This window comes from Balaenoptera musculus, chromosome 8 (genome assembly GCF_009873245.2).
Source record: "Balaenoptera musculus isolate JJ_BM4_2016_0621 chromosome 8, mBalMus1.pri.v3, whole genome shotgun sequence".
Lineage (NCBI taxonomy): Eukaryota > Metazoa > Chordata > Mammalia > Artiodactyla > Balaenopteridae > Balaenoptera > Balaenoptera musculus.
Window position 1 is genome coordinate 5,385,149 of NC_045792.1, and position 60,948 is coordinate 5,446,096.

The 60,948-nt window shown below is 44.3% G+C and overlaps 1 long non-coding RNA gene across 1 annotated transcript; it reads left to right on the forward strand.

Annotated features, from left to right (window-relative positions):
* Nucleotides 1-33,362: 33,362 nt before the first annotated feature.
* On the forward strand, nt 33,363-60,736 carry LOC118899134. The gene is made up of 3 exons (XR_005020892.1): nt 33,363-33,427; nt 46,883-46,965; nt 60,613-60,736. It is a non-coding gene; the product is annotated as an uncharacterized LOC118899134 (long non-coding RNA).
* The last annotated feature ends 212 nt before the right edge of the window (nt 60,737-60,948 follow it).

A 60,948-nucleotide genomic window follows, 5' to 3' on the forward strand; every position in this document is an offset into this window, starting at 1 on the left:
AGTCTGCAATGCATAGCTTAGTATTTGTTTATACACAGCTTATCCCGATGACTGGCGCAGCCCCTGATGCCACACATGCTGCTCCCGGCCCCTAGCTGGGAGGCCCTGGGGCCTCTGGCTCCGTAGACCTGACTCCTCTTTCCCGCCCCACCTCTCCTAAGGCACAGCGGGCCTCTTAGGCTGACCGCTTTGTTCCTGAGCCACAGTCTCAGGAGAGTTCAGGCCTCAGCTTGACGTATCTGCACGTCTCTTGCTTTGATTTAGTTTCAACATCCTTGACCTTGATGCTACCAGCAGGAGTGTCTTCACGTCCCCGTCCCCAGCCTTTTTATTTCTCGTCCTCGGTGGAGTCTCCGGGCATGTTCTTCTTTGCTGCTCTGGATCCACCCCTGTCTCTTCGTCTCTCGGACAGGCCAGGCTGCCTCCAAACAGGGCCTTCCCACTCCACCTCCCTTCCTGCCTTCTTTGGCTGGGTCACTCCTACCCACCCTCCACTTCCCAGGGGGCCACTAGAAGTCACTTCCTGGGGGGCAGTTTCCCTGACTGGGTCAGATCCCCCTGACAGATGCTCTCAGAACGTCCTATGCTTTCCTCCACAGCACTTAGCACACATGTAATCATGTGCTGAGTTCCTTGTTTACACACTTTCCCCCAGTGGCCGTATGCACCATTTGGATGGGGTCCTAGCTGGTATTATTTTCTGCTTTGTCCCTAGCATGGAGAATACACAGTGTCTGGCTCAGAGCAGAAGCTCTTTGTTGAAAAACTACAGAAGATGTGTTTTGGATTGGACTTGGGAGTTAGGGTCTGGTTGGTCCAGGACCCAAGTATTCTGCCTTCCAAACACACTGTGAGTTGTTTGCCTTTTGCTTTGTGTTGAGCCAAGAGTCAGCTTGGAGAGGCCATCCTTGCCCTCCTACATTTTCTCTCATTCCTTGCAACAGAAAGTCTGGGTCTGGCTCAAATTCTCCATTCTTCTAATATTCATGGCAAAGTTTCCCCTCCTCCATCTCCCCACCACCCCCAACTCTGGCACAGATTGGAGGCTGGCAGATGAACGGACACAAAAGACAACGCTTCTGCCAATCTTGCCCGTCGAATCTCTGGGCCAGTTTCCTCTCTGTCTCCTGTTCTGCAGGAGACTACTCACAGTAAGTTCGGGGAGAGACAGAGCTGGAAATCAGGAAAGGGAGAGAAGCAGTCACCCCAACAGGAGCCCAGCCCTGGGAAAGGTAGCTCAGAGCGCAGGGCACAGGGGTGGTGTCCGAGACATATCTGCAGAGGATCCGTCACGTTGGGCAAAAAAACTCCAGTTTGCATCCATCCATCCATCCTTCCAACCAGTGTTTACTGAGTACCCACCCCCCTCCTGTTCTCACCAAGCTCACAGTCTATCGGGGGACTCAGAACTCCGAAGAGGTCACCAAGCCACGGATTACAGGTGGCTCTTAGGGCCAGGAAGGAGCAACAAGGTTTGGGATAGGGAACTGTGTGGTCCCTGCTCTGGATCTGAAGGTCAGGATAGGTTAAGTTTAAGGTGAACGGGTTCATCTTGCCTCCCCACCTCCACCCCACCAATTGTTCTATCCTTCAATGACTTTTCTTTCTTTGCTCATCTCTGATCCACTCTCATATATTCACATCGCGATTTTCTGTTTTCCAAGTTCTCTCTCTGCCAGAGTTTGGTCTTTGTCTTTGGTTCCTATTTATCAAGAAGTTTGAAAACCTAGAAGCTTTCCTTTTCTTTTTCACTTGACTTATTCCAATGAAATACCTGGAGTTCCAGGTTCTGGGTCATCCCCCTAAATCACTAGGTCTCACAAACTTGGAAGGTTGGAAGATAACTTCGAAGTAAGCATGCCCAGTCTTTTGATCTTCATTTTCTCTCTCTCTCCTCCTCCTCCTCCTGTTTCTCATTTTCCATCACTCTGTTTCTTTCTCTTCTCTGGCTCTTTCCTCACCTCCTGGTGTTTCTGTCCCATCTGTCTTGCAGGATGACAAGTGGTTACAAGATAGGAAAGAGAGCCTCCCTCCTAGGGCAGCTCATTTTTTCCAGGCACGTGGACAGATCTCATTTCAATTATCACCTTTTTGATATGGGTCAAGCTGATATGCCACAGTTCTGTGCCTGTCACTTCATCATTCCCGGCTTTTGTCCTATCGTCTTTGTTCTATCGTGGGAGAAGGAACTAAGCAATTTACTTTTTTTTTTTTTTCTGCAGAAGGGAGAATGCAGAGATGGGAGGACCCAGAAACATATGGACTATGCTTTTTGGTAAGTGGTACCAACCTTTGTTAAATCCTCTCTCCCTTTCTTTCTTGATGCAGCATACTTGAGGAGTAGGAAAATTGCATGTAATGTGTGAATGGTCCTTCTCCCCTGCTTATCAGGGAATCTAGGCTCAGTGGTCAGCTAAGTTAGCAAGCCTGGGGGTACTGTGGAAATAGCATGGGCTGGAGGTGAACCACAGTGTGGCCATTTATTAGCTGTGCAACCTTGGGAAAGTTACTTACACCTTCTGAGCCTCATTTTCTCATTTGTCAAATGAAGACAGACTAGTACTGACTTCTGAGGCTGTGTGTGAGGATGGAACCTATGAAGGTATCTAAAGCACCTGGCTGGGTGCTGAATGCACACTCCTCATTCCAATTAGTAAGCACGTCCTGAACCCCTCACATTTGATTCTGCAAACTGTACAGAGCCTGGGCCATGCCTTTGAGGGTGCAGTGAAGAAGCAGCCAGGAGTGTGGAGATCAGGTTATAGACATGGTCCTTTCTCCTGCCCAGGGGGCTGGCTCTGAGCTGGGGGTGCTCAGCCGGGCCCCTCTCCCCAGGAGCTGTCATACCTCAGGAACCGGCCGCTGCGCCATCATCTGGATCTTCTTAGATCTCGGTCTGGACTCCTTCTGCTTGTGTTGTAGAATCAGTCACGAGCAGCGAGCAGAGGGGGCTTTGACTTTCTTCTCTGTGGCCCAGCCCGCCGCCTTCCTATCCATAAGCAGCCTGGAGAGGGGCAGCAGGAAGGTCGCTCCTGGGGCTGAAGGTGATGCCGCCCTGTGCGCTCCCCCCATGCCTCTCTGACCGCAGATGCTTCTGCCTTGACGCTAAAGCAGGGCTGCTTTTAGTATCCCCTGCCCTTAGCTGAGAGGTGCGTAGGCATCGGATGGAAACTTAGAAATTGTTCAGGAAGAGGGAATGCGGAGGTCTGTCTTTAGTTTCTGCTTTGCATCCCATTCCTATCAAGATGCTCCTGCCAGCGGCCCCCTTCCCTCAGGCTTCTTTCCACTCTCTGCGACCCTTCTCTTTACATTCATGAACTCAGGAGTCCACAGACGAAGGCTGGTTGCAGCTTTGGGACGGACCTTCCATCGGCGGTGCCCCTTGCCCGGGCTGGTGCTTCTGTGCCTGGGCGGCGTCTATGCTGGAGTGTCAGGTGGGGGTGGGGAGGGTACCACCAAGAAGGGGGAGCTGTTTGCGGGGTAGGTTTTGGACACCCCTTCAGGTGACTCTGAAAGAGGAATGTGAGTTCTCAGTCCTCGTTTTTGTTTTCCACTCAAACGCCGTGGGACACGGTCCCTCCCTCCCTCCTTGCTGTGCTTTCTTCCCTGGGCTGCCAGGATGCCCTCCCTCTGGGCCCCCTCCCGCCTCACTGGTCTCCACTCAGCCCCTCTGAGCTTCCTGTTGACTTTGGAGGGTCCCCAGCTCTCCTATTAATTCTCTTCTCCTCCTCTGTGAATCCAGCCAGTCTCACGGCTTTGGAAGCATCTAGAGCTGGCAACCGCACATGGATAGCTCCAACCCAAAGTCCCCCTGAATCCAGGTGCATGTGGAACTCACAACATGGATGTCTCGGAATTCCTGTGGCCACAACCGGACACTGGTTCTCCCGACATAGCTTCTCCCTGCTTCTGGGTCTGAGCCGAGGTCCTCAAGGGTCCTGCTACCACCTCTGGTTCTCCCGAGCCCCGTTCAGCTGGTCAGCAAGTCCTGTTGCCTCTGCTCCTAAGCTCTGTCCAGTGTCCTGCTGCCCTGCGGCCCCTGCATCGCCAGCCCCCTCAGGCTAAGCCCTGTCTCCTCTTGCTTGGAGCGCGACCAGGGCCTCCGCGCCACCTCCCCGCGCGGCCCCTGCTGTGGGCCTCACAGAAGAAGCCAGGGTGGATGGACGTCCGTGCTCTTCCTCCCTCACCTTCCTCCAGACTTTGCCCAAATGTCGCCTCCGCAGCCGGTCTGCCCTGACCATTCCGCGTGACCTGACAGCACCCCCGTCGCCCCGCTCCCCCACCCCTACCGCCCGCTCTTGTTTGCCTCGGGTGCTTAAGTCATTATTATCTTTTTTGAAAGAAAATTTTATTCTCTTTTTCTTTTCAATCAAATTGTCTTTTTTATTGAAGTATAGTTGATTTACAAGGTTGTGTTAATTTCTGCTGTACAGCAAAGTGTCTCGGTTATCCATACACAGACATTCTTTTCCATTATGGTTTATGATAGGATATCGAATATAGTTCCCTGTGCTATGAAGTAGGACCTTGTTGTTTATCCATTCCATATATAAAAGCTTACATCTGCTGATCCCACCCTCCCACTCCATCCCTCCCCCAGCCCCCTCCCCCTTGGCAACCACCAGTCTCTTCTCTACGCCCGTGATTCTGTTTCTGTTTCATAAGTAGCTTCATTTGCGTCCTATTTTAGATTCCACATATACATGGCATCATGTGACATTTGCCTTTCTCTGTCTGACTGACTTCACCTGGTATGATCATCTCTAGTTGCATCCATGTTGCTGCAGATGGTATTCGCCGCCACTCTCCCTCACCGGGGGCGGCGGGACCTTTGTCTTCCAGTCCGGAGAGCCTGGTGACACATCGCAGACGCTCTGTAGTGGACGGAGCTTTGCTGCTTTCGGAGGCTGGCCTCTTCTCACCCGCAGGTCGCGGCGCACACACCACTTGTGGAGGGAGCGTTCCCGACAGAGCGGGGTCTCCCTCCCCCGCCCCACCCGGTGCTCTCTGCCAGGCCTTTCCTTCAGGCCTATTGTCACAACTTGTAAGTTCACATTCGCGGGTCTGCGCACTTGTTTGTTGTCCGTCTCCCCAGCTGTGACCCTGTTACAGTGTGTTGGCTTTGTTCTCTGCGGTGTCCACGGTCCCTGGCACAGGCCTGCAGAGAGTGGACTCCTGATACATTTTGGTTGAATAAATGTGAACACACATTTCATGTGTTATCTTATTTGCTATGAGGCTCAGAGAGGTCGCGTATTTGGCCCACAGACATAGAACCAGGCGGAGGAGCCAAGCTCGGACCTAGGTCTGTCTAACGTGCGTGCGTGTCTGTGTGTGTGTGTGTAACATGTGTGTGTGTCTAACGTGCATGCGTGTCTGTGTGTGTGTGTCTGTGTGTGTGTGTGTCTAACGTGCGTGTGTGTCTGTGTGTGTGTGTGTGTCTAACGTGCGTGCGTGTCTGTGTGTGTGTGTGTGTCTGTGTATGTGTGTCTAACGTGTGTGTGTCTAACATGTGTGTCTGTGTGTGTGTGTGTCTAACGTGCGTGCGTGTCTGTGTGTGTGTGTGTGTCTGTGTGTGTGTGTCTAACGTGTGTGTGTCTAACATGTGTGTGTGTCTGTGTGTGTGCGTGTCTGTGTGTGTAACATGTGTGTGACGTGTGTGTCTAACGTGCGTGCGTGTCTGTGTGCGTGTGTGTGTCTAACGTGCATGTGTGTCTGTGTGTGCGTGTGTGTGTGTAACGTGTGTGCGTGTCTGTGTGTGTGTGTCTCTGTGTGTGTGTCTGTGTGTGTAACGTGTGTGTGTAACGTGTGTGCGTGTCTGTGCGTGCGTGTCTGTGTGTGTCTGTGTGTGTAACGTGTGTGTGTAACGTGTGTGCGTGTCTGTGTGTGCGTGTGTGTGTGTGTAACGTGTGTGTGTGTGTAACGTGTGTGCGTGTCTGTGTGTGCGTGTCTGTGTGTGTGTAACGTGTGTGTGTGTGTAACGTGTGTGCGTGTCTGTGTGTGTGTCTGTGTGTGTAACGTGTGTGCGTGTGTGACGTGTGTGCGTGTCTGCGTGTGTCTCCCAGTGTTGCACTGTGCGGGCAGCTGCATCCCTGTAGGGAGGGCTGTCCATCCACGGCTGGCTTCTCCGGGGACCCCGGCCCAGTAAACGCTGCCAGAAGAGACTCCTTCCCTCCTTTCTCAAGAAACCTAGTCTGGAGGCCCGGTGCCCAGCTCTGTGAGGTCCCGTGACCACCTGCTGCCCTCTCAGCCCCACCAAACCCATGGCCTCCAAGGGGACAAAGGGCTAGAAGTCCCACCTCTCTGGACACCGAGCACGCGGCCCTGGGAGGCAGGGAGCACTGCGGGGCAGAGCGGCCACCTGGGCCTCCCGCAACCACAGGACCCGTCCTGTCCAGAGCCCGCGGCCCAGGAGGAGCCCGCTGCCCTCGCCCCGTGATGCGAGCCCACCGTGGGCACAGCTGAGAGGCCCCAACGGTCCCCGTTCCTTCCCGCCCACAGCAGGTGTCAGGCTCACATCTGCGTCCCGCAAGGATCCGAGGCTCTTTCCTACAGCAAGGGAGCGGGTGAGAAAGATGCACGACGGGGGTTTCAGAAGCAGCAGGAAGGACACTGGCTGCCCTCCCCTCCCCGGCCCGGGGCAGAGAGACTGGGGGAGACGAGCCCCTCACCCCGTGCCCAAGGTCCGGCGCAGAGCTCTCGCCTCACGGCAGCCCCCGGAGCCGCTTCTCCAGGTGGGCCCGGGCCTGTCCCTGGAATTCAGGGGTGGCCCCCAGGCACCCCGGGCGAGTGGCAGTCACCTGCCCCCTGCGGCAGGGCGGCGCCCCAGGGCTGGCAGCAGGACTGGACGATGACAGGCACTTGGGTTCAGAAACTGTGGCAAATCCAGGGGTCTGGCGGCCATTGCCCGACCCTGTGGGTGACGCCTGGCCTGACACACGGAAGCTGAGGGCCTGTCTTTTGTCTCCCCGGGCAGGCAGGTGGGAGTAAAATGGTAAATTAAATAGAATCATTTAAAAAATTATTATCTATGACGCTTTTCTCCCAGTTACAATGTGGACGCCCCCAGTATGACCCATTTGACATTAAGCCACTTTCCTCTCCCAAGCTGAGCTGGTTTTGCTTAACTAGTAGTAGATACGCTGTGCTCGTCAGTAACACTACAGAGAACCAAGCCCAGGTCCAGGTTTCCATGCTCAGTGGCCGGGAAAGAGTGAGGCGGGGTCTCAGGAGCTGCAAGCACAGCCCAACTTAGTCTTCACTGCTTCCCAGCTTGGCCCACGTGAGTGCGCCCGCGCGCACACACACACACACACACACACACACACGTACACACGCACACACTCACGCACACACAGACTAAATTTGCATCAGGCAATCCCTAAAGCAGACAGTTCAATGCTGTCGCTTATTCTATCAAATAAATATAGATCTATAAATAGACCTCCCACTTTGCCTTGGAAAGTGACAAGTGTGCAGAAACTATTTCACTCACAAGCCAAACGCTGGCTGGCTTCACAGCGTTAGTGTGGATGTGGCATCTCCTGGACCCTGGGCGTTCAGGCAGATTCCATGAGAGTTTACAACTGAGTTGGGATTGTTTCTTCACCTGAACTGGCTTTTGGTTTCATTTGGGGGGATAAAATCTTAATCTATGTCATTTTAATTAAACTCTTCCCAGAGTGCTACTGATACCAATGGGCATCTACTGAGAGAGAGAAAGAGGGGGCAGGAGAGAGAAAAAAAGAAGGAAGGAAAGAGGCAGGGTGGGAGGGAGGGAGGAAGTAGGAGAGAAGAAAGAAAAGAGCCCTGCTTCCCTTTGGCTCCGTTCTGTGCTCAGGACAAGCCCACAAACCATGACAAGGGCACACAGCTCCGGCTCCCCGCTCTGCTCTGACCATCCCAGACTTGGCATCCACCGAGCTGTGTCCACAGACCAGACAGGTCAGCCTCCACGGCCTTCTGAGCCAGTCACAAATTCTGATGGACGTGACACGTGGAATCCAGTGTCAGCCCAAACCTGCCAGGGCCATTTTGCACAAACTGAGAGCGGGCACGCAGACCCACAAGGAACTGGATCCGGGGGGAGGGCCACAGCTCACCGCCCCCAGCCCCCTGTCAGCCTTGCGCTACGGGCTCCCCTCAGGCCCACCTGTCCGCACCTGTGCTTGCAGCTGGGTCCCCGGGCCATCTCTGTTCTGAGCTAGTCCGAAGGTGGCACTGAGTATCGCCTGTTTTAAGGCAGTATTATACCTTGAGGCCAAAAGCATGCGTCAAGGGAGGCCAGCAGACACACCATGGGCGAACCCTCTGTGCTGTGAACGTCAGGGTCACAGGTCGTCTCACCTGTTGCTCCAACTGTCCCTTGGCACCAAGAGGCTGCCTTGATTTTTTTTTTTTTTGTGCGTGATCCTCCACTCGGCCGCACAGCCTGCAGGCCCGTCCTAGAGAGAGGAGGTGCCCCCGGCCTTCTCTTCCCCTGGGGGGCTGGATCGAGCTCTCTGTGCCCCCAGCCCCCAACTAGGTCTTGTACACGTGCTCTGAGTCTCAGCGCCCAGCACGGCTGGCTCCGCCCAGATCGGCCCCTCGGCTGCCCTCCCGCACTGAGCTGCACTTGAGCCTGACCTCCCAGCTGCTGAGCTGAGCCAGCCCGGCTCCGGGCAGCTTCCCCGACCGACCGCATCACCCCAGCCTTCCTCCTCTTCCTCCATCTGCCTTGATCGTCAGGCCCAGCAGCTTTTGCACCAATGCTTGTTCACTTTAGAACAGCTCGAACCTCCGGGGTGAGAAGAAACACGGGGTCAGAGAGGTGAAACGTCTTGCCCAGGACCCTGGGCTAGTTGGAAGCATAGTCTGGACGGTGCCTACTAGGTCTTTAGACCTTGTGTCTGTGAGTTCCCCCCCCCGGACCAGCAAACTCCCACGTCTGTGCCACACAAACCAGTGGGCGCCCTGCAAGTAGACAGAACACAGAGCCAAGCTGGACCCTACAGTCAGACGCCGACGTCCCTCCCCTCTGCTTGCCACACGGCTGTTCCTGCCAACACAGGACCACGTGTTTGACATCTCTGCCCGCACCTCACCAGCCTGCTCTTGCAGGTGGCAATTTGCATGGGGGAGTGTACCCTCTCCCATGAGGTTTTTGCCTATCTGAGTTTCTTTTCTGCTCTTGGGAGATGAGCAAGAAATTTTCTTTCTGCCTCTTTAAAAAGAAACAAAAACAAGACCCCAGTAACTCCCTGCTCCCACGCAGGCCTTAAGGTGTTTCAAAGCCTCCCGGATCTATTTCTGGCCTATTGTCGTAGGGGTCTGAGAGGAAGGCCTGATGGCAGTTCTTTGCTTTCAAGGCAGAAACAGAACATTGTTTCTCCCGGCTTTGATTTAATGGCCAAAAACAGTTATAGGAAACTGTTCAGCAGATGTTTTATGAAACTCAGAAAAAAATTGGGTCTTTGAGAGGGGCTATTTTTAGACTAATGCTTCCTACCATTGGGGGTTTGGTGCTTACAAAAGGAACAGAAAATGGGAGAGACAGAGAGGTGGAGAGAGCTTTGAACATTTAGACAATCACATTTTATTTTTTCTTCCATGTTCACCCTGAATTAAATGTACCTGGGAATCCATGGAGGATGGGATACGGAGGTGGTTCCCGGGAGGAAGGGTGCACTTTACTGTGTCCTTTCTAAAATGAAGGTTTACCGGGTGCAAGGAAAATCTTTATTTTTTGTCATTTCCCCACCTCCTTCTTGTAGCAACACGGAAATGCTTTTTTCCTTGCCCACTTTGCTTCCTTGTGTCCCTTTGCCTGAATTAACCTTTCCTCCTCTATCCCACCCCTGCTTTCCTTTCGCTTCTGCCTCTTTTACCTATTTCACTCTAAGGTCTCATTCACACTCAGGCCAGGAGCTTCCTCCACCAAGAAGCCTTCCCTGAACTCTCCAGGGTGGATTGCTGGGCCTCCTCTGTGATATACTGGCCGTATTCCAAACACTGCATTTACTGCCTTGCTTTACAATCTATTTATGTATCTAGCTCCTTCCTCAGACTGTCAGCTCCTTGAGGGTTGGGGGCTCTCTTTTAATTACCTTGTCGTCCTCAGTATCTAGCCCTGTTTAGTTCAATACCATGTAGAGAATAAATGTTTCTTGAGTGGAGGGATTGATGAAGAATAAAGGGAGTGAGCAAGCAAGGGAATTTTATCCAGTTGAAAAGATTTTACTTTACCTACAGAAGCAGAAATTAATCTTTTTTGGTCTTTGCTGTTCAAGTAGAACTAAAATCTGTTACTACTATAATGTAATAAAGTAATTATTATACTTCGAAGTGGTTATTACGATTTCCAGGAAACTGAGGCTTTGGGACAATAAACAAAAGAGCTGATGTGAGAGCGATCAGCTTCAGATATCTAATTAAAACCTTTGGTTTTCTCCACTCTATGGGAGGGAATCATATTTAAGAAAGCCTCAGATGCCTCGGTCCAGGTAGGATACCCGGTGAGGGCACAGAAAAGGAAGGTGAGGAAACTAAAAGCAAACTTTTCCTCCTTTCTGCTTTTTCTGGGGCCACTTCCAGTTGGAACAAGAGGACAAGCATGGCCCCAGGTGAGGAACAAATAACCTTCCACGTCCCCCTTGGTCCTGAGGCCTTTGGCCAGTGTCTCAAAATCAGGTGAACAGAACGAAGGCCAACGGCTTCTAACTTTCTGCAAAGTCCTGGAACTCAGCCCAGGAAAAATGAGGTTTTCCCTTGGTTTGACCTCGTCATTCATCACGGTCTCCCTCGCTTCTCAAGACCTTACTGAGCACTTTCCAGAGAGCATTTTTAGCTGGCGGAGGTTGAGGCAAGTTCTGCTATCTGGAAAAAGTATCATCCTCACCTGTGTGAGGGCCCACGGCCACATCAGTGCACTCTGGGCAACCGCATTAGAGTTTGGAGTTTGGTGGAGGCTGGACCCTGGCAGAGCACCCTTTCGTGTGCCAGGGCCCTGGGTGAATGTTTCCATGTCCTTTTATTTCCTTAGAGCTATCATTTTTTTTGAACACTTAAAATGCACTAGAAAATGATCTCACTTATCTTTATTTAAGACTATTTTAAAAAGCACATAATATAATTTTTTTCCTTATTAATAAGGAACATTATCTTCTGTGTCTTCAATTATCTTCTATGTCTTCAAGAACTGGTTTCTATTCTTACCCTGTTTTCCGGATGAGGAAACCTGAGTGGCTAGAGAGGTTGAGGAAATGTGCCCAGAGTCACCCAGTAGGTGAATGAAATGCTGGGACTGGGCTGACACCATCGATTTCAGTGTCTCAGTGGGTCCTGACCAAGGTCCCTGGGAAGCTCTCTCTTATGGAACCCTCCCTTTCCAATCTTTGCACACTCCTTCAGACAATCTCTCTATTTCTAACTCTCCGCAAAGTTCTCTGCCCTCTTCTAGGACAATTTATGGCATTTCTTTATTCTGACTTTTAAATTCTGCAGGCAAAGACAGAGACTTTCCCTGCTAAGGGAAAGTAGCTTCAAAGAGGAAGACATGCAGAAAAATATGAAATGTCAGTGGCTTTGAAAGGCTATTTTCTAGAAACAGGACAAGGGCATATGAGGCAGACCTAGCAAAGTCTATTCCAGTGGAGGTAGCTTTCCCCAGGGCATTGCCAACCTAGTTTATTCACCTCCTACTTATGGGCTACGATCGAGCCACTGGGACAGAGCTTAGGGGATATTTGTGGAGCACTTCTGTACCAGTCACGCCGGGCTTGGTGACACCGTGGTGACAAGGGCCAAACCTCAGTGCTTCAAGCTACACTTCCTACCAGGCTACTGGAGCATCGCAGGTTGGCAGGGAATTTGTGCCATGGCATCTGAGTCACTCTGGGCCCCTGGCTGCTGAGCAGCTGTCACCTGACACACGCCCAAGAGAAAAACAGAATGGCTGAAACTCTTCGGGCATTCTCCAGGTTTCTGCCAGAGGGCTCGAATTTCATCACTGAAAGCAAGTCCTAAGGCGACTCCCAATTTCCAGGGTGCAGGAAAGTGAGATTCTACCTCGTGCCCAGATTGGGAAAGAACTGCCATCTATATTTGGTGAATAAATTGGATGTACTTAATTTTAGGTCAAGTATTGTTGAACAAAGTCCCAGTCCTGTCCTCAGAAGCTTTTTATGGTGTTGGGGAACTAGGAGTTATCACACATCAAATAGTTAAGGACATTATGCGTGGGTATAAAACAATATATCCTGGCAAACCATGGGGCACGGGGGATAGTAGGGTTTTAGATACAGTGTTTCAGGCCCCAAGGAAGCAAATGAAGAGAATTTGATCGGTAAAAAATGTCCTAGATAATGCGATGTTCAAATAGAAAAAGCGATTATACAAATTTTGGAGATGAAAAGGTCCTCCCAGATTTAGTATCCCTAACTCTTCCCTCCTCTAACTCTGTACAAGCCTCCACTAAAAATTTAGATCATCTTCTTCCTTGTTCCCCTGATAAACGTCCATCTCTAAGAACAGATCTGACTTTGTCTTTTATTTTCAGTTCTTATAAAATATCTGGAACCCAGCTGTTGTTTGGATGAGTTAATCCTGCCGAGCCCATCGTGTAACAGGTTTCTTACAAGAAAGAGTGTGAGGACCACCCAACAGAGAGTCAACAGCATCGTCAGCTGGGCTCCAAGGAGACTTTCTTGGGGGAAGGGTCTCCGCATTTCTGTCCTTTCCCAAGCAGACCAGCTCGCTCTAACTCAGCTCCACCGCACACCTTCTGTCCCTTGGGCCTCTTCTTACCTACACCTCTCACCTGGCTATCCTGGGAAGAAAACACCATCTTCTTCTTCTATTGCTTCTGTAACATCAATTATTCAGAACAAACATTCTTCCCCTGCTCGCATCAGGGTCAGCATGGCCAGGGGTCCAAAAACACTGAGATTTTAAAGCTGGGAGGGCCTAGAGGGACCTACCACCCAGCACTGTTGTTTCCCTTGCAGAAACTGAGGCTTAGAGAGCTTAGGAGACCCTCCTGAGGCTTCCTAGAACTGACTGGGAAATCTGGGCTTGAACCTAGGTCTTATGAATCACCTTTCACTGCTCTTCAGACTCTGTATTTACAGATGCGTATTTGTGTTTAGACTTTCAATAAACTTTACATGGATACCTGAGGCCTCATATTTTCCCCTTTATATCAAGATAATATTCAAAGCAATGCAGAAGTGATTAAAGGAAATCAAAAAATGTGGTTTACATGCAAGGAAGAGAATAATCCAATGCCCAACATAAACGTGAGATCTCATAGAAACCTCTTCACCTGCATGAACAACACCAGCGCTGCAGGGAGAGGATCTTGAAATCCACCAGCTGAAGTGGACCACCGCGTCAGGATGGCGTGAGTGGGCAGGTGCTGATGCTCATTAGAGGTTCTCTAGTTCACCCATCATTCAGAGTTTTGATAGAAAACAGGCTAAAAAAAGGAAGAGAGAGTGGAGCAATGGAAGCCGTGGTGAGGGTCAGGTGAGGACCAAGGAGGGTGGGAAAGGAGGACAGGTACCTCCCAGAAGCGAGGGCAGAGTTAAAGTTACATGATGGATAACAGCAATGATACTGCCTCTCACCTCTCTTCTCTGAAAGCGCTGCTTCTCCAAAAATAAGCCAAGAGCAGAAAGACAGTATCATATTGTGGTCGATAATATGGGTCGAAGAGTCAGACTAACTTGAATTTGAATTCATGTTTGCTTGGATGTGACCTCAGGCAAATTATTTAACCTCTTGTAGCCTCATTTTTTTTTTCTTTCAGCAAAATGGGAATAATAATAATACCATCTCCAATAATAATACCAATACCATTAACAACCAGGGGTTGTTAAATGAGATAATGCAGGTCAAATGTTTAGCTCAGGGCTGGACAAGTACGCAGTGGGTGTTAGCTGTTATTAATATCAACAATGTAGTTATTAGGAGGGGAAATTCTTGAACTTGAGCTGAGACATTACTCACCTTGGCCCCTCTCATACTGATGAACCCAGAATCTTTGTCTTTTTTCCTCCCCCTCCTCCCTGATAAACTTGAGCTCCTCTTCACCCAGTCTTAATTAATTAACATTTTGTTGAGTGTTTTAAGTGTTGGTCACAATCAAAGGCAAATGAGACAATTAACTTGTCCATAAGGAGCTCTGTGAGTTAGGACCAATTTAGGAACTTCATGAGCTGATATCATTTTCTTTATTTCTGATCAGGCATGCATCTGATGTGATGTGAGTAGGAATATGCAATACTCCCGAGGTCCTATGAGGGTTGTCAGAGCTGCGACTTCAGCTCCCTGATAGCAGGTGAGGTTCCAAGAGCCTTGCGTGGGAGTGCAAGCTTGGCTTGAAGAAAGCCTCCACTGCATTGTTATAACGGGTATCATAATTAACCTAGGTGAGACTCTATTTCCTGTTTTTTGAAGCCGTGCTTGCTGTAACCTCGGATAAATAAACCCCTAAGCAACCATTAGACCAGGAAGCATTTTTAGGGCCGATATCCTGTCCTGGCAGAGATGGGATCAGATGAGCTAATGGGTCTTTCCATGGCGAACTGCTTTGACAGCTGCCATGTCAGTAATGGCAGGAGCATCAAAAAGCGAGCTGTCCAGTGTGAGAAAGGTTGGCTTTTACTTTCCATCAGCACAGGAAAATGAGGTATCAAGGCATCCAGGTTTATTCTGTTCATGTGGAAATTCAAATTAGAATGGGAGGTATTAAAACCCACCTGTTCTAGGATGTGTAGCCAACTCACGACCAGAGGGGATAAGTAACAAAAAACAAAATAATACACAATAATAATATAAAAATAAACCCCTTGGAGTTATATTTTAGGTCTGCAGGGAAAACATGTAGTCCAACACCTCCCTTTTTTTGGTGGCAGGGCTTCAGTGAAGTAGAAGATCTGAATGGTGCTGAGGCATCATTGAGTGTTTGTAAAAAAGGAAGTAGTCATCGTGATGGGAGTTGATATGAGATCTAGTCCCCCAGCTCTGTGTGGGGAAGAGAGGGCTCAAGTCTCCCCTCTAGCAAATGTTCCCCCAGACCTTAACTTCCAGCCAAGTGTCTAGAATTTCTGTTGTCAAGCACTCCTCTGCCGGTTGCATAATGATATCTACTGGCAAAGTGGCCTGGGGCAAAGACCAGAAAACAAGATGGCCAAGGAACAGAGTGCAGTCCTATCTGTGCAAATCGGCTGTGACCTGAATCAAATCTGAGCTGTGATGTCATTATTTATTAAATGGAGAAAATGTGGGCTTGCCCCCAAAATTTACCTGGAGGACAAATGAATTAAAATTGCAAGCACTTTGAACCTGGACAGGAATTGACACACGGATAAAATGACTCGCCTCCCTCTCTTTCAAACCCACGGTCTTGTCTCTTTTGCTTGCCTGGCCTGTAGGATGTTCTGGCTGCCTCTTTTTGCTTCATTTGGCTGGAGGGTGACTGGGGAGGGCAGGTTTGACCTCAGAGAGAGTATCCAGCCCACAGATGTGGGTGGCATACGATGGAGCCAGGAGAACGATTGCTCCTATTGGCTCCCTTTCTCAATTCCCAGCTCCCTCCAGGGGACCATTTTCTCATCTCCTTCCCAGTTTGGGGGGAGTGCATAGACACTGCAGAGAGGTTGCTCCTTTCATAAGCCTGACCACAGGGGATCCAGCTGTGGGGTCACCTTTTCTTACTCTTTCTGGCCTCCTGGGAAGAGAATGGGCGTCGGACACATTTTAAAGCCATTTCTATAAAATTGATGCTGCAAGTCAATGGGAAGCCTGCACTCAGCTTTCCAGGCGGGGGTTTGCCAAGGAACAAAGATCTGATTCATACTAACTCATTGACTGCCTTATTTGTAATTTCCCCCTTAATATTATAAATGCAGGCAACCAGGAATGCAGGCTTCCCAGATGAGGATTTGCACAGATCATTTTTGTTTTCTATTTTCTGTATATTTCCTGTCCACCCCCATCCCCAGCCCAGTGCACCCGTGGAAACGCCATCACTCTCAGGAGGGGAACTGGAGAGCCCTTTGTTGAGACGAGGAGGGGGAGACGTTCTGCAGGGCACCTTTACTGTCTTCTCAGAGCCCAGGGCAGCAGAATGGCTCTTACCCAGAGTCTGCTGACGAATGCTTAGAATCCAGGTTTTTGAGAAAGGAGTCTGAGGCTGGCTGCAGGTCCCTGTGCGGGGAGCTCCCCATCTAACCCCCGCACCCCCAAACAACATGTTTCCAGGTGTGCTCTGAGTTGTGTGGGTGGCTGGCTGCGAGGGTGTTCAGTAAGTCAGTAGCTTCCTCAGAAGATCTTCACACAGAAATTTGATTCTGCCACAGGGAGCTTTGGAGCTGTTGACTTAGAAATCTTACCGAGTCATTTAAACACGGGCACATTCATTTGCATGCCTGAAATTCAGAAGAACTACCCTGCTCTTCTCCACAATTCCTGGCTCATATAGTCGGAGAGAGACACTGGCAGTGTTTCCTATAGCTTAGGATTTGCGAGTCTCATCTCCTTGGGACCCTGGATAAAGGAGTAAAATGCTATGGGCAAAGACCCCATTGAAGGGTGGGAAGATGGAGGCATAGAAATTTGTTAAAAGATTTTTCTAGGATTACTTTTTCTTTTGATTCTAAATTCTACAGTCTTTCCAAAGGTCCTCATAGCTTCCTTGAACACCAAATCAGAGACAAATAAAGGCAAATTTTTATTTTTAGAATTTTCTTGGTCAGATTGTTCTCATTCAGACATACCAAGTGTCATAGGGGAAATGGTTACAGGCCAGCATCTTCCAGTACAAATGGTCTTCTCTTTTAAAAGGTAGAGGTTTTTTTTTTTTTTAAGTATAAAAATAATATATTCATGTGACAATGAAAAGTCCAACTAGACAAAATATTATGAAATAAAATGTGAAAGTCCACATTCTCCTCCCACAGCTAATCACACTCCCAAGAAGTGACAACTACTCACATTTTTAGTTTTTTGGTAGCTAATTCCATATTATACATAATACATTTCTGCTATTTCTTGATTTAATCACTTTAAACCATACCAGTTGACCATCAATATAAAACATAAAACATGTAGCTCACTTACACTACACCCAACCCTATCAGTTTCCCAACGTTTAAATGATTTTTTTCGTTCTTAGTTGTCTTTTAGTTATCATTATAGCTTTGAATAATACACCTCAATTTTTAATTTCTTGATTCATCATCTTGGGACAACAATTCTGACCTCATGTCATATGAAATGAGGAAATTAGCACGCCTATGTTTCTCTCCACCTTTTCACATACTCTTTACCTCCTAATAGCACCAAAGTTATAATATTTGCATTCAATTTTTATCATAATTAAGTCATTCATGCTTGGTCTATAGATTGATTCTAAAAATTGAAAACCCATTTCTATTCAGATGACTATGTATTCATATTAAGGTGGTTCACCACAGGACCAAGTTGTGTAATTAGACTTTATAGGATGAGGTATAATTCTATGTCACTAAACCTGTGTGCCAATGAAAAATATTGAAAACTTGAAAAATATTCCAAGTTTTAATATCAAATGAATTCTCTTTCTTATGTTCCATGAATTTGTTAAAATGAGATCACGTTCTATTTTTCATAATGACTTTCTTATATAACTTTCTGTTTTTCCTGGTGTAGCTGATTGCTTTTTTTCTTATTAGTTAAAGTAGTTTATGTTTTCACCTTTCATCCAAACTTTTAATAATTATGTTACAAGGGAATCTACCTTCTTTTAAAGACATTCTCTTGTTCTATGATTGCTTTTTATACCTACTGTATACCATTCTCCTGGATAAGGTCCACTGTTTCTTGGATCTCATTTTCTTCTCTTTTTTTGGTTTCAATTTCTATTTTGCTAAAGTACAGTCAGTCCTCCATATTCACAGGTTCTGCACCCTGAGATTCAACCAAGCTCAGATCCAAAATATTTGGGAAAAAATTCCAGAAAGTTCCAAAAAGTAAAACTTGAATTTGCCACATGCCAGCAAATATTTACATAGCATTTACATTTTATTTACAACTGTATGCATAGCATTTACATTGTATTAGGTATTGTAAGCAATCTAGATATGATTTAAAGTATATGCGAGGATGTGCATAAGTTATATGCAAATACTGTGCCATTTTAGATAAGGGACTTGAGCATCAGTGGATTTTGGTATCCATGGGGGATCCTGGAACCAATCCCCTGCAGATACTGAAGGGTGTCTCTACATCCTATTTCTTCAGAAAAACTTCATGGGCAGTAAACTTTCACATTCTTTGTATGTCTGAAACTGTTTTTATTTTATTATTATACTTGATTGATAGTTTAGGTATAGAATTTCAGTTTCAAAATAATTTTTCTTCAAAAATTTTAAGATATGACTTTAATATTTTTTAGCATCCAGTGCTATTAATTTGAAGACTGATGCCAATCTTACTCCCATTCTTTTGTAGATGACTTGCCTCCATCTTTCTAAAAGCTTTTTGTATCTTCTCTTATCCTTGGATGAAACTTTGATTTTAAGATTGGTGACTTTCTTCAGTTCTTATAAATTTCTTCTAATAGTTTCTCCCCTTTATTTCCTCTCCTCTATTTTGGGAAAACTTATGAGGTGAATGTTGCACATCCTGGATTGATATTCTATGTCTCTTAACTTTATTATTTGATATTTCATGTCTCTTTACACTTTTTTGTTCTTTGTTCCAGGAGACTTTGACTTTTTTCAGGCATGTTATTGATTTTTTTATTGGGCAATCCTATTTTTTAAATTTCAACAATTCATTTATTCATTCACTCATTGGTCAGTCACTTGTTTAGTAAATGTTTGTTGAGCCTTTGGTATGTGCCTGGCATTCTTCTAGGGGATACAGCAATGAACAAAACCTGCAAAGTATCTTTCCTTTTGATGAGAGAGGAGGTAAACAATAAACAAATGAACAAGTGGATACATAGTATGTCAGATGGAAAGTGCTATGGAAAAAATTAAGGCAGAATAAGCTGGATAGGGAATACTGAGGATGGATGGATGGTTTTATTTTATAGGATAGTTAGGCTAGACCTCACTGAAGAGTGAACATCTTCATGTGTTATGTGTGAAGCAAGGGAGGGAACTTCATGGAACTGCAGCAGGAAGAGCAAGTGCAAAGGCCCTGAGGTAAGAGCTTCCTTGCTCTCTGACCCCTTCCCATAGTAGCCCAAAAAGGCATTTGGGGGGCGGGGATTCATAAATATATCTAAAATTTTAAAAGATACCCATGTTTTGTTGCATTGGAGACTGTCACAGGATTTGCAACTAACTTTCTAGGCACTAAAATAAATGAAAACTTATGCATATTTTCCACCAAATAAACCTATACTGAGAAGTTCCTAAGGGCCAGGCACCAAGTGAGATGCTGGAGATACAAAGATAAATAAGTCATAGTCTTTACCCTGAGTGTAAACAAATAACTAATATGTAAGGCAGCAAATGCTTATTGGATTTACGGACAAGATAATTGGGAATGTGAATACCTGATCCCATAGTAATGCTACTGGTGATACCTGACCTTATAGTGATGTTACTGGTAAGAGGGTAAAGTCTGGCAGGGGAGATTCAGAGAGGAGAGGAGATGAAGATTGAATAAAATTTTGCTAAGGGAAAGGTAAGGAGAGTATTCCAAATGGCAGTAACCATGTGTAATACCCAGAAACAAATAGAGCATTCCCATCAAGAGATTTTATTCAATGCAGTCTAGTTTCTGTAGGTCTCAGAGTAGCATAAGCCTATTAATTTAACTTTTCCCTGAAAAAGAAAGCCTAAGAAAAAAGGAGTTATAAGGTAGCAGGACCAGAGGAGGACTCTCAGCAAATGGTCACTATACATGCCTGTCTTCTGATTTTTATTTTTATTTTATCTATTTTTTGGCTGTACCACACAGCTTACGGGATCTTAGTTCCCCTACCGGGGACTGAACCCGGGCTCTTGGTAGTGAAAGCATGGAGTCCTAACCACTGGACTGCCCGGGAACTCCCTGATTTTTAAAATATATACTTGCCAAGTATGTGTGGCCTTGGATTGGGGGAGGCATGTGAGACAGAGAACCCGGAACTGGATTAAATATCAGGAGTTTGTGGTCTAACACTGGTGTCTTTGGTCAGATTACTTTCCCATAGTTACATCTACTTGAGTTTGAAACAATTAATTGTATAACATTTCCAAATATTTGAATGTTGTTCCTCTGCTGTGCCAATGCTCACCTTCCTATAACTTCTATCAACTAAGCCTAGTTTGATGCATTTGAAATGAACTACTTCCTCTTCTACATTACAACCCTTTACATATTTAAAAATAGCAGTAGAGATCATTGTAATAGTGGAATCACATAGAGCTGGATGGAACCTTAGCTATCATCTGGGCCAGTGGAGGAAACTTCTCTACAACATCCCTGCTGGCTGGTCCTACGGATCCAGTGCTTTTCCAGGCTCTCATTTCTTTTTTGAATGGCTCCACATGTTCAAAAGCTCTCTAAATGCTCAAAAGCACTTCATCATTTTGATCTGAAATATGCTTCCCCGTAATGTTTATCTACTGATCCAAGTTCTGTGACACTTGTCTATTATGCGGCCATTTCAGTTCCAACAATGAAATATTATAACGTCTGCTGCAGGGAGACAAGGCAGGATTCATCAGAGCTATCGTAAACAAACTCTCCAGTCCCTTTCATATGCAAAGCATTTCACTTTCAAAGCATTTTCTGTCTTTATTATCTCATTTTATTTTTCAGCATCTCAATGAGAAAAGACCATAGGCAACAGCACGGAGAGATGCCCAGTTCCATGAAGATTATTGCTACGTTTAGTAACACGGACAAGGATGGGAGAGAAATAATCAAGAAAGAAATGGGTCAGAAGGTGCTCAGTGTTCTGACGCCGCCATTCTCTGGAATCCTGCTTGCTGATATGTGGGAATATCAGCGCCTCAAGATAATGCAACGTGCCAGGGCTACTCCTCGCTCTGCTCCTATTTCACACCAGAGTCACAAGTCTCTGGGGTCAATGGCATTCATGATGAAATTAAACATCAGACACTTCTTCATATCTTCTCTCTAGATATGCTACAGAAGGCTCTCTGGTGAGATGCTCGTTCTTCTTGAGATACCCAAATTAACAGACTCCAGAAATACGCAGAGATAAAATTCTAATCTGTATTCAATCTCTTGATCTTTGTTGGTCTTGGGCCAGTTACATGAGCAGCTTGGTTAGACCTGAAGGGCAGGGAAGGGAAGCGGGTTGTCCTTTCTTTCAGGCAATGGGCATGAGAAATACCTTAAGAATTCAGTTGTGCAGGATCGTATGTGGAATTCAGGAAACCTGGCACACCTTTCTGTGAACTACTGTATTAGACCTGAAGGATTCCTTTAGATTCCCAATCACGGGTGAATCGAGTCTCCCATCCATTTTCATCGGCTACAGTGGAGAAACACTGTCTCTTCCTAGCTTCCCTTTGATGTGGAACACAAAATCTTTACTGGACCCTTTAAAAGAGAAAGAGATTTATGTTTCTATTTCTGGTCCAAAGAAAATGAATGTGCCTTTTACATTTTCTCATAGACTCTCTCTGGTTGGCGCCTTCGAGAAAACAGAGACTTATTTCAAGTTCCGGGAGTCAGTTTCTACACCAGGGGCTCGGAGCTCAGATGAGCCCGGTGGTGGGAACACACATAGAAGTACCTGCCCTGTGTTTGGGGCTCAAAACAGACCTTGTACAGCAGGAGACTGGTGCTGAGTTTGCAGAAGTGGGGAAGAGGCCAACCACCCATCTTCTGATGAGCAGATCAAAGGCATCACATTTCATTGTTTCAGGGGAAAGGAAATGGAAAAATAAAGGGAAAGCAAATCGAAGAATGAAGGGAAAGGGGAAATCCCTCTCATGTGGAGTGTCCATAGTAAGCAATGAGGAGCAGTTAAACTGTGTGTTGTATGATTTATGTATCAGAAGTCTTCCTCTTAAACTTTCTAGAAATTAAGTATATAATCTTTAGTTCATGGATGAGAAAACCAATGCCCAGAGACCTTTCCTCCAAACACACAACTAGTTAGTCAAACTAGGAGTTGAATCCAGGTCTTATGATTCTTTTCATTGCTAGAAGAGTCAGTATAAAATGAAGGCTCAATCTTATGCTAAATTTCTAGACTTTTTAGGAATACATGTGAACATACCAGATAAAATACTGTAAAGGCAACTGTTTAGTGGCATTAAAAGTAGGTTAAGAAAAAATGGGCTAAAATACTATGTGTAATATGATCTATTTTATTTTTTATAAAATAAAAAATACCTATCTATATAGAAAGACTGGAAAGAAATTATCCATGGAAATGTTATTACTGGCTATCTCTGGAAGGGGGGGAAGTGTTAAAGATAAATTTAATCTTCTGTTTTTATTTTTTCCATATTTCTCCAATTGTAAACAGTAAATATAGATTACTTTTGGATTAAAAAGTGTAATAAGTACCTGGAAAAAGATAGAAGGAAGAATTGTTCTTGGAGTCAAGGTTAAAGTCCTTGAATTTCGATCTTGGAGAATGATTTAAGAGTAAGAGCATACTTTCAGTATAAATTATTTACTCTAAGCTTCCTTGAATTTTGATCACCGAGAGAGCTGACCTCTACAATCTGAACAAGTACCAGCCCTTCCGTACCTCTGACCCACCAGAGGATTTTGTCCTACTCTGAGCTAGAAGTAACAGTGCTTTTTTCACTTTTACTCTTTTTGTTTCTTTTGGCCCTTTTTAGAAGTATCTGTTATCCAAACACCAACATTTCTAAAAACTCACCTTTGAAATGCCACCAAAATAAGATAAAAAGTGGTGGACTGTATCCTGTTGAGCTCTGGCCAAGGATGAGTTGTGATGTAGGTTGCAAGAGACAGCCCTTTGTTAGGTAATGAGCCAGGTTCTCTCCAGTCAGAAGTGTCTCCCTGGGAGCAAGGTCAGCATCTTTGCTATTCCACATGCTTTCTGGATGGTGCAAAGATTGAGTTCAAGCTTTTGTGATTTCCTTAGCTGGCTCTGAGAAAAAAAAAAAAAAATGGTGCTATAAGTAACTCATTTGTATGCTTACTGGGGAGTTAGAATACTGGATTGTACAACCAAAGTATTTCTTTCCATTCTTCATGCTCGTCCCATTCCAAATTAACACTGGGATCCCATTTCTACACACCTCTATGCTGTGAAGAGTTTTCTGTGTCCAATAGCCATTGATAAGAATGAGTAAGATGTTTCAGGGATTTTTTAGATCTGCAACTCTTAGAAAACAAACTAGGAGGGAAATAAAACCCAAAAGTCGAGATTCAGTCCAGCAATCACAAGTCAATTTCTTCCATTTTACTTATTCTTAAGGAAAAACAAGATGAAGGATGTATTGCGGCAACTACTCAAATGGTAAAGGAAAAACACACCAGCTGTAGACTGAATTAACCCAGATAACAGACAAAAAGAAATCTGGTGTGAAGTCGTGACTCATTCTGTCTGTTTATACAGCCTGAGTCTTCTGGTTAATTGTCAGTTCTTCACTTCACTCTGTGCTATGTAAAAGATAAATTATTCTTCTGACATGTTTGTTTTGATTGAAAAAAAAGTTTATGTTGAAACAGTGGTGTGATGTGTACTCTAGGGACAGAGTTGGGTGCCAGAATTTGGTATCATGTTCTGTGACAACAGCAGGAGCAACAGGCAATGGGAGAAAAATTAAAGATCAAAGAACCAAAGTTAAGAAATCATGGGTAAATTGGATAGTATATAGCCAGCATTCAAATATCCATCTGTTCATCCACCCATGCATCTGCTCATTCATCCATCCGTTTATCCATCTGTTCAGCCATCCATCCATCCACTCATTCATTCATCCCCCCATCGGATACTCATATAGCCTTCACTTTAGATTTCTGGCACAGTGATAAGAGTTGCAGGAACTGTGAACGAGGTTTATCCATTTCTTGCCCCCATGATTTTACAATAAACAAAGAAGATGGACATTACACAAATAATTACAATATAAGTTTTGCTACACATGAGAAAGTGGTACACTATTAAAATATATAATGAGATGACATAGTCCAGTGAGAGAAGGGAGATGGGGGTGGTCAGAGAAAGCCTCTTTGCAGAGGTAGAATTCAGGTCGAAACCAGATGTAGATGAATGTCTGAGACATCTGGATATTCCTAGCTTGTCTGCTTGGTCCCTGAGTTCAGGAATTGCCTTGGCTATGTTGAGGAAAAAGGGAAGTATCCAGGATAAAGATGTCAGCAGCAAACCTGGCATTTGGTTGAAATGGTGTTCCAAAAAGAGCTCAAAAACAAACCAATCTACTGCTAATCATTCTTGAGCACCAGGCCAAAATAATGAGTACGTTAACAACAGATGAATGTGGCTTTCCATAAACTTCTCAATGCCTTTATGGCTGTGGCTGACTGTGGTTACTGGACTTTTGTTCCTAAGCATGTTTTGAAACAGCAAAATCCATGATGATTTTTGTGGTACATGGATTGCTCGTTCCTCTCCCTGGTTTACTGGCGACTGAGCTATCAACTGAATCCCCAGGCATTTGGTGTGAAAAAGGGAGAATTACTCCATCAACTGTTCAATTAACCTGAATTTTGCTCCTTCAGTACTGGTTCCTCTAGCTGCAAACCTAGACTTAGACTCACCCAAGATGCTTAATATGCAGCTGATAATGGTTCCTACAGAAAGGCTAATCATTTAGCTTTGAAGATTTATCGTGAATTTATTTATTAGCATTCTCTTAACCAAGAGATTAATTTCTCTGATTCTGTGTTCTTACCTAAAAGGTGATGCAGAATCCCTAAAGATCCTTCCCAGCTCATGAATTTATGGCTTCTAGAATTTTTGGTCATGATAGTTCTGTTCAGGGAAGCATATCTCGTCTGAGCAGATACTACTGAGCTAGGCCATGCATAGGGCACGGGAAGAGAGATGTCTAAGGCACAAAGAGAGTGGGAGGTTGGTGCTGACTTCCTGAGCACCTTGGAGAAAGCAGAGTTTGGGCTGCCTTTCAGAAGCCCTTACAGCCTCCCATGAAGGGGGCAGTTTAGGGCCACTTTATCCTGATAGGTCAGGAAATGTATTAAAGGACTCAGCGTCCCTCCAAGGAAAGTCGTTTGCCTTCAGTATTAACCCTTCTTCCCACCTACCTTTATATTGCCCTTTTCCCTTCCCTCTCTCCACTGGTAACCACTAGTTTGTTCTCTGTATCTGTGAGTCTACTTCTTTTTTTGCTTTATTCACTAGTTTATTGTATTTTTTAGATTCCACACATGTGATATCAGACAGTGTTTGTCTATCACTGTCTGACTTAATTCTGAGCTTAATGTCCTCCAAGTTCATCCATGTTGCTAAAATTTCATTCTTTTTTATGGCTGAGTAGTATTCCATTGTTAGTATATACCACAGCTTCTTTATCCATTCATTTGTTGATGGACACTTAAGTTGCTTGCATACCTTGGCTATTGTAAATAGTGCTATGAACATTGGGGTGCACGTATCTTTTCAAATTAGTATGTTAGTGTTATTACGGGATTATATGAAATCATGTGTGTGAAACTTCTGAAAATTGTAAAGCACTATAGAATTCAAGGAATCTTTCATTCAATAAAAAAAAAAAGAAATTGGTTTGCCTTCTAAATCAGGACTAGAAAACATGGTTGGAAGCTTCAAAGAGTAACCCTGTTGCTGTCTTGGGAAGGTGGGCCTGACTCCAAGACCGGGCTTGATCTGTAATCAGTACACAGTTTCAAAGGGAAAAATTAACGTGGTCCATGTTACTTGGTGTGACCCACCAAGACCCAGCTGCCGCTGTCCTTCTAGAGACTCAGGAGGATCCCTCTCTCATCAGGCAGGTCCTCATTGCATTACTGGGTGCTGCAGCAGTCTCTTTTCTCCTGAGCACCCCGGCACTCCAGCCAGGAGGAACAATCAGCCTCTGGGCTTTCCTCTGAGGATTCATGGCATGTGGGGAGAATGACACTGGGCTGGAAAATAGAAGCCTTGGGTCTAGCCCTGGCCTTGCCGTTGATAACGATGGTTAGTATTTATTGAGGACAACCTCGATGAATTCAGTACTTGGCACTCACTACCCTGAGGTGTACGTATCACCGTCCTCATTTTACATATGGGGAAAACAAAGACCAGAAATTTTAAATGAAATGCCCATGGTAACATAGAAGTAGAAGGGCTGGGATTCAAATCGCAGCAATTTAACCTCAGAGTCTCTGCTATCACACTGTGCTCTCCTGTCATCTTAGACCAATAAAGTCACATATTTAAAAATAAAATGTGCTTCTTTCCTTCATCTGAATGGAACAGAACAGTGTATGAAAATCAGAAAACACAGACATATAACAAGAATAAAACAAAAAAGTCTCCCATGCCACCAGAAATGACTACTTAATACTTAGGTGATTTGTGCGTTCAGATCTCAAAAAAATGATGTCATCCTGCAGGATATTTTGACCTGTCAAGCCATCACTCTGTATACTCATTCAGTCCTTATGAATGTGCGTTATGTTAAGGGAGTTTGCTGAGGAGGCACTTTATGTCGTATAGGGATGTCTGCCCTTCCAGGATCACATTCTAGTTGAGGAGATAAGGCAGGAAAGACATGAGATGGAGAGATGAACACTTCCATAGCACAGTGTGACAACATATGAGCAAGATGATGTCTGCATGAAAAAGTGCAGGAAGAGAAGGCTGGGGTGTCCGGGAGACACAGGAAAAAACACTTGAGCTGGAACTGATGAGATACGATGAAGCATTAAGACTTGGTTGCTGAAATGAATGAGGTCGCTCAGATGGGGCCAACATAGAAAGTTGACCCCAGTAAATGCACTGCCAAATGTTTGATAGCAAGTTGCAGGAAAATACATATAATGTGTACTTTATACACGGAAAAGATACAGGAAAAAGGTCTAGGCGGCTGCACATCCAATTGTAAACAATAGTTAACTTTTCCATGTGAGATTGGGTGAAAGGGGGCAGGGATGGTGAGTTCCAGTTTTTAATTCAACCTCTTCCGTATTGTTTGAATAAGCTAGGGCCACATATTAATTTTGTGATTAAAAACTGAGCTTTAAAAATGACTTGGTAGGAGTTCGATTGGCAGAGGGAAAAAATAAAGGTATTTTGACGGAGGAGGGAACGGGGGCAGAGTGACAACTATACAGAGAAAGGAATAGAGTCCAAGAAGGAGGTAGTTAGAGATAGGTTTTCAGTGGGTTGTAGTATATCACACAACCATCCACTCTGGCTCTTCGTGAATTTGGAATCTAAAGGATGCTTGGAACTTGGTGAATTTATGGAATCTAAAGGATGCTCGGTGGGCCCAAGAGTATGAGGACGGTGATGCACGGTCCACAAGCTTTATCTAAGCTACTTTGCAGGATGTCCATCTGGGGTCCTACCCCCAGCTCCAAATGTCAAATACCTCGTCAAGAGCTAGGAAACAACAGAAAGCTGGTTCGAGCCCTATTGAAGTATAGCCCACCCTGCAGGGGTGTGGGGTGCTGGGAGGACCCTGCCAAGAAGCCCAGCCTCTCCACCGACTCCCTGGCGCACAGAAGGACCCACACCTGGGGGCCAGATGTGCATGTACCCGTACGTGTGCCACAGCTGATCCGTCTGTGGCGCAAGACAAAGGCTTGGCTTCTGATTATGGAAAGGAGATAGATTCGTTACAAAGTGCAGGATAAGAAGTTTCAGAGCTGGAGCGCGAAGAGACAAAGGTTCTCTGCTCTTTGCTTTCCTTTCACCTTAGAGTCTGTGGCCTCTTCCATATTTGGTGACGACTGCATTTGTAAAGGTATCTGGATTTTACCCCTACTCAGTTTTTGTAATTTGTTTAGGTACTGCTTCCCTGTGTACATGGAGTCTTCTGAAGCATCAGAAGTTTTTTCCAAGGGAGTTGGAAGGAAAGAAGAGATAATATGTGAATGCAATAAAGGGAGATTTCGTTTTGTTTCTCATTACACTGAAAGCCATTGTTCAGTTCAGACTTACCTCTTTTTGTGTGCTGAAAGTGGTGTAAAGAATCATTGCATATGACGTGTACACGCGGTTATGTTTAAAATAGATAACCAACAGTATAGCATAGGGAACTCTGCTCAATATTCTGTAATAACCTAAATGGGAAAAGTACTTGAAAAAGAATAGATACATGTATATGTAGAACTGAATCACTTTGCTGTACACATGAAACTAACACAACATTGTTAATCAACTATGCTCCAATATAAAATTTTAAAAAAAGAATCATTGTAGATCGTTGTGAAGGGCATTTTGGGGGTTGGGGTGGGAGGGAGGGAAGGTTGATGGTGGAAGGGCTGAGCATCCTAGCAAGGCTAAGATTCTGGGAATTCAATTCCACATTTTTCCTCTTAGGAGATACTAACTTGCAATGCAGCTTGCTATGCTGAGAAAAGAAAAAAGATTTCTTCACAGTAAAAACAGCAAAGAGCTTGGTGGTAATTATTCTACATTCAATCAGGCCCTATTCCAACTGGGTCTAAATGATATTGAAACTACCATCCTTTAGGCTGGGCTATGAAGATACTTTTTCAGGCAAGTAAACAATTCTTTTTTAAAAAAATTATTTTATTGATGTATAGTTGATTTGCAACGTTGTGTTAATTTCTGCTGTATAGCAAAGTGATTCAGTTATACATAAATATAAAAGTATATATTTTCATCTTCTTTTCCATTCTGGTTTATCCCAGGAGATTGGCTAGAGTTCCCTGTGCTGTGCAGTACGACCTGATTGTTTGTCCCATCTATATGTAATGGCTTGCGTCTGCTAACCCCAGGCTCCCAGTCTATCCCCCCTCACCTCCCTCCTGCTTGGCAACCACAAGTCTGCTCTCTATGTCTGTGAGTCTGTTTCTGAATAAACAATTCTTTTAACATAAATCTTTCGCATGGGAGCCACAGGTATATATGTCCCTGAGGTCACTGGGCTTTAATTTTTTTTCTTGAAGATCTTAAACTACAGAGTCATTCTCAACTGAGGTCCTTCTCCATAGAATGTAATATTGCAGAGCATGGAAAAGAACAACCAATATTGCCTTTCCAGTTTACTGTTTCGATAGTCATCCAATTATACAGTAATTACGACAACCTCGTGAGGTTGGGCTGGTGTTATTAGCCCCTGTTTGATGGATGACAGAGCTGAGGGCTCTGTGAGGTGGAGGGAGAGCCTGTGCTCCTCCTGTGAGTTCAGACCTTTTTCTTTCCTTTTTTTTTTTTAAGCAGAGGCCATTTCAAGTCTTGTTGCCACATGGTGGCTTTTTTTTTTTGGCTGCGTGGCATTAGGGATCTTAATTTCCCAAGCAGGGATGGAACCTGTGCCCCGCCCCCACCCCCTGCACCCCTCGCCCGCAGTGGAAGTACGGGGTCTTAACCACTGGACAGCCAGGGAAGTCCCAATACCCTCTTCTTTTGAGGATCATTTACCTTTACCTTTGCCCTGTACCATTCACGTGGAGGAGAAAGCCTTTTCTCTGTGGATGGCCTACTTAACCCTAATGCTATACATATTTCCTTCAGGACAGTATATTTATATGTTTTCTTTGGTAAAATATACATAACTTAAAATTAACCATTTAACCATTTTAAGTGTACAGTTCAGCGGCATTAAGTAACTGTCACCACCACCCAGATCCAGAACTTTCTCATCATCCTGAACTGAAACTCTGTTTCCATTAAACCCTAACTCCCCAGTCCCCCTTCCCTTCAGAGCCTGGTAACCTCTATTCTATTTTCTGTCTTTATGAATTTGATTATTTTAGATGGCTCATATAAGCGGAATCATACAACATTTTTCCTTTCACGTCTGGCTTATTTCATTTTGCACGTTACCCTCCAGGTTCATCCATGTCATAGCAGGTATCAGAATTTCATTCCTTTTTAAGGCTGGATAATATTCCACTGCTTATATAGACCACATTTTGTTTATCCATTCATCTGTCGATGGACATTTGGGTTGTTTCCACATTTTGGCTGTTGTGAATAATCCTGCTATGAACAAATATCTGTTTGAGTCCCTGCTTTCAATTCTTTCGGGTATACACCTAGAAGTGGATTCTGGATTCCATGGTAATTCTATGTTTAATTTTATAAGGAATCATTTTACTGTTTTCCATAGTGACTACACTATTTTACATTCTCATCAGCAATGAACAAGGGTTCCAATTTCTCCACATTGTCGCCAACACTTGTTATTTATTTTATTACTTTTTTGATACACACCATCCTCATAAGTGTGAAATGGTATTTCATCGCGGTTTTGATTTGCACTTCCCTAATGATTAGTGATGTTGACGAGCTCTTCATGTGCTTATTGGCCATTTTTATATCTTTGGAGAAATATCTAATCAAGTCCTTTGCTCTTTTTTTTTCATCTGTTTGAAATCCCGATATTTTATTTTATTTTTTTTAATTAAAAAATTTTTTTCCTTTGCTCATTTTTTTTTTAAATTAATTAATTTATTTTTGGCTGTGTTGGGTCTTCGTTTCTGTGTGAGGGCTTTCTCTAGTTGTGGCAAGTGGGGGCCACCCTTCATCGCGGTGCGCGGGCCTCTCACTATCGCGGCCTCTCTTGTTGCGGAGCACAGGCTCCAGACACGCAGGCTCAGCAGTTGTGGCTCACGGGCCTAGTTGCTCCGCGGCACGTGGGATCTTCCCAGACCAGGGCCCAAACCCGTGTCCCCTGCATTGGCAGGCAGACTCCCAACCACTGCGCCACCAGGGAAGCCCCCTTTGCTCATTTTTTAATGGAGTTATTTGTTGTTGTTGATGAGTTGTAAGAGGTCCTTATATATTCTGTAATATATTGTAAGGGGTTTGAAATTTATTTCCCATTCTGTGGGTTGCCTTTTCACTTTATTAATAGTGTTCTTTTTTTTTTTTTTTTTTTTTTTTAGAAAGCTGCGGTTTTTTTTTTAATAGCTACTTTATTTATTTATTTATTTATTTTTGGCTGTGTTGGGTCTTCGGTTCGTGCGAGGGCTTTCTCCAGTTGCGGCAAGCGGGGGCCACTCTTCATCGCGGTGCGGGGACCGCTCTTCATCGCGGTGCGCGGGCCTTTCACTATCGTGGCCCCTCCCGTTGCGGGGCACAGGCTCCAGACGCGCAGGCTCAGTAGTTGTGGCTCACGGGCCCAGCCACTCCGTGGCATGTGGGATCTTCCCAGACCAGGGCTCGAACCCGTGTCCCCTGCATTAGCAGGCAGATTCTCAACCACTGCGCCACCAGGGAAGCCCAATAGTGTTCTTTGATGTACAAAAGTTTTTAATTTTGATGAAGCCCAACTTATCTATTATTTCTTTTTTTTGTCTGTGATGTTGGTGTGATAAATAAATCATTGCCAAACCCAATGTCATGAAGTTTCCATCTATGTTTTTTTTTTCTTTTACGAATTTTATAGTTTTAGCTCTTATGTTTAGGTCTTTGATTCATTTTGAGTTAATTTTTGTATAGGGGTAAGGTAAGGGTCCGCCTTCATTCTGTTGTGTGTAGATATTCATCTAATGCTATATTTTCGAAGATACTGTTTAAAACAAAACTTGCGGCTTTCCTGGGCATTCTCTAGGCCATCTTCAGCAGGGGTGTGGCTTATTTTACACTCTTTAGATTTCTAGCTATGCTCTTGGCCACCATGATAGGTTGGCCCTAAGGTTCTAAAGGGTTTTTGTCTATGTGAATTCAGTGTAGACAATGCCAGACTCCAGAGCTCTGCAATAATCACACTGTACACCCATGTAAGCCAAGAATCCGGGTATTCTTTACATTGCTTTTTTTTTTTTTTTAACTCTCTTGCAAACATAGTGAATACAATTATAATTGGTTGTGATTGGTTTAATTGCCCATGGGCTTTTTAAACGGGGCGGTGTGCTGGAGCTGACCGGGCTGCAGGGGACAGTCTGAAGCTTCCGTAGCTCTGTTCACAGATTCTTTCATAGCATGTATTACACTTGATCGAGATGGTTGATTTCTGTGTCTGTCTTCCCACTCCAGTGTGGACTTGTCATTTCCGCCAGTGCCTGGCACAGACATTTATGAAACAAAACTGAACCAATAGCACTATCTCTTCCTTTTCTCTAAGACTTTTAATGTGCGAAGGCAAAAGATAAGCCGTAAAATCTTGTTTTCATGACGACACCATCTTCACTGCGTTGCTGCCTTTGTACAATGAAGGATGAGGACGATGCCGTTCTGAAGGACACTTACTATATTTTCACAGTTTTTCAAAGTTGAGCATCTGTGTCTTCATTAGAAAGGCAAAGGAGTCAACCATGGCACATTTTAACTCCCATTCATTGCTCAAAGTAAATGGAAATTTTTAGGATAAAAGCCTTAAATTATAAAGCCAAATACTGACTTTCCAAAAAAAAAAAATTCTGTAATGAAATAATCCTATTCAGAGAAATGATATTATACTGTAATATTCTTACCACGTTTCTGAACATGTGGATATACAGTGCTGTATATTTTCACCTAGAACAAGATTTTCACATTGTTTACATTTTCTCTAAATGAGGAATATATGAATATTTCTGCCCTTTTATTCCTGCACCATGGAGTAGGAATCAGTGTCACTACAACTAATCTATTTTAGAGATCACCTAAAGCCAGACTTAACTTAATTTTCAGAATCCCCAGCTCTCATTCTGAGAGAGTTAATTCTTCCTTAGAATTAATTTTTTTCCTTAGGAAACATCACACTTCACATCACGTTAGTGTTATTAGAGATAAGCCAGGTTACTAGAGATAAGCCCAGCAGGTGACGGGGTGGTAGACAGTCTGTTCTCTGAGTCTTTCCGGCCCTGACGCTATAGCCCTCTCCTGACCCCTGACCTAGGTTAAATGAGGGCTCGGTGGAGAAGGTCAAGAAATGTGAGTCATGAATATTCAAATATTCAGTAGAAGGTAAATCTAAAGCAATAGCAAAGGCTGAAACACGAGTTATCCCACTGAGGGAATTCTCTTTCGCTCATCTCCCTCCTGGCTACTTTTGGTGGTTGAGTGACATTTAACAGAAGGGTAATCTCAATGATATAAATTAAGGTGTGATCCGGTGTTACCTTAACCAGTGACATGATTTGCTTTTCCATCTAGACCACAGAGCCTGTGCTAGTGGCTGCCTCCGTGGAGTCAGGGGCCAGTGGAACACTGCCTTTTTCCCAGCTTTTCTGGGCTTGACCACACCCCCTAATTTAAGGAGGCAGCTCTATTAGAAACATTATGGTCTTTGCATCCTCTTTAGCCTCGGAGCAGAGGATTCCCGCAGGTAGTTGGAAAGAGACCACAGACCTTGAGGGAAGCTCACTCAGGACCTATTCTTCACCCAGTTTCTCCGGCAAAGTGGTAAGTGGGGTGTGAGTTTCTGCCTAAAACTTTGCAGTCCATTTTCCTTTTCGTTTTTTTTTTTTTTTTTTTTTCATTTGGTGGAATTAACCGGTAAACTGATGGGAACTTTCAGGATACAAGCGGCTTTCTCTTTTCACATTTTTCTGTATTTTCAATTCAATTGTTTAATAACCATTTTCAAAAATACTTCCTAACCTTGTTAGAATAGTCTGAAATCAAGACCTTTTCTCTCTTTTCCCTGTTGGGTAAGAGCAAAAGCATGCACGTTTTAGGCACTTGCCGAGTACTTGTCAGAAACTGAATTTTCTTCACATATTGGAGCACTTCCAAAGAAATAAAGCTGTAGTTAAATGTAGACATTTCTTTCCTTTTTTCTCTTACACTCCTAGTGAGCCGTTGTTTTTCTTTTTAATTTTTTTAACTTTTTATTTTAACCTCACTAGCTTAATTAATTGCCCTTATTTTGAGGAAATTGCTACGGGTTTGAGTCTTGCAGGTCAAACTAGCCTTTTTGGTGTTTTTCCCTGTCCTGTGACTCACAGTTTTCCAAGGGACTGTACTTTTACCTTGGGACTGTACCTGAGGCAGGGGGATTCTGAGAGTCAAGGAGGGTAATTTTTACCTCCACCACAGAGCTTGAACCCTTGGGCAGCACTATGGACAAGCAGGGGGGCTGTGGACGGCCGCTCTCCTCCATTGGTTATTTTATATCTGGCAATCTCACTTTGTTGGGGGCTTTTTCTCTACTATTAAAGCATCTCTGTTACCCCCTTTTAAAGTTGCATTTCATGTAGGCGAACTATTCAGAAGATGCTGGGTTACCAAGATCAAGGCATTCGATTGCAGGTTTTCCTTATTACCTTTTGGGTAAGATTTTTTTTTTTTAAATCACAAGGCCATTTTCCCTCCTACTTCATACCATTCCTGTGCAACTGAAAAGAGAGATATTTGTTAAACAACAGGAAATCCAGGTTCTAAAACGGTAACTCTGATAGCTCCATTTCATCTGTAAAATGCCTGGCACTCTGACTCTTTCAACGACTGTGGTTCTGGATGGCACCGCCTGCCTTCTTTTTATCTAAAGAGAAACCCCTTTGCTTCTGCAGGCGTGGGCCGGGCAGGGAGGGCGCTGGGTGGCCCCTAGCACTGTGGAGATTCTTCCTTACCTGTTGTTTCTGAAGGGAGGGGAGGGAGAGCTAATGAGTTAATGTCTGCAAAGTGCTTTGAAGATGAAAAGACCTTTTCATGTATTCTGCATTGTAGTTATTAATATTAATATTTGAAGACGCATGCTGCTTCTAATTGTAAATCAACATCCTTGCCAACTCAGTAGTGAATAAACAAACAGTGCAAGCAGCCGGTCAGCCTCTTCCGTCCTGGTTCTGCCGCTGAGGATGTGGAAGCTGAGGGCCGGACTACAGAGAGGGCATCTTTGCCTTACCGGCTCCTTACACCGAGGTGCTAGTTGGTTAGAGGTGCAAGAAGGCCAAGGGTAGAGCCTAGGGGAGGGTGGGTAACAGGGTGTAACGCTTCAACATCTGGTCGGCTGTGACCTTGGAGACCGGTTGACAGCATGGATCTGGGCCAGTTCCCTGCCTCAGATGATAATGGAGTTCAAAGGCACCAGCACGGGCTTTGGAGTCAGGAAAGTAGAGTGTGCTTGGGTTCTGTTAGACATTGGCTTTGGAACTGAGAACAAGTTATCTGACCTGACTGTGCTTTATTTTCTTCATCTCTGAAATGTGAATAATGAAAGAAATGTGAATAATGATTTGTACTCCACCTATTTCATGAAGATGAGAGAATAGTTGTAAATAGCATAGAGCTTTGAAGAATAAAAATAGTGCCAATAAGGTTGAAGGCTAGTCTGAAGTAACATTGTAACAAATTGGGTGTGTGGATGCAGGTCCCCAGGGAGGGTGAGTTGGAGGGCAAACAAATACTCTGGAAACAGATAGTTGCCACTGCCATTTCCCTTGCTGATTGCCTCAAAGTGTTTGCCTGATTTCTTACTGATAATTCAAGTTCCCCTGTTCCTCATGGTTTTATTGATTGGTGATCAGATCTGTTTTCCACAGCAATGTTTCTTCTCTAATTGCTCACTCAAAACTCCCAGTTCTGCATCAACCAGCAGAAGGGAGCTGGAGCCTCCTTTCTGCCCTCCCCCCCCCTTCCCTCCTCTTCCTCCTTCTCCTCCTCCTCCTCTATCTCTCTCTTTCCTTCTTTATGGGAATTAAAATGTACTTAGTATTTGAGCAAAATAAATGTGGTGAACAGCAAGTTAGTGGTGGCATTTGAGGGGAATCCTGTGAGGTCTTTCAATCCTGGGCCAATTTAGGTATGAAGACAACTCATTCTTTTGCCCTTCATCTCCTTTGTCCCTGCTGTACTGAAAATGTAGCTTTAGGGAACTCAACCTTTTTAATCTAGATGATTCTCTGGATATAATACCTGGTCTTCTCCACTCCACCCAAGGAAGGATACTCATCCCCAAAGTTTACTGAGCACTTGGTATGTTTCAGGGCCTTTGGTGCTTTGCATGGGCTCCTTCTTTAATCTACAATGAAGTCTGTGAGGTGGGCGGTCTTGTTATTCCCATGTAGCAGATGAGGACTCCGAGGTTTGGTACCATGAACGACTTGGTTGGTGGTGGGACCTGATGAGAACCAAAGGCATGTGAGTTCAGAGCTGTGGCTGGAGTCGTATCTCATAGGAACCTCAGTAGCTTTGAGGCACTTACACAAATTTAGGCTAAATTTTTCTGCTGAAAGTGATGGTTTGCTTATCTGGGAGAATACTGTGGCTTAGGCCAATTTTCCAAAGGGGAATCTGTGGATTAATGATTCATTGTTAGAAAGACACAGACTCTGAAGAAAGGCTACAAGGTCAGGTTGACGGGATCAGTAAATCTCTCCCTCAATGGGACAGATATTGATTGAATTTCTCCCTCGTGCCCAGCCTCGTGGGGCGCTCTGACAGACACAGAAGGAGAAATATATGTTTCATTTTAAAAAAGAATCAACATAATTTATTTTAGGAGGCAAGATGTTACCTGAAAAGAGATTAAAAATAAAAGATAATTGTTAAGTGATGTGATGCAGTCTGTGAATGCTTTGGGAGAGCAGATGGGAAAAAAAAGTTACCTAGGGCAGTGAGGGAAGGATTTTTTTTCGATCAATCTTGTTTCTCAGAGAAGAGGGTAGATTCGATATTCCTGCTGACCACGTGCTGGTGCTGCATCCAGAAAACAGAGGGGACAGTTTGGACAGAACTTACTAGAATGAAGTCAAGCAGCAAACTTTCAGTGAAGATGCCAAGAAAACAGTCTCAATGAGGGAAATGCAATCTATATTTTCAAGAGATGTGGAAAAGTAGAAACTCCCAGGGTTTTAGTCTTTTGTGCATTTTAAAAATGTGTTAACTTTTCATTTTGAAATAATTTTCGGTGCATAATGAGTTGCAAAACATAGTACAAAGAATCTCCAAAAGATTTAAGTCCCTTAAAATTGTGAAAAATATAGTGCCTTTTGGTGACTCCAGTGACCCTTGATCCAGAAGGTTTCCTCTTGGCTGGGGAAGAGCAGTGATGCCAGTTTCTTGACATAAGAGGTGAAATAACTCAAACCCTGGCCCCTTAGGAAGGGCAGGAGGCCTTGTCAGGTGCAGCCATCACCTGGCACGTGGCTTGAGAGGTGGGCACGGGTGCCGAGCTGCGCATTCTCCCTGGCTGGGCTTGTGTTGCAGCTAAGATAAAAATCAACCCAAACCTCTGCTCAGCGTGTGGCCCGGATTCTTCTTGCCTGTTCCCCAGTGGCCTCTGCCATCCAAACACCTTCTTGTTATAACCACTCATGAATTTAACCAAGTGAGTCCAGACACCGCCTTGCTACTCAAAATGAGCATGTCCGGGTATCCTGTTGGAAGTGCAGACCTTCAGGCTGGCTGCACCTCAGACCTGCTGGGTCCGTCTCTGCCTTGTAACCTGATTCTCAGGTGATTCCTAGGCGATTCCTATGCAAATCAGTTTGGGAAGCACCGTGCTAAAGAAAAAGCAGAAACAAAACAAAACAAATTTAAACAAAACCCAACAAACAAAACCTCTCGCAATATTTTCCGTTGCAGCGTATGACTTCCTTATATTTATATCTAGTTGCCAAAGTGTTACTCCACAGAAGATTCACATTTCTATCAAAAAGATATCGGTTTAACTCAGGAAGCTGCAATATTTCCCCATGTGTGCTACGCAATCTTTCAATGAGTTTGTTCCTCGCTGTAAGAAGAATGCTTACTTCTTGGTTTTAGGCATAACAATGGTACAAACAGACTGCCATTCAATAGAAATTGTGGCGCTTTTCTCCTGTGAAATTCTTGATTAGGCTACTCAACCTATGATTATGGAAGGGGATCCTTTTCTGATTATTTAAATGCAAGTCTTTTAGAAAAATAGGTAAGGGATATAGGCTATCTGGGTTCTGGCTCTAATATCTGAATAAATAACCTCTGCCACTTTGGGCAGTAAAATAATAATGAATAAAAACCACTATTACTATTAATTAGTCAATGCTTACTAATGCCAGGCACTGTGATAAAATAACAATAATAGTAATAATAACCATTATTTATTGACCATTTAATCATGTATAAAGTAATATGCAAGGGTTTTGTTTTATATAACCCTCCTCAATAATTCTGAAAGGGTTGGTATCATTATCTGCATTTTACGGTTGAGGAAATTAAGACTTTGTGAGATAAAGAAATTTGCCCATGACCCACACTCAGTAAGGAACTCCCCGTCAATGCATAGTCTGTCACCTGGAGTTCTTTATCATTCTGCTAAACAACTTAACCTCTCTGGGCTCAGTTCATTCAAATAAAAAAATGGGCAGATTTCATGAGATTTTTCCAATTCGCAAATTCATTGACTTTACAAAATCCCTCTTTATATAAGTATGCCAGGAAGCTGTTGAGCTGTATGCTGGGAAATTTGAAACTTACAATTTGGGCAACAGAACAAATGAAACCTCACTGTGAAAAATGACCATCAGACATAGTGCAAGAAGTTGCTCGCTGGATTTGAGAGAGTTCAGGCAGCTGGTGTGCTTTAGTTCAAGGTTAAAGGGCATTATTAGAACTCTCCCGGCACCGTTCATTGTTCTCTCAATAGCTATCTCTATATTTATGGCATCTCTCAGTTTTGTTGAGAGCTTCTTAAGACCCGGAACCATATCTAAATTCTAGATTATATCTGACATAACTCCACACACTGTGAGTTGAAAAGTAATTCTTTAAACTTCTAGGCTCCTTAAGGATTTCTTTGGCAACCACCATGGGGTAAGAGTTGACATTTAGCTTGCAGGTCTTCTCTGGGTTCGACGTGGCCAAGAATCTCATATACCATGACCTCTGCTATAGCCACCCTTGTGAAGCCAAGATGATTCACATCATTCCTCCAGCTTACTCTTTTTTGTTTCTAGTTTCTTAGTAAGAAAACAATTCCAATTTTTTATACTACAACTTTAATTTTAATAATGTATTATTGTTAATTTTACTATTAGTATTATTATTACTATTTAAAACTCAAGCAATCATGCTTTTATATCTATCCTACAAAAGCCCAAGCTTTTAGTTTGGTAATCTGCCCTAAAGGATCTTTCAATTTCATCTCCCATTTTCCCCACAATCTATTTGCTTATTGGATTATTCCCTGTTCTCTAATCTACTGTTTTCTCGCTTCTGAATCTTTGTGCATACCTCTAGCTACCCATATTTCAAGGCCCATTTCAGCACCACCTTCTCTTGAAGTTTTCCTTTAGCATCCTTCCGTAAGTCATTTCTTCATCTTTTATGTACCCATAATACATTACCTACACCAGCGTTTCTCAAACTTTAATGTGCATATGAACCACGTGGAGTGGAACCTGAGCTCTGTAGTTCTACCGGCTCCCGAGTGCTGCCCACGCTGCTGGTCTGCGGGGACCCCACTGTTGAGTAGCGAGGTCATCAATTTTCTCATCTCATCAACTAGAAAAATAACTCTATAAAGAAGAAAAGTGAGTTATTCTCACTTTTGGAATTACCATAGCACCTAATAACAGGGCTGTGCAGCTGTTCAATACCAGCTAGCTAGATAAAAATCCCAATTTTTTATTTAGTTATTTATGGAGTGCCTACTATGTGCATGGCCCTGGAGGACGTCTGAAGGACAATGGTGGTTATTTGCTGTATTTCATGGTTCGATAGAGGATTTGAGGAATAGCATTTGAAGACAAGGCTGTGGCCACTTTTACTGTCAAACAGCTGATTGAATGTTACCTTTAGTTTTCCAGAAGATGTTCCCACACTAGAAAGAACAGAGCGTTAGTTTCTGAAAAGTTTCAGAGACTAGGATTGGCATTGTGCTCATAAAATTCCTGGACAGGTTTTAATGTATTCCCTTGATGTTTATGACAGACAGCACCATTCTGCCCAATGTTGACAGTGCCATTCCAGCACAGTGATGGAGAGGGATTTGTTTCCAGGAGGAGGAAACATAAAGTAGTCTACGAGGCACTCTTATCCCCGACTGTTATGGTTCAGCAGTTTAAAACCATCTTATATTCTTTGTCTCTTTCAGGAGATATTAGTGAGTGACTCTTAATATTACAATAACAGGAGTCCATTTTTAGTATTCTAAGAAAGGTTAGTTGAGCTATGTCAATTCATACAGAACCTGAAAGCATTATGCTTAATTAGGAGATGAGAGTTTTCAGAGAAATAGGAGATGGATATGAGTCATTTTCAAGCCTCTATTCAAGTAAGAGTTGGGGGATTGTTAGCAGTAAAGGTGGGGAGAAACAAGACTGACACGTTCACTAATCTGTGAGTTGATGCCTCATGAACTTAGTGAAAGAATTGGTGAATTGAGTTTAAGACCCAGAAGCCAATAGCACATGGATGAGAACATGGTCTCTATGGGTGGGTGCCGGCTCCTTGAAATAAGAAGGAATGTTTATTACGGTCCTGTTGGAATATTCAGTCAAGAAAATGAGGTTCTTACAGAGTTAGGAATGAGAGAGAGAAACCATCTTCAATTCTGTTTACCAATTTGTTTTCTACTTATGGTAGCAACAGAGTTTCCTTGGGGGAGTGAGGATTGTTCAGCTATCTAAAGCTGCTTACATTTGAGTTCTTGGAGAACAGGACTCGGTAGCTTTTGTTACACTGCCAGATCAGGGGAGAGATCTTCTAAAATGATTTGAAAAATACAGATGGACTACTCATGAGAATTAGAAAGAAGATAATGGAAGACAGTAGACTCATCAATGGGGTATGTCTGTTAGTTTAGAGAAAAATATGACCCTGCTTGCAGTTAACGTTAAAGAAATCTAACCTTGGGGTTGTATACGGACACATGTCATCACAGGTGATGTCCCTTTTTTTTGTCCCAGAGATATCTTCACTGTCTTGGATAAACTCAAGCACTGAGACATAACTCTTCACATACTAACTATTCACATACAGGTCTTTCCTTCATTTAGTCAACAGGAGTATTGCACGTCTACGATGTGCCAGCTAAAGAGACATGGTCCCTACTCTCTAGCAACTCATGATGCAGGAGCAGAAACTGAGACGCAGGAAGTACTCTGAACTTTGGTTGGTACCTTGTGAAAGTGAATCCCATGCTGGAGGACTGAGAATGTCTATCTAACTGACAAGAAGTTTTAGGGAAAGCTCCCTGAAAGAGGTAACACTCAGTCTGAGTCGTTAAAAACAGATTTACATGTCATATGGAAAGAAGAAATTCAAACTCTTTCCATTGCACATGAAAGATGTTGCCTCGGTGACATGGGTGACACTGTTGTCTTTAGTTTGGCAAAGGTGCTGTCATTCGGGGAAAGTGTCCTTTGAATGGTTAGTCCTATTGGAAACCGAATTCTTTTTCTCCTGCATTCCAGTCCAACTTGCAAAGAGGAAATAAATGCATCATCTATATTTTCTGTGACAGCTTTATTGCACTTTTGTATTCCCCGTGTGCAGTCTTCATATGTTATAGCCATAATTCTTGACCTATAGGCTAACACAAAGATGAGAGGGCAAGGTCAAATTTAAATCACAATGGGTTTGTTGGTGGCACTATAATTCTGGCTTCTCTCTTATGGAAGGAAGTTTGTCAATATGTATTCAAATATAGAATGTACGCTGTACATATTCTTTGTCCCCAAAATACCACTTTTGTCATTTAAAGGGAGTAGGAAATATTTTAGGAACTTTTATAATGACAAGGAATTGGGGACAAATAAATTTTACGGTAATAAGAGGCTCATTAAGAAAAGTATGATGCATGCATACAATAGAATCCTCGACAGCTGTATACTTTGGGATGTACGACTGTATTTACTGACATAGAAAACTATCCATAACATCATGTCAAACGTCAGTGAACAAAGCAGATTGCAAAAGAGCATGTAGAGAATAATATCGTGAAGGTAAAATTCTGCTCATGTGTATATTTGTATGGACACATTAAAAAATACCCAGCAGAATGTTGAATAAAGTATTAGTACAATTATCTCCAGATGGTAGAATTTCAGGTGATTTTGACATTCATGATAGACTTTTCTGTATTTTTCTTGTAATTTTTTCAATAAATATATATATTTTGGCAAAAATTATTTTCAAAAGAAAAAATTTTGAAGTGTGGTTTATGGGGTTGTTTATCTAAAGGCATAGTCTTTCTTTGAAGAGCATATAACCCCAATGAAAAACCCTTAAGTGATGTCACAGTTATCACCTAGACATGCAGCCAAGCAGGGGCAGAGTTGATAGGAACTGGATTCAGCTTCCACTAAGCCCTGTCTCTGGGATTCCCTGCTCTTCTGCTGCCTTGGCTTGAAACACCCCTCCAAGTCCCCCTCCTCCCTTCCTTCTGTGTGTCACCCACCTTGCCCCTGGAAAGACCTGGATGGAAGGAAGTGTCAGCCTGTAGATCCTGGCCTGGATCGTGGGCTTGTTCCGGGCAGGAGTCTCCAGAGGCAGTCACGTGTTTTAGGAAGAATCGAGATCTCCCAAGAGTCCCAAAGGCTTTAGTGGATGCGAGATGCCCACGTAAACCAAACTGCTACCTGTTTTTCCCTCTGCACGGTTTGCCCATTTTTATCCAGGGTGGTGAGGATAGACAGGATAGGTGGCTGGTGGGCTAGTGTCAGTCTCAGCTTGGCCCGAGTCTGCCCCCCACCCCCGTAAAAAAAGGGGCTTAAGTGAGTTCAGGTGTTTGTAAAAGTTTTGTAACTTACACTCTCATATTCAACAGTTATTTGAGTGCCAGCTGCCTATCAACACTGGCCTAGGATCTAGGGATTCGGAGTGGAGAAATACACTAAACTTTGTCCTTGACGGAGTTAAATTCTAGTGGGATAGGAGTCAGGAACACAAGAAAGAAGCAGCTGAGTGTCAGATCAGGAGCAGGAAGCTGTTGTTTACACGGGTGGTTGAAAGGCTTCTGGATGAGGCGACATTGAATGGCGGGTGAATAAAGGGAAAGAGTTCTCACTTAGAAAGGGATCACAAAACAAACCTATTATTTCCAGTGAATCTCCATCCAGATCTGCCGTCTATTCAGAGTCTCTGATTTGAGAATCGAATACATTTACTTCTGATCTATCTCTTACATTTTCAGTCTTGTGAGACCAGTTTATTTGTTCATTCATTCTTTCATTCATTCACTAATTAAAAAAAAAAAAAAAGAATTCCATGATAACCCTCAGTCTGTCTTACATTCTGGAGAGACAAAGATGAAAAAGGCATAGTGTCTGCCTTCAAGTAGCTCTGAGTTTAGTGGGAGAGGCGGGTAGGAACAGGCATTTATAAAACAGTATGTTGTGTGCAGTGATGGAGACACACGTGGGGAACACAGAGAAGGGACAGCCAGCCCAGGCTGGGATGAACAGCAGTTCAAGAAGGATTTCCTGGTGGCTAAAACTTCTGAGATGAATCTAAAAGCTTCAGGAGAAGGGGTTAGTTAGTCCTGAGGAGCAGGATGGTAGCAGGGCATTTCTCACAGAGGTGATCAGGGGAGAAGGGTAGGGACGTGAGAAATAGCATCAGGTGCCTAAGAAAACAACAGAGTTCCTAGTTAGAGGAGTGGAGAGGTCAGTGGGGTGGTGAGGAATGGACCTACAGTGCTCCCCTTGGGTCCTGGAGGCCAGGGAGGACCGCAGCTGGGAGCCCAGCTGCCTCTTAAGCACAGACTCACTGAGGACAACTTTACTCTGCTGCTCTACCACTGCTGGTCCCATTCAAGGAAATGAACTCAGTTCTTCACGGCTCTCTGTTACCAAGGGTTCAAACCATTTCTGCATTCAGACAGGCCTCCGGATGCCGCTAGGCTGGGGAGTAAATCTGAACTCACACAGTTGTTTTGTGTTTAGGCATAAATGTTTATAATGCCAAGACAAAAAAGTCGGTCCAGCCGATGTCCAAATAGCTGTCATGTGGGAGGGAATTCTCCTCGGCCAACACGTCAAAAAACTTTTTTTTTTTTACCCAAACAGTTTTTCTGAAAGGGTTTACATCTACAGCAGCTGGTCTGTGTCACCATCTACAAGTGGAAACAGGCCGGGTTCTTTTTTTCTTTCTCCAGAAAATAATGAAGCGGTCATCCATTTCTGTCCCAGAGTTATTTCCTGAGATGAGAGCCCTTGAGTGCCCTGGCAACTCCCTCTTTCCTGCTTCCTCCATGGGCAAAGGACTTTTCCCCAAGGGGACCGTCAGTCACAGCGCATGAAGCTTCGAGAATCCAGCTCAGGATGGACCATATGGGGGCCCACGGGGTTCCTCACTCACTCTATCCATCAGAAAGAGAAAACACATTTCCACTAAACCTTTTCCCCAGCTACGTGGAGAGTTGTTAGGAGGAGGTACGTTGCTCTTGGTGCCTTTGAGCTGGGCTTCAGGACAAGTCTGCTGATTCCAAAGGTGCTTTCTTTTACAAAGGTATAAGTCTAACAGGAATTCAGAAGGGTAAAGGTCTTCTGCTGCTCGTGAGAGTCTAGGGAGGGTCCATAGGGCCACGTGGTCACACCTCTCACTGTGCAGTCTTCCGTGGTTTCGTGTTCCCCAGCCTTCGGCAAAACGGGCTGCTTAGTTTTTTCCATATTGTTGGTAAGCTCCTCATCACCTTGTATTTTAGTTCTGTGGTACCCCGTCTTCCCCACTGCCTGCAGATGGAGATCTGTCTTTCTCACCTTTGTCCCGGGTCTGATAGAATGTAAGGTCCACGAGGTCCGGGGTCTTTGTTTACCTGTGTATCTCCAGCACCCAGAACAGTGCCTGGCACATAGCAGGCACAGGGTAATTATTTACTGAATGATTAACAAGTTCCTGGCAAAGGAAGCCTTTGACGTGCCTGTTGAATAAATAATTGGGGCCTGTGATGACTCAGGGGACCCAGGGGGGGCTTTTTTGGAGGAAATCGGAGGGCTGGATGGGTTGCACAAAGCAGCACTGCCACAGCTGGACATTTCCCAAAGGTTTAGGTTGCCCTGTGGGTCCCTGGAGGGATGAGCAACTTTTCCCTAAGGAATCAGATCTTGGTTGAGCCGTTCTCAGTATGACACAATCTATGTTGTCAACTTTTAAGTCTCATCTCTGAGTAGATCCAAAACTGTGAAGTGCAGGTGGATGGGTAAATGATGACTCATTAGGACTTCAAAATTTGAATTTAAGACGAAAAGCAGCAACGCTTCTGTACAATATATGGACGGTGTCCACACTGACCTGTCATAGGCTTCTTCTTACTCCAGGCCCTCTACCCAGCGCAGGGTCTGATACTTGGTAGCTGCTCACTATTTTTAGAAAGAAGCACTGAAGAGGGGACCACGGCTCCAGATGGGAACAGTGTCCTTGGACTAGAGACTTCGATCTTTTTCTACTCTTCCGCTTTGCCACCTGGGAATTCTTCCTAAGGGCCATTTTTGGCAATCAAGTCCCTGAAAAACTAGAAAACAACATCTTGATGAACATAGGTACCCTTAGCTATTTTAGTTTTTTAAAATTAATATTAATTTGACTGCTTCTACTTTGGGGAGAAAAGACATCATAAAAAGGTGACTTTTTAGTTAAAAACAATAAGCACAGCTCTGGGATAAGTTACGTCTTCAGAAGATTTTTAACTTACTTCTCAACTGTATGATATTAGTTGCTGTGTGATGGTAGCCCTTAGTCAGTATAACTTTGTAGTGCAGAACTTTAATTATGTTATTTATTTATTTTTGAAGTCTAGCTTTTTTTTTTCTCCCTGGCCACGCCGCGTGGCATGTGGGATCTTAGTTCCCCAACCAGGGATCAAACCTGTGCCCACTGCAGCGGAAGCACGGAGTCTTAACCACTGGACCACCAGGGAAGTCCCTTAACTATGTTATTTAAATACATTTCATAAGAAAGAAGATATATATGCTCATTGGCTGTCAAGCTGTATCAAGATGGTGAACACAGTTGTAAATTGAACATAAGGCATATCGTATTCTTTATATTTCTTGAAATGGGGTCAGTGGCTTTAATTATTCCCAAGAATAAAGGAAAAGGACAGACAAATACAAAGTGGAAAGTAGCTAAGTGGAAAGTAGCTAAGTGGAAACTCAAATGTCACTCCCTAACAATAGGAATTTGGCCTCTGAATGACATACCTAGGAATTTAATCTTCTAAATCATTCAAGAAAGACATTTTTTTAGTGTGTAATATTGAACTTATGAAAGTGTGTGAGCTAGTGTACTTTAGAGAGCATTTGGATCAACAGAAATGTTTGCTATTTAAACGATTTTCCTGATGACCGACAGCTAGCTGGAAAGTCCCTTCAGCTAGAACATTCCTCAAACGTGATGGTCATTCAGACTTTGAATGGAGATAGTAGCTCTCAACAAGACATTTAATTAGCCCTTCTCCTTTTTTCAAGATGGATAATGTTCACTCCCCTTTTCGGGTCTTCTCTCTGTTTATCTGTCTCAGGGTCCTGGTTGACATGCCTCCTCGATGGAGGTTTTCCACCCCTCTTTTCTCCAATCCTTTCTCTATTCTGTCCTTCATCAGTTGATAAATGCCACACTTTGTATGGAGGGCCAGACCCGGTTGGGGGTGGAGGGAGGGAGATATAGGAGTGGAAATGTTTCTAAAAAAGACACACAAGACCCATTCCTGCCCAGAAACCCTCTAAAGGGTCTCTTTCTGGGCTCTGACTGCTTACTGTCTGCAGCAGTCATCACCACCCAGGCTACCTTGCAGTCAGGGCACTGGCTCTGTCTGGGGTGTGCCTTACTCTCTGTTGGCCACTTTGTTTTTCTACGTTTTAATTTCTTTCTCTGTGACACAAAGAAGTGAACGCCACGGTTCCTAAGGAGACCTGCTCCGAGCCCTCCTTTGCTTGCTGGTCCACGGATGTTCTGCACCCAGTGGCCCAGTGAATGCTTTTTCCCACACAGGTGCTGACGGCGTGATGAGCTACCTTGTGGAGTCTGCAGTGAGTGGCCCCGCCCCCTACTCAGCGGTGCGACCCGCAGCAGTGGTAAGTGGGCCCCCTTCCCTGCCCTCCCCCTGCCCACCGTGCCCTCCCCTCTCCTCCCTCGGTTCCTGCTTTCTGATCTCTCCTAGACAGAAGCAGCCGGGGACCCAACTCCACAGCTGGAATGAGCTCTGAGTTTTTTGGAGGGGCTACATTGTGAGATTACCTGTCTTTTTATCACCATATAAAGTAAAACATCCAAGACTGATGGATTTGCTGAGAAAGATTTTTGTGTTGCAGAGCATATGACTCAAACACGAGTAACGGTTAAAGCCAGGTGATTTTTCACAGCTCAGTTCATTTGGTGAAGATTTTTCGCACGTTGAGGTACCTTAGACCTATTCTTAGCATAATTGAACTTATTTTTCTCCTCATACATAAAAGCTAAAATATACAAGCTTTCTAATCACAGAATTTGAAACTGGAAATAAAATATGACAACAAATTAGTAGGAAATATTCCTGAGTCCTAGAATAAGAGGGGTAAAAGGAACTTTAAAACTGGACTAAAGGCTTTTGCTCTTAGGGAAGAAGGCTTTCACCCAAGCTATGTGCTGATCAGTAGAAATATTCAGCTAAATTTCTTATAAATTTACTGTGTGAGAGATCCCATAATGCTGTTATTCATCAATTCCAATGTTACGTGAACTTTTAATATTAGCATTGAATCATTAACTATTGATTCTAAATTCTGTGTGTTTTTGTATAAAGATAGCCATCATAAATGTTGAACTTTTTTTACTTAATCTGGAAATGGACAGATAAGTTTACTGTTAACTCTGCCAAATACGTTTATGGGTCTATATAGACGCCAGTCAACCAGAGCTCTTTTTTGACTGCAGGCTTTGTCCAGTCTGAGGTTCTGCAGAATTTTTTACTGGTACCCTTCAGTTTGCCATGACCTCTCACTGTAATTGTATATCAAAAGATCTGATGTGTTTGAAAATTATTTTCTGTAGCATTGAAAAAATAATTACTTAAAAAGGTATTTTATGTTCAAGGAATGATTAACACATCTTTCTTCACTGGCTGTTCTGTAATACATATTTCTTCTTTTTTAAGTGGCTTCTGTTTTCATATAAACGTCATTCACTATTAAAAAATTAGAATCAGGAAAACGTTTAGAGTACAGTTTACTTCAGAAATATGTGTAAAACACACACACACACACAAGTCCAGACCAAAATTTATTCCCTTCTGCTTAGAAATTGCCAAGAGGCTTGCTAAGTTCCATAGGGCTGGAGACATTGCCAGGGAAAGACTCCTTCTGCTTCTCACACAAAGGTTATCATCTAAGGTCAGCACAAATGACACTAAAGTTTTCTTAAAGGTGATTTTGTAGAGATTTGTTAAAGTAAACAAGGATATTGTGATTTCAGGGCAAAATGTGTCATTGACTTGGAAAGGTAGATTTAAAAGCCAGCCTATGCATATACCCTGAGAAAACCATAATTCAAAAAGAGTCATGTACCACAATGTTCATTGCAGCTCTATTTACACTAGCCAGGACATGGAAGCAACCTAGCTGTCCATCGACAGACGAATGGATAAAGAAGATGTGGCACATATATACCATGGAATATTACTCAGCCATGAAAAGAAACGAAACTGAGTTATCTGTAGTGAGGTGGATGGACCTAGAGTCTGTCCTACAGAGTGAAGCCAGTCAGAAAGAGAAAAACAAATACCGTATGCTAACACATATATATGGAATCTAAAAACAATGATTCTGATGAACCTAGGGGCAGGACAGGAATTAAAAAAAAAAAAAAAAGCCAGCCTACGTTAATTCTTTTTGCCCATATTGTAATCCAATTAAACAAGTTTAATAACCTGTCGGAAAAAGCGATGCCATGCGAATTTGTATTTATTTTATTTTAGGCACTGAAATAAATTTTATTACAAGTATACACATTGCAGGTATAATATTAAGTTATCCTAGACAGGGCATCTGGAAATTGTATGAGATTTAGAAAAAAACCAAGAACAACTCTTAAGTGTGTATTTTCAACTGAAGACCCCAGCCCTGGCTGAATACCCTGGATATTTTTAAGGCCTTTTGAATGGTTTCCACTGGTTTCACAACAAAGAACCCATTTATCCCCATCCCCAGCAGCCATACCTGAAAAACGTTATCAGCACGTGGGATCCTTTTCACTCCCATATTTCAGAGTTGCTTGGGTAATAGCAGAAAGTGATATGGGAGAACTGCTATGTCATTGTTCTAGCACTTCCGCTCATAACTTCTCTCTGGACCTCAGTTTCTCCATCACTGGAACTGGTTAGGCAAACTTTCAGAACCATAGAACATGCAGAAGAGTCCTCTGACTTGTTCACCGACGTCCTTTTTAATCAAAAAAAAAAAATAAGCAAATAAAATTGATGAGTACAAGCTCAAGTTCAATGAGCCAGCTCCTACAGACAACCTCCATCCAACTTTAGGCTGGGCTGTAATAACAGTCAAAGAATTTCTACGCTGTCTACAGAATATAACCTTGGGACATTGGCATATGAGAGAAACCAGCAAACCTCACACTCCCAATCCCAATCTAAGATTTCGCGGAGGAGTGAGTACAGCTTCATTGACTTTCCCAGACAAGAACTTTAACGTCCCAGGCACCTGAGTCTTCTCAGTTCTGTTGGAGCCTCATTGTCTGGAGCTCAACCAGTGGTGCTTAACCCGATCATTCAAGTCCTCCTGCCCAGCGCTCTGGTCTCTGAGTTAGTTGGCCTGGACCACCAAGAAGAGAAACTGTCCTAGGCATGGGAAGTTTGAGGGTGAAAGGAAAACCATAAGGACAGTGGGTTTTTAATCTGGGGGTGATTTTTTTAACATCTTTATTGGAGTATAATTGCTTTACAATCTGGGGGTGATTTTGCCCCCAGGGGATATTTGGTGATATTTTTGGTTGTCAAAACTTGATGGGCGGGGGAGCTACTGGCATCCAGAGGGTAGAGGTCAGGGATGCAGTTAAGCATCCTGCACTGCACAGTACAGTTCCCCATGGCAAAGAATGGGCCAGCCTCAAATGTCAGTAGTGCCAAGGTTGAGAAGCCCTGCCCTAGAATAGACACAAGATCAGGTTTGAAGGTGGGGTGGTACTGTGTGTATTTACTTGTAATTATTGCGTTAGAAAGGGAAATCTTAAAAAGAAAAAAAAAGTGAGACTATATCCATGTTATGAGGGGTTCTGCTAAGCAGGCTGCTTTAGTTGTCCAAGAAACAATCTTCTAAACTAGGACACGAATATTTTCTAGGCTCTGAAGTCTGCTAAATCTCAGATTCCTTATTTGTGTGTTAGAGGTAGCATTAGTGTGATTTGATCATTTGCTGTACCAGGGGAAGCCTTAAAATAATCACAGCGACAGTTGTAAAATTCATCCCATACTTCGGGTACTGGCCGTTGTACACAGAACTCACAGTATCTGCCTCGGGACCCCTTTGTCAAAAGCAGGACACAAGTTCTCTCCCTCGTAAGGTCAGCCTCTTGGGAGACCTTCATGAAAGAAGTGATATCACAGCTGGGGTGGTAGGGAAATGACACTTCTGGAAGTTGTCTGGCCATTGTGTTGGAGGGGGTGACGTTTTCAGGTGCTTAATATGGGTTGTGTGTCAGGGACCCTTTCATCCAAGGGGAGGAAGCGTTCCTTCCTGTTATGCTGGCTCAGCGAGCCCGCCGTGCCCCCTGGAAGTCCCTCGAAGCCCTGGTCCTCTCCTGTGTCATCCTCCCCTTCATGCTGCTGAGTCCGCAGAGCTGGGGGAGGGCAGGCGTGGGAGGATGGGCTGCCCCTAATTTTGACCAAACACGTCCTTGTCCTTGGCTACCTCACCAGCAAGGAGGATGCGGAGGAGGTCCTTGAGGATCGATGGCCCCTGAGCCATGTGAGCTTAGGAAGCACCTTGAACTGTTCAGAGGGAAGGAATAGACGACTGCCCACTCACCTGCTCTCAGCGCTCAGGCCTTTGGGAATACAGCGATATGCCGGGCAAGTAACTGTCCAGAGGGCCAGAGCACATGGAAGGCTCCGAGCCTTCCATCCTGGGCCAGGCAGCTGTGGGACGCAGCCCGGCCAAGTACCATGGAAGGCACTTAGGCTTTGGAGTCAGAAAGACCTGAGTTAAATTCTGGTCTGTTACTCCGCAGCCGTGTGACCTTGGGCAGATTACTTCCTCTGAGCCTCAATGTCCTCATCTGCAAAATAAGCACAGAGTATAACTTACCATGTCAGGTCATTGTGATACCAGCCACAAATATGACCTCAGTTAATTCCCTTTCCCTGTGTTTAGCACCTCTTCTCTATTTTTTCTCTGGATTATTTGGTCATGTGAGATGGACACATAGAGGGAGGAGTGGAGATGATTCCACTGATTGTCCATACAAGGGTGTTTCCAGAACAAGATGGGGCTATGGGGGTCAAGATGGAGACATTCTTGTTGAGAAACCTCCTTGCTTCATCACTACCCTGCACTAGAAATAGCTCCCCTGCCACCAGATCAAAGTTCTCTTGTAATGGGCTGGTGGTTTACAACCCCATTGTGTAAACAGACCTGGTTCTCTTATCTTGAGTAATTGCAGTTTAATTGGGCTTCCTTGGGAAGCAATTCCCTTCTTAGCCAGTGCTGTTCGCACTCTTCACCTCCACCCCACATGCCTTAGGATGTGTTCACAGGGGTGTCTGTGCAGTCCCTGCACTTCTTGGGAGTTTGGGAAGGGCTGGTGCTTGTTTCTATGAAGCTTAGCACACATGCCTTTTCCTTCTCTCTGGGAATCCTGGAGAGCAGTGGATAAGGTATTCAAGATTAGAGAAATGAGAATACAGAAAAAGAAATTTAGAATGTAAATGGAAACTGGAAAAGAAAATTTTTTCTTTTCGCTTGGGGTGGTGATGGTTTTACCTCTGGAGAGGTTGCTGGAACATTATGTTTAAGAAATGATCTGTAACCATAACTCTTAGTGGTAGTCAGAAAAAGTGAAGGAAAAAGAGAGATGTTGTGTATTTTCCCATCATCTTAGAAAGTGGGGATTTTCTAAGATACTGGGTTCAGTTAGCACAAACTGGAGAATTTTAGAGCCAGACTATAACCTAGAGGCCATCTCCCAATATTAGGAAATTCAGGTCCTGAGAGGTTAAATTAAGTTGCCCGAGCTTAGAAGTATGATCTGGAGTCTGGTCCAGATCTCCCGGCTCCTGGCTTAGGACACTCCTTACCATCAAATGCATCTTGATCATTCTTAAGAAATGTGGGGATGGATAAGAATTTATGACAATTCATGGATTCATACGCTTTATTCATGCTGAGTTGAATTTAGGACAAAACACCCCCAGAACTCCATTTTGTAGAGCGCTGAGCAAATCGGAATCCCTGCCCAGTTTTTCCACCATGGGAGGTTCTCCCAGTGTCCTATCAGAGGCTCTGAGTCAGCTTCACTCTCCGTCTCCACACTTGGGATGGATGCCTGAGGCTGGGACCCCATGGGGTCACTGGGAGTCTGAAGGCTTCCCGCTAAGCGAGTGGAAGCTGATGTGTGACAGGCATCTCACCCCATATCTCTCAGCGAGAGAATGTCAAGTCCAGGCGCCCAGGACTGGGGCAGGTCCCACCGAGAAGTGTCTTGAGTGGAGGGGACTGTGGTCTCAGGCTGGCGTGAGAAGCTGCAGCATCGGTCACTGCCCCCCTCCCCTGCCTTGGTCTGCAGCCCCAGGCCTGGGGGCGTCTCAGGGTGGCCTCAGCTGTGGTCCACATGGCCCGTGGGGAGGCCAAGCACAGCTTTTCATGGAGAGCAGAATCCACTATTCCCACCTCTGCTCTCTCTGTGCTTCAGATTCTTTTCTGTCTCAGAAACCTACACCGGTCCGGCCTGCCCTTTCGCCAGGGCCCAAGCCCATCACTCTTATTGTTTTAAAAAGAATTTCCTGGCCTTGAGTCTAAAATTAAATCGCCCTTTGAGGGTTTCCTATTTTGTCTGTTCCTGCCTCTCCTTTGGCTGCACCACCCTCGCCCCCTCCCCCTTGGTGGGAGAGCTGAGGGGTGTTTCCGTGTCGCCTCTTTCCTTTTTCTCGAGGGAGCAAGATGCATGTGCCCCCCTGGAGCAGAGGTGCCCCAGATGCAGTTTGCCCCAGACTCCTCCCCCCCAGCGATGCCAAAAGCGCTTCTCCGTGAATGTAAAGAGGTGCTGGCTGGTCTAGCCCCTTCTGAGGATGAGGAAGCCCAGACTCGACGGCAGGTCTGCAGAGTCGGTCCGGCCAGCCTGGAAGGGCAACTGCCTGCAACGAGGGGAAAGGATTTAAGATGAGAAACTCCCCATTTACTGCACAGACTTGCACCTAGCATGCGAGAGCCCCCGGATAGTTCAGCAGCTAGGCAGGCACTTCCTAACTTCACTTTCTCTACTGAAAAATGGGAAAGGTGGTGGCAGAACGGCATGGGAGCACATTTCAGGGAAGAATGAAGGCAAACAACATGGAGGCGTTAATACCTTTCAAGGGGACATTGTATGTCATGAATCTCAATGATGACAACTTCTGGTTCTCTAGGCTTTTTTTTCCACCCTGGGGTGGTTTTTTTTTTTTATCAAATGAAGGTTGTCAGTTACAAGGTCAGGAGAAAGAATGTGGACGGGTCAGCAAAAAGGAGACTTGCAGTTGGCAAGGAACTTGGTGATCATCGGGGCCAACGTCCTCAGGAAGCAAAGGTTTAAGGAGGTTAAGAGACGGGCTGGAGGCTACGCAGCTCCTTAGGGGCAGAGCAGGACTCAAACGCAGGCTTCCTGATTTCCAGTCTCCTGTCTTCCTACTGGAGTGTATGAACATGTGTGCCAGGCCTAGAATAATACAGTTATCCCCGTGGATGGCACACCCCTGTGCTCGTCCAGCCAGGGTTAACGCAGCTTTGCGTCTGGGCACGTATATTTTTTTAAGCTCAGCAGCATCTAGAAATATTTATGTGTCTTATATGTTTATGGCCCGGTGCTAAGGCTAAACCCTAAAATTCTGAAGTCGGTTAGAGAAAAGACAGATGTACTCCCACAGAGTTTGTGCTCTGAGTAACACATACACGAGAAGGGTCAGGAAGGGTTTGAGGGGCAAATACCTGGACATTGAAGGCTGCTTGGCTCAAGACAGAAATGAACGCTTACAGAAACGCCGCCACCATTAGTTTGCGATTTAGTGTTGAAAAACGACTCCCCTGTTCCCTCTTTTCCAACTGAGGGGGTCTTCGGAGGGGGCAGAGGGGAGGAAGGCTCTGAGCAGAAGCAATGCTGTGAGGTTTGGCAGGGCTGAGGGGTAGGTGAAGAGCGGCCACAGGGAGGGAGCCGCGTGGGTGGGGAGGGGAGACGGAGGTCCCCGGTGGAAGCATCGGAGAGGGGAACCGGCGGGACAGGGGAACAAGGGGGACGTAATACCATAGATGAAGCCCTGACTGCAGCAGGGGGGACAGTGGTCGGCTGTGGTGGTGACGTCACAGCTGGCTCACCGTGGAGCAGAGACAAGTGTGTGTCCCTCGTCCTAGTAGTTTCCAGACTTCAGGGCTTTATGCTGTTTCTTTCCAGGATCGGAAAGGCAAAGCATTTAGGCTGCAGGCTCGAGTCCTCTGACGCCTCTAAGAGGACAAGGACAGCAGTGCTGCCCCCTGGAGATGGGGGGGGGGCTCATCACAGCGTGTGACACAGCAGGGCAGGAGTGCGTGCTCTCCTGAGACACCCAGGGGACCCAGGCCCTCCGGGGCTGCGTGGATACCACCCTCTCCTTAGCAGCCGCTTGCTAACCCACACGGTTCTGAAGCTCTGCCCTTGGTGTCTCCCGCACCGAACACTTTTGTGTTTTTCCTCCTGTGTCTTTAACTGGCCCTTCTTTGTTGTTTCTCCCTCACTTTTCCTCCCAACGACAGGCAACTTTATAGATCCATTTTTTCAAAAGTGAAATATAATTGACTTAATATTATATTAATTTCAAGTGAACATAGTGGTTCAATATTTTCATACATTACAAAAAGGTCACCACGATGAGTCTAGTAACTGTCTGTCCCCATACAAACTTACTACAATATTACTGACTATATTCCCTAAGCTGTACACTGTGGTCTCATGACTTACTTATCTGATAACTGCTCTGAATCCCCTTCACTTATTTCACTCATCCCTCCACCCCACCTCCTCTCTGGCCACCATCAGTTTGTTTCCTGCATCTGTGAGTCTGTTTGTGTTTTGTTATTGTTCATTTGTTTTGTTTTTTGGATTCCACATGTAAGTGGAATCATACAGTATTTGTCTTTCTCTGTGTGACTTATTTCACTCAGCATAATACCCTCTAGGCCCATTCACATTGTTGCAAATGGCAAGATTCTATTCTTTTTCTTGGCTGAGTAGTATTCCTCTGCGTGTGTGTGTGTGTGTGTGTGTGTGTGTGTGTGTGTGTGTGTGTGTGTGTGTATCTCTCATCTTTATCTATTCTTCCATCAGTGCACAGTTAGGTTGCTTCTATATCTTGGTAATTGTAAATAATGCTGCAGTAAACATTGGGGTGCACATATCTTTTCAAATTAGTGTTTTTGTTTTCTTTGGATAAATACCCAGAAATGCAATTGCTGGATGGTGTGGTAGAGCCGTTTCTGATCCTTTCTCTTTTCTTTTTAACTGCCATTTTCCCTGACTCTATACTTTAACTAGATCCTTTACGCTCCTAGATCTAACTGTATCCTTTCCTGTCTTCTCCTGTCATGCTGCCACCTTAGGGACCTCTCCACCAAATTGCTCTGCCATCTCTCCATCTGAACACAACCTAAAGTGAAATATTCTTCCAACCTCCTTACTTATGTACTTAAACTCACCATTTCCACTATTATAAAAGCAAGCAATCTAAGCATGATCTTGGATCCCCCCTTGCCTTCATCTCCTATGAGTCATAAAATCATGTTGACTCTTCCTTTGAAACGTATCTTACACTTCTTGTTTCCTCTTCACCTCTACATTCATGACCTTAATCCGACTCTTCGTAACTGGCTACCGCTCAGCACCGGAACTGAGGGGAAGCATTCAAATGGGGGCAAAGCTGAAGCGCGGCCCCCAAATGCAGTACTCAAGCTACGTAAATCTTAATGCAATAACTTTGACAATCAAAATGAATGCAAAAATTATTAAAAGAACTAAAAAATTTAAATACAGTGAGGGGGACTTCCCTGGTGGCACAGTGGTTAAGAATCCGCCTGCCAACACAGGGGACAGGGGTTCAATCCCTGGTCTGGGAGGATCCCACATGCCGCGGAGCAACTAAGCCCATGTGCCACAACTACTGAGCCTGCGCTCTAGAGCCCGCAAGCCACAACTACTGAGCCCATGTGCCACAACTACTGAAGCCCGCGTGCCTAGAGCCCGTGCTCCACAACAAGAGAAGCCACCGCAGTGAGAAGCCCGCGCACCACCACGAAGAGTAGCCCCTGCTCACTGCAACTAGAGAAAGCCCGCGCGCAGCAACGAAGACCCAATGCAGCCAAAAATAAATTAATTAAAAAAATAAATTAATATAAGTAAATAAATAAATACAATTAGGATCAGTAGTACTGATTTTTCCGTTTGTGCCCCAGGCTCTGACGTGGCTCTGCAGGGCACCACGGCTGCCTTGTCAGCCTCCTCACCGGCTCCTGCTCAGTCCATCCTACTTAGCGCTATCAAGTGGGTCCTTCTAGGACATCTTGAGTCACCATGTCACTCTCTTACTAGCTTTAATACAACCTCTAATGCCTTTCTCCTGCAGCCAAATTCTGGTCTGGTGTTTCTGGCTCTCAACACTGTCCCTCCAGCTCTCATTCTTGCTAATTGCTCTCCTTTGCAGGCGTTCTCATTGCCAAGAGCACACTTTCCCCTCATGCTTGTCACTACCAAACAGCAGTCTTTATCTCTCTATATCCCCAAGCCGAGTCTTTCTGATCCTTTCTTACATCGCCATCTACGTTCCTTGGCACCTTTAGATGTGTCATCTTCTTTTGTTCTGTAGACCTTCACCGAATGTTCTAGGCTAAATCTGACTTGACCTTTCGGTTATTACCTTAATCTGCTTCCTCTAGGAAGTCTTACCTGCTGTCACTCTCCTCCCCCTACACATCGGTACTTAACCCTGTCACATCTCCTTGCTGTAATTTCCTGTTTACTGGTCTGCGCACTGCTGAGGGTAAAGTTCGTATTTTGCTCATACTGTATTCTTAGCATCTAACACAATAGTTGGCACAGACTAGTTGTGTGATACAGATTTGTTCACAAGTGTCCATTATCATAATCCATCTAGTACTTATCATGAGACGGCAGCCTCCCTGCTTGAGCAATCCGAGCCACACAAGGTTCACGTTGCACAGATACAGGAAAAGACAATCTGAAATCAGGTAGACCTCGACTAGAATTCTATCCCCATTATTTTACTAGCTGTGTGGTCTTTGGAAATTTACTTGCCCTCTGAAAGCCTCAATTTGTTCTTCTGTAAAATGAAGATAAGAATACCAATCTTGCACAGCTATGGTGAGGATTAAACGTGACCGTCTCTCCATCATGCTTAGATCACTGATGGGCACGGGGTGGTGTGCGACGTATGTTAGTTCCTTGCAATAATCCCCTGTGGGATGAATGAGTGAGGACCCATCAGATGGGTTTCCTAAACTGTGATGGGGGCTGGGAGGGTTGCTTACATCTCCTGAACTCACCCCCATTCACCAGCAGCCAGGAAAGGAAGATGTTGACTTGAACTCGTTTTGGGTGGTGCCCTTTTCAAGCATGTCGGTGGGGGCTTTGCTTCCCAGATTTCTCACTTGTTAATAAGCAGCTTCTTTCTCCTCAACTGAGAAGGTTTCATAATGAATTGGAACTGGCTCTGTGGTTCTCTTGAGTAAAAATGTCATTTTCATACTCTGTGAAATAGGTATTCAGTCAGTTTGTGAAATGTCTAATAAACAGGCAGGTGTCTAGGTGACAAGGGTCATGATGCTCCCAGGAGCATCTGTGAGCAAAGATGTTCGTGGTTCATGCTAGGCTTGGTGCATTATCTCCTTCTCATTCTTAAAAATAGGTTCCCCTGGCACCACTGAGGACAGCTAAGGAGGAAATGTGTCTTAAAAATAGACTTCCCTGTATAAAATAATAAGTGAACCCTCCCTGACAACAAAGAGCCTGCTGTGGGAGCAGGAGAGACTCCACGAAAAATGCCAATCACGAAACTCAAGGAGATGCTATACATGGTCGTCGGTCAAAGCTGTGGGCTGACTCGCTGTATAGTCACGTGGTCATTGCCCGGGTCTGGAACCTCATTGCTTTATCCCTAACCCACCACTTACTCCCACCCTCTATCTCCCCTCTACAGCGCGCTCAGATCATTTTCCTTCAACACCTCTTTGGGAATCATGCCTCACCTTCAGTGGCCTTTCCTTAGCAGAGAAAGCCTCAAATTTTCCACCTGAATTCAAGTACTCCTCTTGTTCCCACCATCCTAGCAGGGCCTGCACCAAACCACCCACCACCTGTCTACAAGGATCCTAGTGGTACCACCTACTGCCTTCTTACAAGGACCTTGTGGTTTAGGCATACCATGCACACACTTCTCCCAAAGAAGACGGGGCCAGGTCACTTAAGAGTGCTCCTTTATGCCATTTAAATACAAAATTTCCTCACTTGAGACCCTATTCCTACAACTCTGATACTTGACATTGAATTTTGAGAAAGACTCTATAGAAATATGAAAAAAGGGGGATAGACATTGAGAGCACACAGCTCATCTAGGAAATGTGCTTGAAATTGATTCTGTTGCAAAAGATTGTTGGGGATCCACAAAGAAAATCTTAATGTAGTTGCTTCAGGAGCTTACAGTATTAAAATACAATGTCAGCAATATGGTTTTATGCCAGAATTAAGGAAACGTTTTCTGACCGAAGCTCAGCTGAGCTGATTTCCCTAAATCTCAGTCCCAAACGCAAATGGCAGGACTGCCAGTGCTCTGTTTGTATTCCTGTGGCTCTCACCAGGGCCTCCTGGTAGCGGAAGCCAAGGACATTAGCCTTTGATAGACAACAACTCAGTGTGACTCCGTTCAGCCCCCAGGGTCTTATTCCATTCTCAGCACCTTTAACCCACCTGGAAGAGGAACAGCCCCGAAGTAAACTTCATCCAGCCCTAGTCTGAATGACTTTATGAATATTATGAAAAATATCACGTAAATTAATGTGCACAAAACCTCCTTTTACATTTTGGTCTTGATTGCCATTTTTCTCTGTGCCAGTATACCCTCTTATGTTATTTTTACTGAGCTTAAGCGAATGGATGATTGCAAAATGGGGAAGAGAGTGTAGACAGTGAATGATTGAATCTAATGTAATGGGGCTGCCGCTCAAGGGGAGGGAGGATGTAAGAGGTGCTCCAGTTAGAGGCTCTGACTGTGGGTTAGCAAGCTACTCTTCAGGGATGAGAATTCCACCTGAGGGGTTACATTTATTAATTAGCACCTTAACATTGATAGTTTTAATCACATCAGATTCTAGCAAAGTTCTGTTTTCTTAACTGTGGTTTTTATGGAGGTGGAGGGGCCAAACAGAAGAGAGAAAGAAGAAAAAAGAAAAGAAAGTTGAGGGTGGGCCAGCGTAGACTAGACTCCTATTCTTAGGAAATCTTCTTTCCATGAATTTGCTCCTTCTTTTGTGTCTTAATTGTTAACCTTCTTGCCTAATCCCAGGAATGTTAAGGGTCTCATATTAACACCTACTTTATATTAGGCTCCATGTACACTCCTTGTTACATGCATTTCATATAGTAATACATAATTTTATGACATGCATTTCATATTTTGTTTTGCTTTATGTATTATTTTCTTACACATATTATTTCATTCAATCCTCCTACCTTATGGGGTAGGTATTATTATTCCCATCTTATAATTGAGTAAACTGAGGTTTAGATAAAGGAACAAGCCCAGGCCCCCCATCAGTAAGTGATGGAGTCAGGATTTGAATCCATGTATATGTGGCTTCAAAGAATAGGGTCTTAAACACTTCAAATCATGGTCTCCCACATAGTATATTTGTCCTCCTTAGAGAGTACTGGGTGGAGAGTATATTTTGTGGACTCTATAAAACTGCTAAGAGAGTTGCACAAGTACCCAAATGTTGGGAAAAACTGAGAATTCCAGTCTACCAATCAATATCGTTAAAACCTATGCACATTGATTAAATGAAAAAAGAGTGATTTGTATCATTTAGGTCCATTTTTTGTTTTTCCTTTGGCATTTGTCACCTATTGGTTCTGTGATAATGGAAAGTCTTGTAAGAATATCCTTTCATGGTGTTTTTATAGAGTAAGTTTACATAAAAACAAACAAACAAACCAGGATTGTGTAAAGATGACCAAGATTCTGCCTTGCTATTAACCATGGGTCCTTATTTGAAAATTAAAAAAATTCTTCAAATGCTTGGGGAAACAGATGAAAATAAATGTATACATAGTCTAAGTCAGAAACCCTTCCCATTCCCTGTATCTTTTTTTTTTTTTTTTGGATGGGGACTGGTGATCAATAGTTGGTTCTATTCTGTTATCATCTGTGGATGATTCCTACTTATGGGTGATATGAAGTTGCTCTTCCATTAGGGAATCTTAATATATTTCCTTTTTTTTCCTGGTCACAGAGGCAGGGACCTCTCAGCTCTTACGAAGATCCTCGAATGGCCTGTGGTTTCCAGTCTGCTTATCACCCGCCAAGAGCTTGCTACCCCTTCTGGGATGAGATGGCCACTCAGGAAGTGCCCACTGGTCTTGAACACTGCGGCTCAGGTAGGAACATAAACAGAGGCTGAGACTGAGGATGGAGTTGAAGGACAATGGCAATTGGACGAGGGCTGCATCCTGCATCCTCTGCCGTCACAGCTGCCCTGGCTCGCGTGGGTACCGGATGCTATTGTTCTATGGAAAGTCCCAGGACTTTTCAGTCCCTTTGAGTGACTTTATTCTCCAGTGACAGGAAG